General features: G+C 29.2%; 1 protein-coding gene across 1 annotated transcript; it reads right to left on the minus strand.

The window, feature by feature from the left end:
- Positions 1-11055: 11055 nt before the first annotated feature.
- LOC119683452 (probable serine/threonine-protein kinase DDB_G0282963) lies at positions 11056-53349 on the minus strand. Its single transcript, XM_038097129.1, has 2 exons — positions 52106-53349; positions 11056-12074 (listed from the first exon to the last, which is right to left on the minus strand). The coding sequence occupies exons 1-2, from the start codon at positions 53186-53188 to the stop codon at positions 11067-11069; spliced, it is 2091 nt and encodes a 696-aa protein (XP_037953057.1). The 5' UTR covers positions 53189-53349; the 3' UTR covers positions 11056-11066.
- Between the last annotated feature and the right edge of the window lie 5192 nt (positions 53350-58541).

Below are 58541 nucleotides of genomic sequence, written 5' to 3' on the forward strand. Positions count from 1 at the left end.
AATAGCTAATAACAGTCAACTTAATTTTTACTACAAACGTTAATTTTATAAAATATTGTAAATATTTTTTATTCATTTTAATAATTTTTTTTTGTAATAAAAGTTCCATCCCCTACGGTGAATCCAAACCACAGATTGATCTTCAAGTCTTACTTAGCCTAACTAAGATAGATGTAATGACTTGGCGCTTAATGTGGGCCTCTTATAGCATTGTTAAATTGCCGTTTGTACATAATACAATCAGTCTGTAGCAAGAAATAATAGAATTAATTTTACGATTTTATGAGTACATATCTTTCTAATCTAAAATTATAAAATTTACTGAAAGATGTTGCAGAGGAGAAATTTACCAATTTTGTATGACAGACATTTAAAGAGTTGAAGGAATAAGATTGAATGGAAATAACAGAATAATAAAATGTATTCCAACTTACAGATTGAAGCTATGATATCAAGAGAAAATAACGAACAACTGAATAAACTCAGTTTATGACACAAAATGCATCTGTAGAGTTAAAGGGTGACATTAAGAGAATAAGCCTAATAAATTCATGACTTCAATTGATTTACTAAAATATTTCAGAAATGAAAATTTTATGTTAATACTACATAATTATGTATTAAATTTTATATACATAACAACATAACCCATTTATATACCATAAGTAAATAAATAATATTAACATAGAAAGGTCTACATAGAAAGGTCTACAAATTATATAGAAAAAGAATTTTGCAGTAATTTAGTAGGAAAAAGAAATTAGGGACAGAAGGTTCAAATAGTAGAAACTATAGCAAACTAAATACTATAGAATACACAATTATTTATTTTTAAGTTCGAGTTTGTAAAGAATTGAAGACAGCAAATTTGCTCATTGATATATATTAATGATGATATTAGAAGTCTAAAAAAACACCGCGTTTTACATCTCTTATAAGGTAATAATTAATAAACTTACTTGGGCTTTAACAAGTTAACAGCCCACTATTATTTACATAAATAAGAAAGAGTCACTGTTTTCGCAAGCCTATAAACGAAAACCTATGAAGAGAAACCATTAGGAAGAAAAAAATATGATTGATTGAAAATTATTTCAGGATATCGATTTGCAGGAACAGAGCAAATCTTTCGACTATGTGATAACTTCAGCTCGTCATGGAAATGACTGAAAGCTATAAATAATATAAATAATAATAAAATATATTTTATATATATTTAATAGTAATATCTTTTTGAGCACTTACATTTTAAGTTATGTTTTAATTTAATATAATCAGTCCTTAAAACTACCTATTGATTTAATTGTCATGAATATAATTATTGACATGCGAGTGTTAGGAATTGAACTTTGTCAAATTTGAACAGTCCTGTTATCCTGCTAATACACAAAGTCAGTTTTGGAAAACTGAAAAACTTTTCATACTTTATAATTACACCTCTAAGAAAAGAGAGGTTTCTTAGTATAGAATTTCTAAGAAAAGAGGAATGAGTGCAGTATAATAATTCAAACCATTTAAAATGAACACAGTAGCCAACTATGATATTGCTCTATATAGACAAACTTTATAACTGTAGGTTTAAGGTAATTTAAAAGATATAAAATAAATAGTCTTAATATTGTAAAAAAATTTTATTTTAAATAATAAGCAAAATGAAAAACTATAGAAATGATAATAAAAATAAAAATTAAAAGACCAACTTAGTTCAATGCTTCATAAAAGCCTTTCAAAAGAAATAATAGTAAAAATAGTAAAACCAATAGTAAAAAAAAACCAATATTGTTCTTCAAATGAAAATGAATCTTTTATTTTGTTAATTGAGTTATATACTTCCAGTAAAATACTCTCCAGTTAGAAGTTTTTAAGTAAAGAAACACATTTTTGGTCATTTCCGTAAACTTAGCATTTTACTTTTTAGTGCAATTTTAATGTCAAAAAATCACGAGTTTTATGTACCAACAGTACATTAATTAATAATATTAATTAATGGCAATAGTAAATTACATTTTCAAAAATTGCGTCGAATATTTCGAATAAATTATAAATTCGTTTAATATTTGATTTTTACTGAAATGGGCCTTCACTGCGTATGAGTGCCTTTCCGCGTTGTGAAAATGTATGTGCATTAACGTAATTACTTTTGAAAATAAGTTTTATTTGCATATAAAACCACATTTCAATTGGTGGACAGTGGTTCTCTATACATTGGAACAATACAATTTGATTGGGTGAAGTCAAATTCAAATTAATAAAATTAATGCTTTGTGAAATCATAAAATTATACTTGGCGCTAATTAAGGTATGAATGTATTTCAGTTAAGCAAATTGCGTGTACGGACAACCGCAAAACTAACGCAATCATACATACCTACACCTGTGGATATGTAAAAAGGATTATATGTGTCTGGAAATGTTACCGAAAAGTCAATAGGAAAATGCACAAAACTCAATTAGTCTCATTAGATTTTAGATATTTGTGTAGATAACTCATTCTTTGTTGATTCTATTTAATATAACTTTGTTTGTGGTTTTATCGGTTGCAGTATAAATTGATATATGTATCTAAAGAGCTTACATAAACAATTATCTATACCACTTAAAAATGATAATAGAAATACTTTTGTACTTCTAATGAAAAACTAATGAAAAACCTTTTGTTGCTTTTATAAACAAAACCGAAAATTTCAAAATAAAATTTAATACAAAAATTCCTTTAGTTTGTGTAGAAGAAATTAAATATTTCTATTGTCATTGAGATGATAATTTTTAGAAATTTATCAGTAGGTTTTTGCCCTTTACACCATCCCTTTACCGCAAACATTGAGTTTGAGTTTGAGCAGTAAATGAGAATGAGATTGAAATGCCACCCAAGCTGCAATTGTAATTGGTAGGGAGTTTACAGTTTGGGAGTTGATAAATTACTGGAAACCACAATGTTTGGAACTTTTAATAATTAAAAACGTTTTTTTAATTTCAGTTAACGTCAATGTGAACTGAATTTTAAATTTCTTAATAGTTGTGTAATTGACTTTTCTCAAGAAGCTACAAAGACACTTGCAGAAATTTCTTATCAGTATGTTTGATGTAATGGACTCTTGCGAGTAAGACAATTAGTAAGTATATAAGTAAGAAAGTAAGTAAGTAAGTATCTAAGTAAGTAATATATATATATATATTATATAAGTAAAGTAAGTTAAGTATATATATATATATATTGTAGAAGTAATAAGTATATAATAAAGTATAAAAAAAAATAAATAAGTACGTATTATAAGTAAATAAATATGTGAGTAAGTAAGTAAGTGAGTAAGTAAGCAAGTAAGTAAGTAAGATAATAAGTAATTATGTTAAGTAAGTAATTGGTAAGTAAGGCAGTAATTAAGTGAGTAAGTAAATAAGTAAGTAAACAAGTAAGTAAGTAGACAAATAAGTGTGTATTATAAGTAAGTAAGTACATAAATAAGTGAATAGGTAAGTACGTAAGTAAGTAAGTAAGTAAGTAAGTAAGTAAGTAAGTAAGTAAGTAAGTAAGTAAGTAAGTAAGTAAGTAAGTAAGTACGTATGTAAGTAAGTAAGTAAGTAAGTAAGTAAGTAAATGTAGAAGTAAGTTAGTATATAAGTAAGTAAGTATATAAATAAGTAGGTAAATAAGTACGTACTATAAGTACGTAAGTATATAAATAATTGAGTAAGTACGTAAGTATGTAAGTAAGTAAGTAAGTAAGTAAGTAAGTAAGTAAGTAAGTAAGTAAGTAAGTAACTAAGTAAGTAAGTAAATAAGTAAGCACTATAAGCAAGTAAGTACATAAATAAGTAGGTAAATAAGTACGTATTATAAGTAAATAAATATGTGAGTAAGTAAGTAAGTGAGTAAGTAAGCAAGTAAGTAAGTAAGAGAATAAGTAAATATGTTAAGTAAGTAATTGGTAAGTAAGGCAGTAATTAAGTGAGTAAGTAAATAAGTAAGTAAGCACGTAAGTAAGTAGACAAATATGTGTGTATTATAAGTAAGTAAGTATATAAATAAGTGAATAGGTAAGTACGTAAGTAAGTAAGTAAATAAGTAAGTAAGTAAGTAAGTAAGTAAGTAAGTAAGTAAGTAAGTAAGTAAGTAAGTAAGTAAGTTAGTAAGTAAGTAAGTAAGAAAGTAGGTAAATAAGTAAGTAAATATTTAATTATTTTAAATAATCATTATGCTTTACTTAAAACATATTTTTTTAAGATAATATTACTATAGAAACTTTTTTAAAATACTTTTTAACATGCACTACGTATATTATGTATAAGCACTAAATTTCTTAAACTAATATTTTAATATTTTTGATGGTATATTATACCATAAAAAATTTTTGCTTTTTATATTTAATTCATTTAATATTAATATTTGATTATATGATTAATTTTTGATTACTTAAGCATATATATAGGATTATATGTTATACATATAAGCACGGTTATTAATGTAATTTAAGTAAAAATAAATAAAAATTTAATGTTTTTGGTCGTATATTTGTTTGACCTATTTTAAGTGAAATTTAATAAGTATACGCTTAATAATTTTCGAGTATAAAAATGCTTTAAAAACAAATAGAATTCTGAAGATTTTGATTTTTACAGAAGATATAATAATAAATCCAAATCAGAAATAAAAACTAAACTTTTGGTGACATTTTTTATCAAATTTTATTAAAGTGAAATTAAGTGGGTATACCAAAAAAACTTGGTGCCGAAAATATAATTTTTATTTTAAATTCTACTAAAAATAATAACATCGATATAAATTTTTTATTCAAATTTTATGATGAATCTAAATTAATTTTAAATGAAAACTGCGAATTATTTTATGCATATTTTAAAAAAAAAATTTTTGCGTAAATTAACTAAACATGAATCATTTTAATTATTTATGTTATTTAAACAACGCTCAATTTATTATCTTTATAATAATAGTTTTGTTTTTTTACGGGCTAATTGATCAATAATTATATAATAAACTTTCTAAAAAATGTCAGGTTCCTGTCAGTTACAGAGTCTCAAATATTGGTCGTAAATGATAATTTTCAAAACCCATGAGTCTAGAATAAAATTTTTTCCTGAGACACGGGTATATTTATTTTAAAAAAGGAGTTTATAAAAGAAATGTCAGTTCAATTGGGTTTGATGAGGTTAAAAATAGATCCGCTTGTAAAAACATGATCCACGTATAAGTTAATGTAATAAACTGAGAATTCTAATACTAAATTTTACTATGTACTCGTTTGATAATTTTCATGACATATAATAAATATTATTTTATTTCTACGATATCTATTTCTTATTTAATAAGTATTTTAAGAATATTGAAAAATTTTGATTATATTTTTTAAGTATTTCAATTTTTTATATTGCAAATTTAAACTATTTTCCATTATAAGCATATCGCACTGTGACATAATACCATTCTATTAAAATGGTTGTCATTAAAGTTCTAACAGAACGTATTAAAAATAGATACATAATTTAAGTAAATATTTAGGTTAAGAGGATATTAAAATAAGTATCATTATGAAAAAATTCTGGGACTTAAAACATTTTTCTTTTGTAAAAAAAAATAACTTCAAAAATATTTTTGCTGAATGTACACACGAGTATACTTGCAGAGTAAAAGAAAATATAATTCTTTTTAATGACATAAAATAATTTTTATTTTAATTACTTTATTTTATTCTTACAATTTTTTAATAATTGTGTTAATTTTATTTGTTTTCACATTTATTCAATTAAAAAACAAAATTGAACACGTGCAGAATAATTACTGACCTCGAAAAGCAGAGCAAATTCTGTTGTTTGAAGAAGAAAATATGCTTTGTAAGATACCGAAAGGAGCACTACTGTAGGCCACTCATGTAATACCAAAATTCGTTTTGTTCCAATTTAACGTAAAAACCTAAAAGTGGCATCTTTTGGGGTTGTAGCATCATTTAGTAAAATAATATATAAAAAATAAGAAAAAACGTGATTGAAATGACAGATGAAGGCGAAGTAAGGCTAAAATACGAGTACTTCAACACATTCAGCAAATCCATGCCGTGGAAGTATTCGTTTGGAAGTAAGGGTGGTCTTAGAAGCATTGGAACTAAAGACGAAGCTTTCAAAATGATTGCTAAACAAATGTATTTGTAGAGAAAAGTTGACAACTGAAAGAGTAGATACGGAGAGAAGAGCAGACATGTGTGCAGAGTAAAGAGGATTTAAGAGAAAAAACATTTTTATATTAAAAATTTTATTTTGCATGCGAAATTTCGTTGGGTTTTTGTACTGAATTTTATTTAATTGTTTTTAAATAAATTAATTAGACCCATCAAAAATTTATTATAATAAATTAATATATATTTCTTTAATAATTTAATTTTATTTATTAAATTTTTTTTTGAATTTTATTAAAATTTTAATTTGTAGTATTGTTCGTCCTTATATAAATTGTGCGGATTTCTCAAAGAGTTCAGTTTTTTTGTTTTGGTTTTCGTGTGAAAAATTTTCTCTTGTGTGGAAATTGGTGCTTTCCAGTTCTACAGACTCTGGAAGAAAGGATAACAGATGCAGAGATATGTGACTGCAAACAGAGTTTGAGAAAGTGAAAATATTTACGAGGAAACAAAAGCTATGCGTAAAGAGTGGAGCGCACAGCTGCTAAAAAGTGAGAGTTCAGTGCAACATCTGATTTGACTGCTAATAAAATTAAACTGTAAAAAAATTTATGTGGTAGCAAAATGAGGACAATACAACCAAAAATTAATAGAAGAAATATTAGAAAAAGAGTAACTACACAATAAAATCAAATTAATTCTTCTACTACTAAATATTTATGTGGTCAACGTGGAACAAGTACGGAGGAAACTACATAAATTGTCAAAGTAATAGTTACATACTAAATTCAGTATATATGTAATTAAAATAATTGATTAAAATTATATACTAAAAACAAAATATTAATTTAAAAATTAAAAAAATTTATTAGTAGCAGTCATTTTTATTTTTTTTGCTAAAAATTTCTTGTTCATGACAGTTGATTCAGATATTTTTTTCAGTGTATTTATTGTATTTAATTTATTTTGTTGGTTTTTTCTTTTAACTGCATTTAATATGAAAACCACTGGCTGCTTAATGCATCCATTTTAAGTGCTGTTAATCAGTGCAATTCACAGTTGTGTCGAGGTCTCAATTTGTGCTTTTACCTTTCATAATCCTTCTGTTTTCAATTCGCATTTGTGCCAGTTTTAGAATGTTTCGTTCTCATTAGTGCAGTTATTGTCCTTTTTTTGTGTCTATTATATAGGGGACTAGTAACAGAGCACTTGGAACCCTTTCAACGACACCATATGCATGCAGTTAGAATACTGAATACTTTTTGGAGATTTGTGAGAATAAATATTTAAAATTGAACTCACTCGATATTGAATCACTATCATTTTGATAGTCTTCTTATTTATATACCTGACTCGTTAATATTCTCAAATTCAATACTCATTTATAATAAAGCTAATAAAATAGAGATTTCAAAGAAGTCTTCAACTTTTAAGCATAAAGGAAAATTGTTTTTTTTTTAAATGAAACATTAGTAGAATTTTCTATTTCGGTTCTATAGTGTTAAGTATAAAAGATTATAGAATAATCAAGATAAACCAACCAAAATCGTTTTAATTCATATATATTAAGTAAAATATCGGAGCTGGTGTCCGTTTGGTGGAACATGAAGGAAATTACTTCTGTTTAAAGATTTGTAGGGTCAGCACATGCGGACAGTCATATGACTAACGGTCATATGTTAGGCATGTTATACAGACAATGGAATTTTTATTGTCAATTTTTTATTGTTACTTCTATTTGAATACTTTAAAGTACATTAATACTCGGGCTGGCTGATGGAGGTTACTCGACGCGACTCACATCTGTAATGGTCAATTAAGTAAGTAAGTAAGAAATTTTAATAGTTCTTGGTTGTGGTTTAATTATAAACTTAATGTTTTTTGTAAGAATATGCTCAATTCGTGGTGATCTGCTCACAAACTTTGATATTTATAAGTGGGCAATAAATACTTAAAACTTAAAGAACTGAAATAGAAATTATTAACATAGTTCTACAGTTTCTGAGACTAAACCCTCTATTCTCGTTATACTCAACGAGCGTATCGGTACCCATATCAATCAAATTCAGTGACCAATTAGTGCATAATATTTTTAAAATAATCCAAAAATCTAAGAAGATATGATTGCGAATAAATGTACTGTACAGGGATTATAATGGCATGAAATAAATACTGTTCTCATGAAAATATGCCCGAAAATATATCCAAAATCATTTTGTAAAATTAGCAGACCATAACCATATCGAGAAGGAAGTTTCTATTGAAGAATTGAAGTGTTAAAAGTAGGGTCAAAATTAACTAATTAACATGTATATCAAAAAATTTAATATTCCCTTAAGTTACAAATGCAGAATCTTTTTGTAAGTGTCTAATTATATTATGGCAGATCTGAAATACAGATTTTACAAAAATAATATTCTTTAGTAATTCCATTTATAGCTTTATAGTCACAAAATGTCACTTATGTTTTTTTTGGATAGAAGAAAATTTTGTGCACAATTATATTGTTCCATACTACTAAATAAAATGGTTATATTTTTAGTTAATCTTTATATATAATTTAAAGCAACATATATAACAGTAAGTTGCTAACTACGAAAATGCGTCTTTATCTTTTGAAAGAATAAATGGTTTATTAGGCATAGAACTCGAGATGTACACTAGCTAACATATTTATATGTCTTAATAAAGAAATACGAAGGTTTGCTAGAATCTTATCAATGTCTAGCCAGAGTAGACCCTGGACAAATATTTATTCTTACACTGATTGCTGTTCTTAGAAGCGATAGAATCAGAACGATTTCTATTTTATAAGCTAAAAAAGGTACGAATCTGATTAAGTAAACATTTGCTTATAAATTCTGATTAAATATAGGTTGCCGCATACTCATGAATTAATCTCATGTCTTATATTGAAGTTTTTCTGAGTTAGTGCAACTGGGCATTTTTACTCTTTCTTAGCTAGGGGGTTTCTACAGAGTTCCTCACTTCTCTTTAACTAATTAATATATTTCTCAAAAGGTTCGCTGATTATTCAATGACTGATCTAAGATCTGCATACCGTCACGTACGGCTAGTGACTACTCTAAGATTAGTTAGTGCTATGTAGGGTAGCTAGTCAGTTTTTGCTTATAGCTTTGGGACTCTGACCTTTATATATTTTTTGACTGGATCTATTTTGAGTATAACTATTCATTATGTGCAATTGTGGACTATACTTTTTATAATTTCTACGCATTTTTAATTTTAAAGTATTACAAATCAATAAATTAGTGACAAATTATTAAGAAGAAACAGAAACTTAAGACAAATTTGCGAATGACAAGCACTTTTCTTATCCAAAACTCATTTTTGAATAAAAAAAAAAAGAAATTATCTTTTTAGGCAAGTATGCCAAAAGGTTTGACAAGAAAGCAAAGATTTTTGGCATACTTTAAAATGGAGCCGTCAGACAAAATACGAAGACAATTTTTATTTTCAAGAAAAATGACAGAAAAATTTTATCAAAAGGATTTTGTTCATACAGCTTCAAGGGACTTTTTTTTATACATGATAAAGACACAGCAAAATAAGAATAAGCAAAGTTTTGTGAAAAATTTCGATTTAAGTTTTTAATACAAAGATGAACTGCTAGACATATAGTCAATTTTTAAAGTCAATGACTAGGGTAAAAATCGGTGAACACTATAGACTTGAAGTTTTACGATAATACTAAGCTAGTGAGAAGTTCACTATACAAATAACGCTGTACATATGTTTTATTTATTCATTATATGTTCTTAATAGCGTTTTCTTCCCGTCGCATTTTCTTCATCGCATTTTAAGTGATGCAGTACATTTTCATCTGGATGGCTTTGTTAATTGTAAAAGTTGTTCCATTTGCGGTTAGAGAAGTGATATGTAATAGTCGAGAAACAAATGGAGCCTTAACATATTACTGTTTGGAGCAGATTTTGGTTTAATGGTTGGAGCTATGGTCATCATAGCTTGAGATATATGCTAACAGTGTACTATCCCTTTTCGGTGATAAGAGTACACGTCTAAGAGCGTATGACATAGCACCAGTGGGTTTCTTTCTATGAGGTTAAATGAAGTGAAAAGTCTACGCCAACATATACACGTGGCTTGAAGAAGGAAATTCTATGCTACATTAAAGAAATTCAAGGCATATATGTATCTGCATATTGACTATGGAAAACTTCAACAAAATTTTGCTTATGTGCTAGCAAGTCGTGGAGGTCGTTTGCTGTGTATATTTTTCCATACTTAATCAGTGTACCTTACGACTCAATAAAAAAAAATAATTTAAAAAAAATTGCGTTTTTTATATATAATATATATATAATCCAAATATATTCCAATTCTTGTCTGAATTTTAGAATACCCTTTAAAAGATATTTTTGTAGATTTTTAATACGACTTTTGCAATCCAAATGTCTGAATAACTCGGATTGACTCCAATTTTTAAAAATCCGAATTACTGGGGCTCTACTTTTAACATTTCGTCTTTTTTAAAGTTTTTGTTATATCAATTCTTGATGCTGTCAGTTCAAAAATTACTACATATATTTAGCAATAAATATTTCTGAATAATATTTATTGATAAATAATATTTGGTAGTATCCGTGAAAGTGGCTGAGTTGACCCAATATATCATTCAACCAAAAATTATTTTAATTCAAATGTTCTTTACAAGACTCGCTTCTCTATTCGCAAATATATTATTATAATTTTGTACAGTACTCTCTTGACTTCGCAAATCAACATTTAATCTTTGAGTTTGAAATTAATTCCACTTCGAATAAATATTACAAATCGAAAATTTATTAGTTTTTTTTAAATAATATAATTTATTTATATATTATAATTTTTTGAATATTTCCCTGTAAAAAATAAAATCACTCTCAGTTTTTTATATATGAAAGTCTATTGAGGATATTGCTATTTATATTCCGCATAAGTCAAAAATAAATGTCTACTCACCTTGCAGTCGTTGCACTGATGGATTAAGGAATAAACCTGTCGACAGTCGAAACGAAAAAGTATCTCAGCCAACTCGCAAGTAATACGTGTCGCCAGTGCATCCAAATCCATTATATCCGACAGGACACGTACACACTTGCTGCCACCACTTAGTGTCGCATTTAATGCGACTGTATGCAAAGCGCTGAAGAGGTTCCTTTCGCAACAGTTCTTAAGTCGGAGCGTTCGCAATCGTGCTATTAATTCTTTGGACGACTTAAGACTGCATAAATATGCCGGACTAGATTCATCTGCATCGCCCAAATAATCAAGGCACTGTTCCTGCTTTTCATTTCTTTTACGTTCGTTTTGTTTTTGCTGCTGTTGCTGTTGTTGTTGTAGTTGTTGCTGTTTCACTTCATCAACATCTTTTGCAGCAGTATATCTCTTCTCCTTTTTGTTTCTGTTGTTCATAATAACTTTGTTATTGTTCTTTGGATTTATATCCTGCCTCGAATGCTTTATGTGTAAATTATTAAACGTTTTTTGGTTTCTGTTGGTCGTGCTCATTTTAAGGATGTTATTAGTATTTTGAACTTCATTATTTGCTGTTGGAGCCTTGCCATCATTTTGCATTGTAACTGGTGTATCCTTTGGTGTCGCACTTGTCGTTGTTGATGTTATTGTTGTGGGTGATATACTTTCACTTCCGTCATAAAAATGCTCGCTGGCATCTCTGCGAACTTTCTTCATTATTATATTATTGTAGTAATTGTTGTTGTTATTATTACCATTTGCCTTAAAATTAATTGTATTTATATTCATAATGTATTTACTCTTATCATTATTGTTAGTTAGTGCACTAAAATTATTTTTCTTTATGTTGTTCTTATTATTTAAACGTAATTGTTCACACGATATCGGACATGGAGGGCCGGGACCTTCATCGACCCATGCCACAGGCAGTGTACCAGCCGAGCACTGACCCTAAAATGTCATAAAAAGAGAATAATTAATTATATTATTTTTAAATTAATTATATGTAAATATATAAGTTTAAATTTATTTCGGAGAAATTTCCAATAAGAATAATTATATTTCAGTTGAAATTGTTTTATGATAATAAAAAAAAATACTTTTTTAAAAAATTATTATTAAAATTTTGAAGTACAAAGGTAAAGTATTTATATTATATTGAAAAAAGATAATACTGAGTGTTTAGTGTCCATTAATGTGTTTGACAGAGCGAGATTGAGTTTATTGGATTATATTGTACTGTACAATGTTTATATTCTCTCTCTCCCTATATAGTTATCTTATCTTGAACAGGGAAACCAAAAAATTTGAGCAAAAATTTAAGAGCTTAGGTTTTAGAATACTTAAATAGTACGCTCTATTTATTGACTGATTCCAAGAAATTGAATTTCTTGTTTTTGGGCTATTTATTCCAGCTTTTGTTTTATTTGCTCAACAAAGTCGTAGTTGATAATAAAATCCTGATGAATTTTATAATTTTTATTTTTGATAATGTAATTTTAGGACACCCTTTACCAGATTTTTTCTGAATTTTTAATATGAATGCCTTTATTTTTAAAGTAAGAAATCCATAACTTGCATCACCATGCTTATTAGAGGGAAGTTCTGGAGCTGCCAAAAATTCTGATGAACTTTTATCGTCCTCTTCATAACTGCGACAGGTATGATTAATCGGAAGATTCAATTTTCTAGCATGTTTTTCTAATTAGCTATGACCGGTTAGCAAAGCTACCACAAGACTTATATCATTACGGGATATCTCAATGAGAGAACTGGATTTTTTCTTAAAACGACTTGCATACAGAAGCTTACATATCGTTAAGTCTTCTCATCTTGTATTCAATTTCAATAATTGTTTGCATGATGTCAACGATATGCTCAAATTTTTTGGGAATACCGAGTGTTTACCTGAAACACTCCGTCTGCCCGGGTCACTTGACTGCCAGTTGCCAAAAATATTCCTATGTCCTACAACCAAAAGTGAAAAAATTTTTATATTAAAAAAAAAATTAATATATGCATAAAATATGAAGTTTCATATTTTATATATATTTATATTACATATTTATATTTATTATTTAAATATAAGTTTTATACACACATGAAATTAATTTTGAGTTTTATATGAAGTGCTTTGAGTTTTAATTTTGCAATTATATTTGAGTTTATTGAAGTTTTTCATAAATAACATTTATTTTAATATTTACAAACATTTAAAGTTTTTAATTAAATTTAATATTATTAAAAAGAAACTTCTACAAAGTTTACTTATAATAATGACCGAATTGCTTGGCATATTCCAATGCAAAGGAATGAATCCGCACAGGAGGTTGCACTTGGTTTGCTCATACCCATCTGAGCGAATTAATATATAGAAAAGGACTCAGATATACGTGTACATATGTGTGTTCTTCCGAAGGTACAGTACTAATTATTGTAGTGAGAGCATTCAGAATACAATGGAAATGGTTGTAGAATCAGAAAATAGTGTATAACAATGGATTCGACAAACAAAAGTGCAGAGTAATTTTTAATAATTTTTCCACAGGGACAATGTGAAAAACTTTTGCTTTTATATGCATTAAGCGTTTACAATAAAATACATAAGAAAGCAAAAAGTAAATAAATAAGATAGAAATATCGCCTACTTTTGTGGATTTATTGTTGACATTGAAATGTTTTGATGCTGAAAATATTTTGTTTATTACTTTTTAAGACTTTGCGAAGGAAGAAGCTTTTATTGATTTTCTAAAAACTGAGATTAATTTTGTAAATGAATTCCTTTTCATTTTTTTTATTATTTTGCAACAAATGACATTTTATTAAAAATTGAAAATATCATACAACACATTGATTAATATTTAGCTACATATATATACTGCTATAAATATATATAGCGTTTTCCATGGTTATCGTGGTTGTAATTAGGTAGCCCTTCTTCAGTAGTACATCCAACGCAATATATGTTTACCTCACGATTTACCATTTTACTATATAAAAAACTTATTCCAAAATTGGTGTCAATTTTTTGCATTGTATTATCTTCAGTGATGAGGCACTGAAAATCCACTAGTTACTATTGACAGATTAAAGCATCCACAAAAAAGTTTGTGTGAGGAATTGATCTGAAAATCTTTTGCGACTAAACTTTTTGAAACTGGCGAAGGTGTGATACCAGCTATCAATTTTGATTGTTACAGAGTCCATAGCTGTTAACATGATCACCAGCAGTGAACGCTTCATTGAAATTCCGCCGGAACATTTTCATCCTAGAGAGGGAGTGAGTTCCATCTAATATATTTGTGTTCTTTGGAGCACTTAACACTGTTGTAATATGTAACTACACGTCGAATGAAAGTAATGAACACAATAATTTTAAACGCGTAAATTACGTTATAACGACAATCATAACGACACTCCCATTAAAGGGACCAACCATTATTGTTGTAGTTAGGTACGTTTGACCTACCTACGTCAGTATAAAAACTCGATTAAATGTATATTTTGTTTGCATTTTCTAGGGTTTATCTCAATAATCCGGGCTCGTTTGGGCAGACATGAAAAAAAACGTCTAGTCACATTATTTTCGACATTTTGGAAAGTATTATCTGGAAAGTTTCTATACCCATCAAATGTTAGGAATGAACACAGGTAACATTTTGACCTTCATTCGAAGAGCTCAGTGTTTACTGTTAAAATATTATCGGATTCAACAGAAACGATCTGCAAAGATCGCAGTGTTGTGCTCTGTTTAAAACCAATACTCTATTAATATGTAATTATATATTCATATCTATATCGAATGAACACATAATTTTAAAATTTATTACAGCCTAATATAAAATAAAAATAAGCCGGTATTTACATGAGTGCTCCTTTATAGCACTTTTTTAAACATAATACACTTAGATTTACTATATATTCGTCGAGGGATAAATAGTAAATGTAAGTTATTTTAATATAATATTATGAATTAAATCTAATGTACTACTCCACTACCTAGTATTATTTGAAACTATTGAATAGAATGGAATATAATGATTATTTGAAGACATTTCACCTTAGGCACTATGAAATAATATATATTTAATATTAATTGGTAATAACCTATTTATCAATTCAATAATTGATATATAGCATATGGTTCAATTGCGAACTAGAAACTTTTATATGGTAGTTTATCATATTTAGAAAAACTGTTTTCTGCGAAAAGATAAAACTAATTTTATAATTTTGTAGTTGAAAAAATGTTTCATTATATATTTCATTATATTATGTTTCATTATATGTTTCATTATATGTTTCATTATATGTTTTATTATATGTTTCATGTGGATTTTTTGCAGAGATTTTTGATCGTTTGATGTACAATATTAAAATTGTAATTCGATTTATTTTAGAAGAAATAAATGTTTTATATCTAATACTTTTAAGAAAGAATGTAGAATACTAGTATAGTATTAGAGCAAAAGAAATTTATGTAAAAATAAATTGATTTCTTAAGCACATTTATATAGCTGTAGTTTATGTATTTATTATAAAAATAAAAAAACTTGTATTCTTAGCAGTCACAATTTGTTTACTACTCCTTACGATCCGCAAGGAATAACTATTGAATCTCTAGATAATAATCGTAGACCTTTAAGCGAATTTCTCAAAAAGAATTTGTTTTCCTAAGGATAAAGTAACGTGGGATGAAAGAGTTGCAAACGGTGATGCTTATATATTATATACAGAAACAATATAAATGCCTTGGCGATATATAATTTGATTCAAATTTGTAATAACTGTGAAGTTAAAATAAAGTCCTGCCCACGGTTGCCACTTATGGTACTTTAGTACCAAAATTGGTACTTTTTTTTTTTTTTTCGTTTGGTACTCACTTTCAAAAAATGGTACATTTTTGACAACCCAACTTTATTGTGGATATTTCCAATTAATTTTTTTAATAAATGCAATTTTGCACTATTTTATATTTTGTTCATTTATAACACTATGAAAAACACAGAACGAGAAAACAAAAAGGTCCAAAAAAATTTTGGACCTTTTTTTACAGAAATGGTACCTTTTTAAACCAATTTTGGTACAGAAAAAAATTTTCAAGTGGCAACCGTGGTCCTGCCCTATTATATATTTATGAATATCAAATTCATGTTTGCATATGTTGGTGAAGAGAATTTAGAGAAGGTTAAAGAGAAGATGTAATTTTTAATGTAGGGAGTTGGGTCTGGTTGAAAAACCAATAAGGAAAAACTAAATTCGCAACACTTTAGGAGGACTCCTCAAAACAACAAAAGGTAAAGAACTTGCGAACATTAGTATAATAGTTCTAGGATGATTGATAATAATCTTTAATTGTGTTATAAGAATATCTCTTAACAATATTTGTTAAGGGAATGAAACATTAATAATATATAGTATAAGAAGATGATTAAGTATAGAATTGTACGAGATAGAATTAAATTTGAATAACAAATTCGGATACATTGTTTTATTTATGTTTTTTTTTGATTATTTTCTTATTTTCTCAATATTATTTCTCTTTTCTTCTTAATCAACGTTTCGTACCGGAATATTTTATTTGAACAAGTGTGGAGTTAGTGTTATATACCATACCGATTGGTTAATACCAACTGATCATTTAGTATCATACAGATTTTAGATTATAAATTCTTTCATATTTCGATTATTGTTCTTAGAGCATTAATTTAATAATAATTAAATTTTTTAGTATTAGGGTTTCTTTTTAGTAAAAATGTTTTTATTTTAAAAATTTTATAATAAAAATTATAAAAAATTACTAAGCAAAAAGCAACAAAAAAAGAAATTATATTATTCATTTTTTTTTTTGTAGCATATAGTTTGTTTATTTAATTAATTAATTAATTATTTACATTAGATCGTTTTTAATTAAATTCGAGGAAATGCGCAAATTTCACATAAATCTTAATGCAATATTTTCTAGAATTCTGGATGTGAATCTGTCTGTAGTAAGGATTTTTCCACAAGCACAAAACACAAGACTTTGTTTGTCCTTTGAAATAATGTGTTTTCCTTAAAATGGTAAAATAGCTACGAGGAAATTGAATAAAAAGATATCGTTTGAAGAAATAATTCAATAAACTTGCACACAAAGTATATTTATGAGGAAGGAAAACTATCGGAGCGTATGTGTCTTACGTACGAAGGAAGAATGCATAACAATTTTAATATCTAAGGATATATGAAATTAAAGAAAAGAAAAGTTATGATTTTCAGTATGACAGGATAACATTTTAAAGGCACAGATAAATAAAAATGCTTTCAAACCATTATATACGTTATCATATCTATGTGCTAAATAGGTAATAAAATTAAATATTAATTCGTTTAAACAAATGCAAATCTTTGCTAAAATAATTGAATTTTAAATTTTTAAGTTTAAAAATAGTTCTTAGTTTTACTTAGTTTAAAAACCAATAATAATTGACTTTCTCCTCTTCTATTTAAAATATAAAAGCATCTTAATTCGTGACATTGCTGTCAGAAGGTGAATGATATTTTTTCTTTATTATTTTTATTCAATAAACGAGGTAAAACGTTCGTTCATACTTTTAGATTGATTTTATTGACTGAGCACATTGTTGACTACAAAGTTTACCTAAATAAAATGAATAATTCTTCACTTTCGGATAACACAAACCGCAATGTCAGCACAGAAAATTGCAGTTCTATGAAATTCGAGCACTAAATTTTATCCACGTATTTTGTTTAAAATATTTGGGTCGAAAAATTTGTACAAATATTCTTTTTTAACAGCAAACTAAGCAAATAAAAATAAGCGCAGGATAACAACAAATGTGCTCCTTCTGCTTCGGAGCTTAGCACAGAAGTGAATATCAATATGCATGGCGAGAACTCGGACTAGAAGGGTAACAATGCGAAGGAACAACACCAACAAGCAGCGAACAAAATGAAGGGATTTGAGATCAAACCATGTCAAGGAGGATATAATGAAATGAATACAAACTCAGAACGGCGTACATGGTACATGAAGCTGTGTGCCAGAGTATAACTTCAATAAAGTAAAACGTTGTTGTGAATTTAATCGGAGTCATCTGTGACCCCAAAAAAATTACAAAAAAAAAGAAACAAAAAAAAAATTAAATGAAAATGAGAACAGAAATGAAAATGAATAAAAAAATTACAAAATTAAAAAATCCTTAACACATTTTTTTCTTTCTGCAGTTTTTTCCTCCTCGTAAAATGGAGCTAAAGTACAACACAACACAAAATTACAAGGCGGATTCATCCTTCCGTTCCTTTTTTTTGTTTGGCGCAAAGTTTTATTACTTCGCAGCTGTGAACGTTGTGTGGTGGAGAGCTGGTTTGGCCACAAAATTCTAGTAACAATGAAAGAAAAGGCATCTCGACCTTTAAAATAAAAACAAATATCATTTTCAGAACTGAATGTATCAAATAGTAAGGGTGTATATTTCAGCCCAGTACTGGTATACATTCTTCCAAGTCAGTATCGATTTAGTGTGGAAAAATATTTCCGTTCAACTTCTTAAATTAAAATAAGAGAAAATGATTAATATTAATCTTGCCATTTTCATTAAACTCGCTGCTTAATACCTTCAAACGTTCTATCAGTTATATAGTAAATATTTTGAACAGATCCATTAAAGTTAAGCGTAAATTATTTACATCTTCAAATTTCTCCAAAAGAAACTAACCATCATTGGTGATTTGTTTTATATACTTTACCAATGATTATACTACAAACTCTGATATGCTAATAATTGATCTAGTTTTCATTGTAACATTTGCTAAAGATGTAGCAATTATATACTGCAACAGAAATGTTATGTCAGGTTTTAACCAACTTGAATATGATTTACTTAGAGTGGATAAAGGGTTATTAAAAGTACGAATTAAAATTATGAACTTATCATTTTTGCCATAAATAATATCTCACAAGTAGGTAGCATAATGTATCTAAGCATTTATTTATAAAGACGTTTAATTTGGCACCACCATATTTTAGCCAAATAACTACAAAATGAAGCTGAAAACCGGTAACATTATGTTTCCACTGCAGCTTAAATAATTTATGTTAATGACATTAAGAATTGGTCGTTTACATACGCATAAGCTGATTTATGCATGTGAAATAGTTTGCTTTTGGTCATTTTTTTTGTGGGAAATTAATTTCTAAGGCTTACATTCGACACTTTTTGCCTTAAATCAGTTGATTTATTTACAATCAACTCATTTATATGAGAGCTCTTGGTATGTCAAATTATCTTCATTAACGATATTAATGAGCAAAACTGTTTAAATGTGATAGTGGAAATATAGTATAAATTACACTGACTTATTAACAGCAGGTTCCATCTGTGCCTAGAGCACAAAGCACTTTTGAGTAAATACAATCAAAAAATATTGCCTTATGCAATCAATAAAGACTTTTGGTGGTCTAAATGAAATATTATCTTGAAAAATTGACTATAATTGGTTAAAACATTTAGTTATGGAGTCTATAGGGTTGTTTTTTTACAATGTTAAAAATTTTTCTTTAGCGATAAATGTTCCGCATATAATTTTTGTATCGTATAGGTTCTGCGTCGTGCTGGAACCGGAACTATTCTATGAGAAGACGTAACTTCTTTTTATTTATTCGGAAAGAAATAGAGAAACAAAGGAAGTAGATCTGCGGTGATCTACCAAGGTTATCACAGTTGATAAAGTCTTTTAATTAATTCTAATGTGTTTCTGGCAAAGCATGAACGATGTTCCTTATCAAAATTGATATTAAACTGTGTAGCACATTATTACTGAAACGATATTGAACTGATTTTAAGAGAAATAAAACAAATTTTCAGTTGCTTTGCAAATGGAGCACCAGTTATATGTTTCTAAACTTCTTCCTATAACTACTTGAGTTTATTTATAAAAATCAATTAGTAGTATTGAAATTTAACAACGAAACTACAGAAGTTAATTCAATTAAGTATATCTGTTGTTTATGCGTTCGTTCTAATTTAACACATCAAGTATATTTGCAGGAGTACCAACAACAACAATAAGTTGACAAAACTCCATATTCAAACCACACAAGTCAAATACGGTGTTGGGTCAGTTGTCTGAAATGTGATTCTCTGTTGGAAACTTGTTAGTATTCATTCATTCAACTTTTTTTTAAAAATTATAAACAAATAATTAACAATTTCAGTTCTTATTGGGCTAACTTAATTTGTGCTCTTATTTTGTTAATATGAATATGGTCTCATTAAAATATCTGTATAAATATAGATATAACTTTAATTTTGATAAAAATAGTAATTATATTGTTTTAATGTTATTCAAGATACATAAAACACAATCCAACTAAAATACAGAGAAATGTAAATTATTAAGGTCGATATCATGTATTTTTTGAATTTAATCAATTTTAATTAAAAAGCAAATTTTATTGTATTTCGTTAATATCATTTTCTACATGAAAATAGTTTTTTAGTCATATATTATTTTAAATGTGTTAAATTGCTATAAAAATCAAATCTATACTCATTAAATTCTCTGAATCTAATGATCCAATAAAAAGTTTTAGTTAACCATAGTCCCACAATTTAAAAAAATTAAATTAATTAAAAATAAAAATAACAATTTTGTTGTTAAAATTCACTATTGTTTGAAACCTTTCTATTAAATACAATAGCTTCTATTAAGTAAAATAGTCACCACCGTCATAACTGACGTTAAAATTTAATTCCATATAGAAAAGCAATATTAAATAATTATGTTTAGCTAGTGTAGCAGTCCTTTAGCAATTATTTTTATTTCTCTTCAAACTAACTAAAATTTGAAAGCATCTTTCAAAATGTTGATAAAAAAGTTCAACTTTTCTATCACAAAAAAAAAATTGGAATAGAAATATAAACCTCACACAGTTTGACGATTTACGAGGTGCGATCAAAAAGTAAAGAGATTCGATATGTGATGTACCAAGGACAACTCTTTCCGCAATTTTCCTGTGACAAACGCTTGTTCAAGGAATTTTTTAGCAATAATAGAATTTGTTAAATAATAGGCCATCAAAAAGAAAAATTTTGTGACAACCAGGAATTTATAAATAGTACAATCGCTTTCCAGAAAAGATATTGATGATAACGTGAGGTCATGATGACGTAAGACTAGTCTTTGCCTAGCTTATGTGCGGCAGCGACACAACACTTTAGGAGTCACCTTTGTTGAGGATATCGATCAATTACAAGACCTCCCACTAATAAGCATTGTCAGCTTTGCCACAAGTTCTGAATAGTTTTAAACCCTGAGTTTTCCTCTATATGTGAGAACACAATGGGCTAATAGGCCAATATGGATCCCCTAGGGTTCGCCGGTATAACCTAACCTAACCTAATCAAGACAAAACTAAGATGATAGCAATGCTTGTGCTTCCGAATAAGGTCAGGTATCTGCTTGAAATATATACGTCTTTAAAGGTAAGTAAGAATTTAGTATCTTCCTTAGTCCACTTCTCTCATAGTACCAGTAATTTAAGAAAATGATTATAATAATGTAAATATATGAAAAAATTTATTGATAGGATTTTGTGAAGATCAATTTTCAGTTCACACCATTCAACCTTCATATAGTGTTCCTAAAATAGTGATGAAATTTTATACAGAAAATATTAGGCTACGCTAGAGTAATGTTTTAAATCTCTAAATCTTTAAGTAATACCTCTTATGATAAAGTTTTGGACTAATATGTCTTTATTAATTGCAAATTTTTTTTTAATATAAAGACTTGTGGTTAAAGAGGAAAATGATTTTGATGAGAATCTAAACTATTTGTTTAAAGTTCGAATTTCGCTAAGAAAGTTTTAGAATTTATGAAAGCTCAATTTATGAAACATTGGGATATCATATAAGCCAGAACTGTTTTTTCTACGTATGATAATGAACTTTTACTAAGTTAAGACGAATAAGGACTTTTAAAGGGACATAAGGACATGCTCATTATTTTAATTTCGGTTAAAAAAATAAACATAAATGCGGTTCCTTATAATTTGGTTCGATATTTTTTATGCACTAAATTGTTAGGTTCATTTTTGCGTTATTCATACCTATTATATTTGTATGGTTTTTATTCCTTGCACGATATATTTTGTGTTAAAATAAGATACCCTCCTAGCTTAGATAAATTTAAACATTTTAATATTTCTTATATTTCACCCCCGATTACCGAAAAACGATTAGAGCCGTAAGTTTTTCATAGTTAGATGGTTGAGATCTTCTCAACTCGTTCCAAAGATGTAGTTTTAGTGAATCAGGTCACATACTAAGATGTACTTATACTTAACAAACACTTAAATAAACGTTTAGACAAGATTGAAATGTATATATTCACTTTAAATACAAATCTAATAAAAAAAAATGAAAGACGTCAAACAATACTGTCATAGTTTCCATTGAAATAATCTATTTTTTAATTATATATTTAATGAATAGAAACAATGAAAATTGTAATTAACTCAAATTTCTCAGATGTATATAATTATCTTAATTTCTAGGAATATTGCAAAATCGGGGTACAATTATTCGCATTATCAACTAAGTACATAGAAAACTATGGTTTCGAAAACTTAGAAGTGCTAAATTAATTTATCTGCTGCTATTCTTAAAGAGTTACGAAATTAAGTACAATACAATAATATTAGGATTACTTGAACTTGTATCAAAAAAAAGCTTTATATATATTTTACATATTTACATATTAATATATGTGTATGTACTTAATTTCTAGGAACGAATTTTATTCGATAAATGGAAATAATTTAATTATACTTTGAGCAACAATTGAGTTCTCAAAACATAATTTGCCATTAAGAATCTATTAACCCCAATGGCAGAGAATGAATGAAGTGCATTCTCTGACAAGTGGAAGTGCAACAGGAGCGCAGAGACAAATCAGACCCTCAAAGAATGTAATGACATAAAAGTTTAATCAAATTTTGATACAAAGGATGTATGTATTTATGCATACAAAATATACATATCGCAATTAGAATTTACAATGTAAGTACCGAAGAAAACAAAGCAGAGCATGTAGCATTACAGAGTAATTTTGTCACATAAGTCTTCTCTACCCATCCAATGTAGGTATCTGAGGCATAACACAATATTTTGAACTACGTGCATTATATAAAGACTTGTGTTGCACAAAGCCAGTTGACTCATATATTTCGATGACTTCAGATTGCAGCAAAGATACTTGACAGTCAACATGAGTAGAGCACAAAGGCTACTACCCTTATAGTTAATGCTAAAGGGATGTATTTGTCAGCTAATACGTTGGGTGACGTATACAATGTACTTACTTGGAGTAGTGTGGCTCAGGCTGAGACTGAATTGTTTATATATTTATACCGTTTGGCTATTAAAAAAGTCATAAAAAGAAATTAGTTGGCAAATTGGATGAGAAATTTAAATAGATGCCAAAAAAGTTTGGATATGACAGCATTTTTGTTGTGATTCTTGTAAGCTGGTTTCTTTCTTGTATTGAAAAATAGGAGTCATTGCCTCTGACATAATTGAAAGAATCTTTATGACATTTTGTGTAAATAGATGAAAATTATTGCAGTTTTGAGATTTACTGAATGACTAAAAGAGTAAGAAAAAACACAACGATTTTATCTTTAAAAATTATCTTACTGGAGTTATGATTAAAAAGTAAAATCTATAAGAGGGTATATCTACAGTATGCCCATTTATGCCTAAGTATGAGGAAATAGTCAAATAACTTTATATTATTTATCTAGTATTGAAATATACTGCTGGGATTATTATAAAAATTATTTAAATGTAGTTACATTCGTTTGCTGATACGTTGGTATTACTGTAATAAATTCGATAGGCTAGGTGCTCAGCCTAGAAGGAGTTCCCTGCTGTTATTTAAGAAAAGGTTTCAAAACTAATTACAATAAATTTAATCTGTGTAGTTCAGCGGTGTACAGTAACAAAGTAGATGAGAATCATTTTCATTATTTTTCTTACAGTGGCGGCAAGAGTTATGGAAATGAGGAGCAATCTCTTAGTGGGGGGTTTCCTAATCATCAAATCTACTGAAAAACTGATATTTAAGTGAGATTGCTAAATTTTATTGTGTTTAAGAAGGGTCAGCTTAAGTATAAATACCTGAATTTCATAAATTCTTTTCAACTTGTACTTCACAGTCTTGTTCAAGAAATAATAAAAAAAGGTACTACGCGATTAAGCCAGTTTTTTCGGATGTTTCAAATTTATTATTAAGGCATTTTTCAGACCGAATTATGTGTATAGGAATTACTTACGAATTACCTAATTCGAGATCTAGAGAAGAGAAATGTTGAAATTTTTCGGTATCTCCAATCAATGACAGATTAATTTAGAATTGCATTTTCTTAATATAAATGCATTATATACCATATTTTATGAGGAAGATATACTGAGCTTCAAACAGTATTTCTGAAAATTTACCTGAGTAGCTCATAATAATAATACAATGGAGCTCTGGTTAAAGTGGATATCCCAAATGGTCACAAATACTGTTGTGTAAAAGTACTTTAGACACTTACTCTCGTTTCACCAATCAAAGAGGAGGAATATATGACTAATTCAATAAATTAAAATAAAAGTTAAATACTCATTATAATTCAATATTGTTTATATTGGCAACTTTAAGTTGGATATGTCTCAGAGAGTTTAAGTGAACTTATTTTATCAACCTAATGAAACCTATATCATGTATAATAGTCTTCTATTATAAGATGGAATTGCGCACAGTTCATGATTTTCTGTTCTACATAAAATCAACCAGCAATTGGTTTGAATTCTTTAAATAAATTATTTTTGTTACTTATGAAAAGATTTAAAATTTTCACAGAAATAACCAGTTTTGTAGATGATCGATCCATTAAAGCTGATTATTTTAAGAAACTTTAGTTGAAGATATTTTTATCTTTCACTGAGAAAACACTTCGACGTTTTAATAGGAAAGGTTTTATTTTTAATGCCTACGTTGGAGATATTGTAAGGATTAATAACGAAAAGGGTCTCAAAAGTACATATTTTTCACATCTTTTTACTTATTTTCGTTTGGCTGGTTCTAATATGCTTAACTTCTTCCAACACTTACGATTAATATGGAATTAAAACGGCTTTCTTAGCTAATTGATAAAGACTTCGATCCTTCTTTCACTTCACGTACCTACCTAACTAACACATAAGCGCCGTGTTATTGCCACATTTCTTTTTATTAAGCATAATCTATAGCGAAATGACTGGTCTGGTTGATAAAGTTGTTTATTTTTGGAAGATTTATTTTACATGAAATAAAAAGATTTTTGAAGTATTTATATATATCTAGGTATGGTGAAATGCGAGATCTGGTTGACATATAAGATTATTTTTGGAAGATTTATTTTATTTGAAATGAGATTATTTTTGAAGAAGTAATATATTGCACGTCTATGGTGAAAGGAAAGGTTGGGTGGATAAATGAGATTATTTTTGAGGGATTTATTGGGCATGTCCATAGTGGAATGCCATTTCTGTACACTTGCGTATGATTAACTTCAGCAGTATTGACTTGGGTGCTTAAATTAACTAGGGTGCATTAAAAACTTTCCAAATGTTGACTTTTTGAGCTACATGCGAAAGACGGTAGTAAAATCAATTTCATTGAAATAACTTTAATGTGAATTAAATTCAAAATAAATTGTAAGACGATTAATTTTAAACAATTTCCTCCTTAATACGGAGAAAAATTAATTATTCCATTTGACAAAATTGAAGTCATATAAAATGAATGAAAAACTTAATTGTGAAAGCAACAATTATTGCGCAAATATTATTTGAGAATGCATCGTTTAAATCACAATTAAAACAACTTGAATTTTTTCCCGAATCAACACTACAAAAAACCGAAAAGTGTACTTGCCGCAAACACCAACAGCAACACTCGAAAAATTTGCAACTTAACCTCGACTCGCATTTAAAATGAAAATGAAAATGCAAAACAAAAAAAAATGGAAGGAAAACATACACTTTTCCAGATGCACAGATTTTTTCACTGCCGTTTGAGTGCTTGTTTTGAAATTGCAGCAGCTTCTCCATAAGTACCAGTCCCAGTATCAGTGCCAGTGTCTGCACTCATAGCACTCGCAAGTGTAAAAGTAATATCAGAAAGAAATATTCATCAGAAATAAAGAAAGCGCAACACACGGACGTATCCATTGTTGTTGTGCTCTGTTTCTTCTGTTCTTCTGTTCATCTGCTCATCTGTTCATCCCGCATGCAATATGCAACACAAGAACTTAACTAAAAAGTGTGAAAACGTGCACGGGCGCCCCAAAAGTGGCATCACTGGAGGCATTAGTACCGAACACCCAGCACCAAACACCAAACACCAAACACCCAGCACCGAACACCCCACTAAACAATAACAACGCATTGAACGTTGAACTAAACAGCTAGCAACGTCCAAAATGCCAACAACTACTACAACACCAGCCGCCAAATATGAGCACAATTGTTTGTCACCACTTGACGGGAGCTGACGGTAGCTGAGCTGCGCTAAGCTGAAGTGTGCCAAATGCAAATGTCACTTTATTGTCAAAATCATAAACATGCCTGTTGGTGCATTTTTTCATTTCCATCTTCACACAAGTGCGTATCTGACAGATACGCTAACATATCAACTGGCTCAAATGAAAAGAGGGCAACGAAACCAAAACGGCCCAAACTTAACTGAAGTGAACTGAACTGAACTGGGAGAAAATGCTTATCTGATATGAGTAATTAATGAATATTTGAAAATATATTTTTTATCGAAATTATTTTTTATCATCAACGTTTTAACCATCAACGAATTAAATTTCAATAATCATTCAATTTATATATGAAGGGTTTTTATATGGGATGGGAAATAGAAAAAATATTGCAGTCCCCCCACTAAATATACACTAAAGTAATTCAATTTATTGAAAATCGAATTATCAAAAATAGTTCACAATTTGTTTCAATTTTTTCTGGATAAAATGTTTATAATTTATTGTTTGAGTGACCAAAATTGTCAGGGTTAGTTTGTCAATTTAAAATAATAAGTTTTATTCATCTTTGTATCATGAGAACAGCTGTAGACTATAGTCAAAATAACAGTGCAGATGCAATAAATTTTTTAAAACTAATATTCTTTATTATTTGATTTGTTCAAAAATATATAAATAAAATGTTTATAAAATTATTTCTATATTATTTAACACATATAAATTAATTAGAAATTGAAAAAATTTAATTTTAATTAATTAATTAATTAAAAATTCCGTAACGATGGAAGTGACTATTTCATTTAATAGAAACTATTGTTTTGAGCAATAGCGAATTATAACAACAAAAGTTTTATTTATTTTTAATTAATTGAATTTTTGATTGACGATCATTATGTTTGGAATTATTTCTTATATATAATTATTTGTAAATAGTTTTCTGAGACTGTAAGTACCAAGGGTTGAAATCGTGCTCTGCCAAATTTGAAGCTCAGAGTCTGTGTTATTTGCTAATTGATCCAAAGCCGTACTAATCTTTGATCAAAACCATCAGGTAAAAATTGTATGAGGTTGATGTGACGTTACAAATTCAGGTTATGCAAAAAAAAACTCTACAAAAAAGTAACACTTCAGAAATCACTTAACTCATTTTATTGTGAATCAAGACGGGGTATGATTTTTTTATGCGTTTAGTGTTCGTTTAGTATTCGGGTTAATTTACCAGACCAATATTGTGAATAGACCCAACAATTTAAATTGCTTTAGGAAGAGTATAAAATAGAAAAAAAATCATAACATAAATTCTGAATAAACCTTAATAGACCTGAAAATGCGTTTCAGAAAAGAAATTCGGTCTAAGGGAACCTCTAGGTAAAAGAATTGAACCGCAAAATATTTGTTGGGGGCTATTCCGATACTGATGCACAAACAAAAAGAGCTACTTAAATATATCTATACTTCTTATATTGAATAAAAAAATAAGACAATTTATTGTTAAAATTGTACACTGACTAAAACACTTAATAGTAATAATATTTGAGTATGCCGGCAATGAGTATGCAGTTTTAGTTTGAATATGGAATTCGATATAAATGATAATACATTGTGACCGAAAAGTTTTCGGGAAATTTTAAATAAAACGCAAAATTCTTAACCTTCATCAATATTTATTTTATCTCCTTCAAAATATGCTCCATTAGAAGCGATACACAAATGCCAACGTTTCTTCCAATCATCAACATTTTATAGGCGCTTTCCGGTATGGCTTTGAGTTCCCTCTGCGAATTCTGTTTTACGTCTTCTATGGATTCAAAACGCGTTCCTCTGAGTGGTAATTTGAGGTTGGGAAACAGGAAAAAGTCACACGGTGCAAGATCAGGTGAATACGGTGGCTGTTCGATGGTATTTATTGAATGTTTGGCCTTAAAATCGTTGATAATGTTGAACAAATTGAGGTGAATCGGAACAAGCCGGGCGTTGACACGTCGCATACACAAATTGTCCACCAAAATCAAACGAGCCATCTCACGACCGATGCCTAGCTCTCGTGCTATCTCTCTAACACTCACATGAGGATTTTTGAACACGATTTCCTTTGCCTTTTCAATGTTTTCGTCGGTGGTAGAGGTCGAAGGTCGTCCAGAACGCGGCATGTCTTCGACGGTCGTACGACAGTCCTGAAAGGCTTTGTACCACTCATAAACTTGAGTTTTCGATAAAACTGATTCCCCATAAGCCTTTTGTAGCATTCGCAACGATTCTGCACACGAAATTTCGTTCGAAAAACAAAATTTGATGCAAACTCTTTGTTCAATATTTTTTTCCATTGTTTTTTTCGCAACGCACTACTGAGGTGAACTGGTTTCAACAGCTGCCGTAAACGAACTGTCTGACAGATCGCGCTCATTTTTGGCATAGTAATTAGGACAGTGCTGCCAAACTACATAAACTTAAAATATCGAAAAATATACAGCGCGCGAATTTTAAATGAGAATTTCCGAAAACCTTTCGGTCACAATGTATATTTATGATAATTAAATGCACACTAAAGATCTTAATAAGGTCTTAATAATTTAACAGTTAGTTTATAACTTAATTAAAAATCAGTTTTTACTTTCATTAAAACAGAGGACCGTTTGTTAATATAATTATACCTTGTGATGCTGAGAGTACAAAACTGGTTAATTACGCATTGCTTGCAGCTGGCTACTCATAAATACTAGTATACTCGATACTACTATTAACTCAGTGGCATATAAATAGGGAAATATAGATGCAAAAAAAAAAATGATGTTTACAGGATCCCAAAAATAAATAACTATTTTGAAATAAGACTCGATGCGAAACTCACGTTTTGGGCGTAAATAAAGTATGCAGTAGAGAAAGCAGCAAAGGCCACTACCGCCTTAAGCATACTTATGGCTAACATGGGAGGACCCGTTGCAGAAAAATGGCAATTGCTGATGGTAACAGTAAACGCCATCCTTCTATATACTAGCAAAGTATGGGCAGATGTATTAGATATCGCAACACACAGAAAAGAAATAATAGCTGTGCGTAGAAGGCCGACTCTACGTTTAATGACCGGCTACTATACGGAAGCGCGGATCTATCCGACTGCATTTATGGCGAGAGAGATTATGACGACGCAGAGCACAACTTCTTCTTTTGTAATAGGTAACTCATATTTAGAGAATAGATAACAGCCCAGATTGGACTACTAAATACCGAAAATATAGTGAAAAAGATGAGAGCAAATCCAGAGAGGTGGCAAATGACAGAATCATATTTGATTCAAATCCTCACACCGAAAAAATAAGGCATAGAAAGGAGAATTAGAAACTAGGCTCATAAAAAGAGCAGACACTAAGAAAATGCGGTGAAGAAGTTAAGGTCTGAACGGAGAACGAAAATGATAAGAGCTTGGCTTGAAATAAAAGAAATCCCATACCATAAAAGAAACTCCTCTCGTAGTAATTAATGCGAAAGTGGTCCTAAGAGTAAAAGTCTCGCCGAAGAGTTCGTATACTACATTTCAATGCTAAGGAGTCGGGCACATTATTCCGACATCAGACGGTCTGACGGTGCATAAAGCATTCCATCTTCTTACCACAAAAAAAAAAAAAACTAAAAATATTTTCAATTTATGTAATTGTAAGTAAGGTTTCTTTACTGCAAGTACTTGTTGCTCTATTGTTAAAAGAAACAAATGAGTTCTAATATTAAACCTATAACATGGATATCTTTTACAGGTGACTATTATAAAAAATTTTTTGCTACTTATTCTTTCCATTTTAGTCGGTATTTTGCTGTTGTTAGCTGGTAATTTCAATTTTACTTATTTCAATATGAGTTTATGTGTTTGTACTAAGTTAAGTACAGATTAGTGGTATAAGTGCAGTGTAAAACCTCGCTTCAATTGATATCAATTAAATTAAAAGGACAATTCATATTCACTGTGATGTTTACAATGTATGACTTAATTACCTTAATTAATCCTGTGGATTACTTTCTGTTGTAATGTTTTTTTTTTTGCATATTCATACAAATGTGAAGGAAAACTTATGAGTAGTAAATGTATTCATTTTTAATATAATTGTATCAATTAAAAAAAAACAAACGTATGTATTATTTTTCATTTAATGTTTACATTTAAAGAAGAAGATAATATTAAAAAAATGCAGTAAAAATATGAGCTCCACCTAAAATGTATTTCGTAGCTCTCGTAGGTCTTTGGTATTTAGGGTTTACACTCTGGTCGACTTTGCTATTGCTCAGATTTTAATTTAACTTCAAAGTATAACTATTTAATATAACAAATGTTTTTATATTATGTTGTATATGTTGTATATGTTATTGCTATATAAAAATATGTACAATTAAGAGATATATACTCTATGTTGAATTTAACTATCTTAGTTAAAAATGGTGAGGAATTTATTAGTCCATATTAATGGTTAATATAATCATGAATATTATTTGAAAAAGATTAATTAAAAAACATTAATAATTAATATATTACATTATTTTCTAAATTAGCATTGAGTATAATAATTTTAATTTGCTAATCTATACTACTTTAGATCGCCAGTACAAGATTACAGGTGGGGTCTTCCTTTACGACAAAAATTAATATAGGTTTCAAACATAGGTTTGAGTGAAAAGGTTTGAGTGATTTGTTTCCAACATTAGTCGTATTTAATTATATGAAAGCTCGTGAAGACCGTGTTTAAACTATTTAAATCATGCAACAAATACTGCCTCCATAAACAAAAAGTATTGAAATTAAATATAAAAATATGATTAATTAATTCAATAAACACAGCTCTCTTGCTGTTTGTTACTAAAATCTTTCACTGTCAATTAACAAAACTCCAGAAAAATGTGCGAACATAAAAGTAAAGTTCAGTTTTGGGTCAGTTGTTTAAGAAGCGCTGACTCTGAGTTTCAAATTTGGGAGAACACTTGTTCGATTCCTGGTACTTGGAGTCTCAAAAAATTATTTACGAATAATTAAATAAAAAGTATTATTTCCAAGACCACTGATGATGGGTATTTGGCAATACTCGAAACAGTTGTATGGTCAGCCAAAAATATAATTAATTAAAATAATATAAAAAGAATTTGTGTATTTGTAGTTCAATACAGTTCTAAAAATTATTTAAATGAAAATAAAAATTATAAAAAAAAACTTTTTATTACAAATTTGAAGAAAGTCAATATCTTCCTAAAAAGCAACAAATACCTTTTTATGACCGTTTTAATATACTGTTATTGTTATGTCCATAACTAACATATTCCACCCCTGGGAGTAATTAAACCTCAATTGCGAGTTTTTAATAAATGCATCATAATAAACAAAGCAGATTATGGCAGCAATAAGTTTCCTCTAAAGGTGTTGCCAGCAATAAAAAAATGGCAAACAGCCAAATATTTTTCCTAAATATAAGTAATCAAAACACTCATAAAAGAGATGGCATGAACCTTATGAAAGCAAAGAGACATGTAGGTGTGATTTCTTCAACCCACATCAAAATCTTTCCACATAAAAGTGTCAGTAGATCATTGTCAGAGATGCCACATTTGGTTCCACAAATGAGCCGTAAGGTTAATACTTGCACAATTGTGCATTTACCTTGTTTTGTGCAAATTTGAGTGGGAGTTTCCTGGGAGTGAAGTTGAAGTCAAATGTATTTTGCGATTTGTGGTGTATGGCAATGCCTTTGAAGTGCACCAAAAAAACTCCATTTTTCAGGTGTGCAGTTGTGTGCTGTTATGTGTGAATTCAAATTTTATTTTAATTTTTTTTGTAAAAAGGATTTTCTTTAAATTCCCTAAGCATACATTTGGCAGTGTGTACTTTTGATTTCTCTGCGCTATTTTACTTTTCACATAAAAACTTTAAAACTTTCCGAATGCTTGAAGTTAAATATGCCCTATGGCATTTCAGCGCCCTGTTAAACAAGTCAACAAATTGTGTTCCACAGAACACACTCTGCTTTCATTGCAATGTTACTTCATTCTGGAATAATAAAGTTAAATTAAAATTAAAAAATAAATTTATTCTTTTTCCAGTGAAGAAAATTTAATATTTACATATGTATGTTATCCTTCCAAGAAGGAAAGCCTTTTGCAATTTTAACTTTCATAATAAGGTTGTTTTATCACATAGTTTTAATAATGGTGTGGTAGTTTCTTGTGAAAAATATGATTAGTTCAGATTAAATAATGTCCTAATAAAATTGAATAACGAATTCTATTTAAAATTTATATTAAATCTTCTTAGGTGTTGAGTTGGGTATATGTAACTGTTATTGTTTTGTGAGCTTTTAATTTTTTTAAAGACATTTCCTAATATTTTACTTCAGTTTCTTTTGTGATAAATAAAATCTATTGGAATTAGCGGTGTAGCACAGCCAAAAAATATCTAAATAATGTATATAATATTTAAAAAAAAAAATTTTTACTTCAAAGTACTAACGGCATTAAGAAATTGATATATATAACAACAGAAATCAGTTAGAAATACAAAGACATGACCTTCATTACATTGGAATAAAGTCTTTTGAAACTGAGTAAGAAACAAGGCTATTCACAAATTTGATTTTTGTGCATTAAATATAGTGAATCTAAGCAAAAATATATGTATCATATATACAATAAATACATACATAGTATAAAATATATAATATGAATTTATAGTAATATAAATATATACTCAGATAAATGTGCTCTCAACATAACCAACACACTTCAAGCGCATATAAACCTCATTCTTGAGTATTTCCAGAAATGGAAAATAAAAATCAATAATGAAAAAACTAAGTCTCTGTTTATTACGCGTAAGTGGAGACAGAATCCGTCGAGAGTGAGATTGGGAGATATGGTAATAAACTGGGAGGATAGCATTAAATATCTCGGCATCACGTTGGACAAACGATTCACATGGCTTAAACATGTTCAACTGAAAAGAATTAGCTGTGCCAAAATTCTTTATCACCTCCAACCGCTATACAGAAATGAAAATCTCAATGCTAAGAACAGGAAACTGATATATAACCAAATAATTCGTTCTTCACTTCTATATGGATGTGCAGCGTTTAGCAAAGCTTCAAACACTACTATTCACCAGCTAGAAATTACACAAATCAAGGTTCTGAGAAGAATTTTTAAAGTACCATGGTACATTAGGACGAATGACATCCTCAGATATCTCAAGATTGATCCTATCAAAAAATACATAAAAGAGAGCCCTGAAATTATTTGCGAAAACTGACCGACTTAGCAACACCGCGTTATCGAATCTCAGAATGGTTACAGGCTTCTCGGTGAGGTATGCAGATCTAAGGTCAATTATTGTTTAGTCTGGTGAAGTGATAAACAATGGCGTAAAGAGGGGTTTTGAAAATACTTCAAGTTAAGAAAGAATAAGAGTGCTTAAGTGCACTGGGTGAAATAGTTTCAACATAAATATATGGACATCAGATCAAGAAATATCGAATGGAGATGGCTAGAAACTTTTTCCGCAAATTCAAAAAAGTGTTATGCAATAGCAACACAAGCATCAACTTACGCATCCGTAAGTTGATGTACCATGACGCATTAAATGCTATGTCTGGTCCATTCTAGTCTATGACTTAGAATCTTGGACTTTAAAAATCCAAACAATGAACAGAATTAAGGCTTTTGAAATGTGTTGCTATAGATGTCTTCTAAAGATTCCTTGTATGGACAAAGTGTCAAATGAAAAAGTTCTAATAAGATTCAGAAAAGATAGTACACTCCTATAAGCTATTAAAATAAGAAAAACATGGTATTATCATCAGAGGTCTAAAATATGAATTGTTGCAACTGATTGTGAAAGATAGAATCGAAGGAAAATGCGGCATGGGAAGAAAACAAAAGTCTTGGATGAGGATCATATGACACTGGCGTGGGTTAAGAACGATTGGAGACTTGGAATATACTGCAAGAGTTCTCTATCTCTATCTCTATCTCTCTATCTCTAACGTCAAAAACGTTATTTCAAATATATTGTAATTTATGTGATTGTATAAGATTTAATTTTTAAATAAACAATTAAAGAAGAATATTAATATTAATAAAATAAAACAGATGAAACAGATGATAAAAATTTTAGCGATTAACAAATTTTTGAGAAATGCTAGTTGCAACAATATGTCAGCTGTGTCAGCATATCCGTCTCTAGCTGTTGATTGTCCTCATTTTATAGAACACTTCTGAGGCAGTAATTGATATTTTATCAATTATAGATTATAGAATAATAGATAATAGAATAAAATTGATATACGTTTAGGTACATTTATATGAAAGTTGAAAACAAATATCTAAAAATACGGAAGTTGTTAATAATATTAAAAAAATTTTATTTTTTATGAATATAATATGTATTTATATTATATATATACCGAATATAAAATTTGATATTTTAAGGAACTAAAAGAAGCTTTAGAATACAAATTGCTGTCAAATAAATATATGTCTAGTTTTTTAATATAAAGATGACATTGTGCTTTAGTAAGTTGTACAGTACTTGAAGATATATACGGCATTATTTAAAATCCTGGTTTTATTTATTTAAATCGCGAGCTAAATTTTATAAAAAAATAGAAAAAAATTTAAATAACTTTTTGGGTTATTATTACCTTAATTTTTTATTTAAATCGTGATTTTTTTTACTCTATAGAATTCACTCTATTAAACAAAATTATTGTATATATGTGCTATTTAAAAGCTCTTTTTATTAATACAATTAGAAACTGAGTATATAAGTATATAAGTTCATAGTAGGAGAGTTAAACAATTGAATTAACTATGTTTAATATATAAGATTTATATAAGGTTTGTTGCATTTCGTGTTTTGCGATCGAGGTTACTTTGTCTTACAGGAGGCATATCGAATATAAATTGTGTTACATGCACAAAATACGATATAAAAAGAAAACTCAGTAAAATATTAGTATGTATTTAAATTATTTACAGCTCATATATTAATGACAGTATTTAATTATTATATTTGAAATTTGATATATTTGAAATAATGATGATGTTGCTTAGACAACAGTGAGTATTTGTAATGTAATATGAACTTTATTGAATAGCAATAATTCGAATTTTTCTCGCCGTAAAAACCATCCTTGGACTTCAACGAACATTTAAAAAAAAGAATTGATCAAATTGGTCCAGACGTTATTGTGTTCTGCGCTTACCAACACATTTTTCGATTAATTTTTATGTATAAGATTGAAATTTGTTCATCAGGGTTTATTACTTTTGTGCTATTTATAAAGACATCAATACTGCACCAACTTCAATAATAATATTAAAAATATCCGATAAGAACAATATGTTTCTCAGAAGTAACTACATTATTTCAAAGCAACTTTATTTAAATTAGATGAGAACTACGAGTATTTTACATAATTATACCAGCTTTTAATTGTAAACGTTTAATAATAATATATATTTAATGCATATTTCAGTATATGCCTTGAGCTAATATGAGCTGGAAAAACTTATTCGAGAGTAAGAATCTCGATTTATGTTTAAATTTTGTTACTAAGACATTTAGCTCGTATATGATGTATTATATAGTACAAAAACATGTTTGGTATAGTATAGTATTTGAATGAAGACGTAATGACGGATACATTAAGTGAGTCGTTTTCCTCAAAAAACCTTAGTGATTTTGTGATCGAAAAGACATACTTTATGCCTGTCGATAAGTGTTATCATTTTCGATTCTTTGACATGGATGGAGAGACAAGATTATAGAGATGGACTTAAATTCTGTTCCAGACTTTATGTGGTGTGTGATTATGCAGACAAATGAATCAGGCTTGTGATGGATTTAAATTCGATTCTGACAAAAAATGAAGAATAGAAATAATTTGTGCTGTAAATAGTCAAACACTATCATAAAAACCATTCTTCACACAATAAATCAGATTTAAGTTATAAAGCATAATAAACATAATATATTAATTACAGAAAAAAAAAGATTTTCTTAAAATAATAATTTTTTGTAAATACACAACTTTATAAAACATAGTATACATTGTAATCCATAACTCACATAAAGTTATCAATCATTTGGTTAAGCAATCTCACTCCTTGTGTTCTATTGTCAAAACGGTTAAATGTATTATACCAAAAATGTTCTATAGATCAAGTATGTGAGGAATTTCATGCTCTACAATTTTTGTTATAATAAAGGAATAAAATGAACTTGTATAAAAAATATAAAATTTTTTGTACTGAAAACACAACTTTGCTAGAGAGCCGCAATGCCATTTTTAATCCTATTTCGCCAAAACTTGGGGTATTTCGTTTTTATAGTCAATGGTATATTCCTAGAGGGTGAGATGCATATTTTGTGAGATGCATATTTGTGCATTACTCATTTGTTTTCGCAATGCTCGTTGTTAATATCGGTATGTTTGCTTAGACCAATAGAGCTTGGTGATCAAAGGATCAAAGAAACATTTTTCTTTTTCAGATAATAAGTAAAAGTAACTGAGAAACATGTGCATATCGTAAGAAAGAAAAAAATCATCTTCAGACAGAAAATAATCTAAAATCAGCGGATATTGTTAACTTGTACTTCACTGGTTTATCCGGTCTCTGAAGTAATCTTCAACACGTTTTTTAAATATATAGACTTATTTAATATACTCTTGATTCATAATTCACATTCATTGCAAAAATAAAAGAAGTAAGTTGCTTTCAGTTAATATCTAAAAATATTGCGTTATTAATCACACTATATGCTATTGTCTTTATATATCTTTTATATATCTTTAAAATCCAATTTAGCTTCAAGTCATTCTCCGAATTCCTATCATTAAAACTAAACAAAAAAAAATTGAAGACGTAAACTGTAATAAATTGACACATATGTTCAATGAGAGGTCGTTTAAATGAGAATGCAACTTATGTTGCCTTTGAGGGATTAGAGAGATTACGAGTGCGTTACATCAGCACTTTGTCACTTTGTAGGGGTTCTCCATTCGACAGCTATTCGGGCTTTCGGTAATTTGACACGTACAACCACACCCAAAATAATTGCGTTGACGCAGAACAACAGGTAAAACACTGAACAAACACACGCGCTAACAATTAAAAAGCAACATTTTGTCAAACAAACTGTCAAAATCGTATTCATATCTCATCATTATTGTTTGCATTTCTGATATATGAATTTTGATGGATTTGTTTTATTATTATAATTTTTTTTGTGTTTGCTTTTACACTTTGTTTTTGTTCTCTAGTTGTTTTTTTTTTACTTTTTCGTTTTTTAATTTTTTTTTTTTGTGTTATTTTGTATGCGAAGTGCTTTGTAAGTATTGCACATATGGAATATATTGAATAAAGCTGTCAACCGATCTGCACCCTTCCTCAGTCATTTGCTCATCCATTCAATACACTTTGTGCATATTTCGCTTTGCATTGTTTGCTTAACTTGTTTGTCATTCGATGTTCCCTTTTGAGCAAATAAAACTTTGACGCAGCTCCACTGCTTAAACGGATTTATTTGTGTTTTTGGGTTTTGTGCTCCGGAGTTGCCATCGTCATTTTTATTTCAAATTTTTCAGATTTTATTGATGATATTTTTGTAGCTGGTGTCATTTTCGTTGTTATTGTTGTTGTTTCAGTTGCTAATGGTATTTTTGTGTTAGTGGGGGTGGTGGTCTGGTGGTTCGGTGGTTCGGTGGAGGCGGCAGTTATGGAAAAAAAGTTTAATAATTTTTCACAGTTGCAGTTGCTGTCCTTCGCTTAAATGTGCAAACATTTTATCTATATTAATTAAGTCAATATTGATGTGGAAATTTATGTTCAGAGTGTTTGTATATTGACCAACGTACACAATATTTCACCTATAAATTATTGTATTTTTAATTATAACGAAATACCTATGAATAAATAGTCAATCAAAATGATTCGAACTATTTTAAAATCGTCAGAATTCATATGGAAAAATATTCATTGTTTTATTGGTTAAATTCATCGAAATTATTTTTAGTATTATTGTGGTCAAGTAAATGCCACTAAATTACTGACTATATATACATACATATACATATGTACATAAATAAGTGATATAAATTTGGCATTTGAACACTAATATATTTCATATATATAAAAAATACCTTAAGGTAAATGTAAGGGTGGTGGCTTTTGAAAGTAATGAAGGAATGTAGCATAAATTATTCGCTACAAAAACTATAAAAAAATTAGTGGGTTTATTTAACAAGAATTTGCACTTTGTACCAATTAGGATATCGGTGGAATACCAATGGAACACGTGCCACAAGTATAATGCCATCGCAAACATTTGGCTATTAAATAAAATAAAATTAAAATCAAATATTAAAAAAATATAAATTATTGATGTACATTTCGTAAAACGATTTTTAAATAAACGATTAATATTACTAACTAAATATAAATAATTTTATGTATATATGTATATTAATTATAAAAGGTTCAATTTATAATTTTTAGAATGCAAAAAAAGTTAAGTCTTTATTATTATAGATATAGCCACTGAAAAATTGATCTGACTTGGAAAGTCTCAAAACTCCATAGATCCGTATTATAAAAAAAATGTAAACAATTTTTCTTGAGGTAGGGATTGGTTGGTTGCAGTGGCAGGCTATTAGATAATTTCCATGCACCTCAATTAGCGATTTTTCGTCGTTTTGCTACCACATTCCTCGCAAGAACCCTAGTGTAGAAAAGTAGAGACTAAATTCATCCCACCGAATTTAGATAATTTAATAGCTCTCTCGTCTTCACCGATGAACAATCTAATAAACTATCAATGAAGTATTTTCCTAAGAACCTGTATTTTTTGGACGCCAAAGTCGGCCGTTCACAGAGAAAGTGTATTATGATTTCTTTTTCCTGCGGGTTTCCACAACTGCTGCGGTGAGGATTATGAGGAATGTGCAGTTACTCTGCGTGGGTTCCAATACACCAATGACCAGAAAGAACTGTCTCAGAAAGCACTGAGGTTGGAGTATATATGTTTAAAAAAAACAGCTTATAAAAAAATTTTAGCAAAATTGAAGTTGAAGAGGTCAAAAATCAATTCGCTTATAAAAGAATGACACATGCACATTTTTATGGCTTACACGCTACTGTCAGTAATAAAGTTGTAACAGCCATTTGAACCATGTGATCCACAATGAAAATGAGCTTAAGAATATTATATTCTTGAGAAATAATTATTATCATGTGCTTTTTATTTTCCCATGCACAAATAACTCTTACACTTTGCATTTTATTCTAAAACGCAAAAATACTAGTTAGTTTCACCTTAAAAGTATAGAAAGCATTTACGAACTCTACCCGTTTCATCATCTCCCTGGAGGTGGTATTGTCACACTGCAAAGCTGTGCAATTATCCTCCTCGTTGTGTGCGCTGCTGCGAGCCTCACTCACTCAGTACCAACTCCCTCCTTCTGCCTTTGACTCAGTCAGTCAGGAGCAGCTTCAAGCTACCATAGCCGCTAAATAAAATACAAGGAGTTCCGTTCACGTCGCACCTAAAAATTCCTGCCCTCATGTCTATGATCCTGAGGTGCCCCTCTAATTTCATCAGGCGTGGCGTGCCATTCGCTCAAAGCTGCTGAACCAGCTTACATCCCCTAAGCCTCCAAAGTCTAACTCCTTTTTGCGTAACATTTCGGTCTTCTTAACCATCGCTGCAGGTATTAAGTAGCATCCTACTCGCCCCCTCTAACAGGATATCTTTTGTTGTATAGAAGGTCTTTGCGTTCACCCTGAGATAAATGATCTAAACGTTATTCTGATCAAAGACGTGATCATGCCATTTATAAGCGTCTTCACTTCCTCCAAGGTTTGCATTTCACATAATACTATAAAATTGGAACTAATATTCTACAATGTTTTATGTAAATTGATAAAAAGTGAGAATAACACAAATTAATAATAATTAAAAAAATTTAATTGGGGTTATTGGAATAACAAAATTGATTTAATTATCCTTATGGTATTTATGTATGACATTTAAAAAACCAAATATAATTTTTAAAACGAAACAAGATAAAAATTAATTTTTAATAAAAAATGTTAAAGGTTTAAAAAAATTTAGTTAAATAAAAACAAAACAAAAAATAGAAAAAAATAATATGAACGAATGCTGGTATTGTGATTGCCTTCGATGTTGATGGTTGCAGGAGGATTTCCCATGTAATTCCATTAAGGACCTTTTACGCAGCTGTGTTCGTGTTTGGCGTGTTTATGGACTCCGCATATCCGCTGTGTGTAGTGCTGGGTTGCGCTGTAAACTGCCCGGCTATGATAACAGTGAATTGCATTAGTTTTACTGCACTCCACATCGTACATCGCGATGGTACCTTCGTCTAATGTTGTTAATTGAGCGGGATGTGCAATGTTGCATTTTTAATCATTGCAGGACTTGAAATGTGGAACAATACTAATTGAAATAGCATTGCTTGCCAGGATTGTTGCGATAACAGCATTGCAAGGGGATTAAAAATGACAGGATATTATTGTTGTGTGTGCGACATGTGACATTGACGTGGTATTTATGCAGTTGTAATCTATGCAACTGGCCTCCATATTGCGCTTGTGTGTTTGTTTATGTGTTTTTATCACAGTTGATTATAATCTGCTTAATTAGTGATATATTAAAGAGGTGAATCCAGAGCGCATAATGCAATAAAAAATATTTGGTTTTTTACAACGAAGGTGCACACGAGCATTAATTTTTGTAATGTGCGTAGAACATCCTTTCAAACTGGAATAAATCATCTGTGAAGCCATAAAAACCGCATACAGCAATATATGGGTTGAGTACAAAGTGGCAGGCAATGGGGTCTGTATGTGGTTGCTATCCACATTGGTGGATTAGTAAATTCAGAATTGCATTTTCTACTGTTCGGAGTGCATTGTTTATTAATCGAAGTATCTTTTTGCAATTCAGCTTAATTGGTTATAAAACAGAAAGCAAGGAGGCAAGGATTCTCTAAGCATATCATATTTAAAAATTTTTTCTCTTCTACTGGAATTCTTACAAAAATTAAATTAATTTGCGAAAATTATTAAAGACGTCAGCCAACATTTCATCAAATGACAAATGTCTTACATTTTCCGCATTTTAAAGGGTAGCTGGGATGTGATTAAGTGCTAGATAATTGCGCGGAAGAAAGTAAAAAGGATTCATTAGAGAAATGCGATATTTTTTAATCATTGTCAGCTTAAAGTGGAGAAAAAGCAGCGGTTCCGGAAAGCAATGATTCCAGTGTTAATATATGATGGAAAAATTAAATAAAAAAAACAGTTTTTGAACTGAAATATTAGTTTTTCTAGCTGCACTAAGAATGCCATCACAGAAATTGTTTCTTAATTGTGAGAATATTAATAATGCGGCAAATAACTGCTTTAAGGAGAAAAGGATTAAGGAATAATTTCATTTGTCAAATCTTTCTTTTACTTCTTTTACATTCTTCTTTGTATATAAAAATATAAAATTTTTATTTACGGAATAAAAATAATATGAGAACAGTTGTAGGTCTTACAACTTAAAAAGGATATCTGGTATTAATCCCTGAAATAAATCACAAATTTTGGTGGAGTGAAAAACCCCTATATTTTTAAATTCAAGTTTAATGCTTCTCTAATGTGGATAAAATACAGAAAGTTCAAAAAAATTACTCTGTCAAATAATTATAATCTCAAAAATGGCTTTCGAATGATCTTGAATTCCAAATACTGTCAAAAATACTAATCGAAACTATAACACCACCGCATCCAAAGGCACATTAACTGCTTCCTGGTCCTATGGATTCCAGGTTAATGCGAATACTCCTCATACCAGCAAATGTTTTAGTGACGACTTAGTAGATTTTCACAATTCTGATAAAAAATTTTTTAACCTTTATTGATAAATTTCTAAATGATTGGTAAATTTATTCATTCACACCATTGATAGTATTTTGGTGTCATATGAACTAAGTACAAAAAGTTTAATATATCAAATTTTCATCGAATATTAGAATTATCTACAAAACAAGAACTAGATATTTTGGAAACGCATAGTAAAACGCAATGAAAGGCGGATGATTATTGTGGTTTGAAAAAATAGACAAGATGTGCTTAAAGTACCGTTCAATCCGATTAGAGGATCAAAGTTTATCTATGAATGTAAATCTTGATCAAACCATATCTGCAAACATGAATTAACTATTCAATGAGATCCTGGGCATTCCGACATATTAGGTAACGAAATAGGCTGACAAACTCATAAGAATGGGTTCTAATATAATACATTGTACATCGTAATTATATCTCAGCTTGCCTAAGAATATGACCTTAAGATCATGATAACTAAAGATGATGACCAGGACAGATGAGAACTGAAAAGCACAACTAGAATAATATCCATAGTTCTATAAAATTGAACCTGCTCAACTTTAACATCTATATTTGCGGCTGCCTCAAAATATTTGTAAGTTTTTTAATGCAAACCACATTCACTTAATGAATTTGGTTATCAACTGGACAAGATATGAAACTAGCTATTTATGATTGTATACAATAAGAATCCAATTACATACGAAGAAATCATGATGGTTGCAGGCACATCAAATTGGTGTTACCTGAAATCAATAGATAGGCTTTTTGTGATTCTATGTTGCAACGGCAATCTGTGGATTACTAATAAGTGCGATCACTAGTCTCATCTCTTGCCTCAAGGTTTTTGATACTTTCTCCCAACTGTAGGTTGGGTGTTAAGATCCCATTTTGATATTTTATAAAAAAATACCTTTGTAAGTTAAAACTTCACACGATGGCTTTTGATGCCTCACCCCTTCTCTAAACCACCAAATGAGACTTAACTCCACTAAAATTCCTTTTGGATATGATTTGTGGAAAGATGCGTACCAGTAAGATCACTAGGGATTGTGAATGCTATTTCGATATTTTACAAAAATTTAAGATAGTACGGTACAATATTATCTTGTTGATACGCGAAGAAACTTTAAAGAAAAATTAATAAAATTGAACAACAGGATATAGTATAGGTTAAGTGGCATTGCAAGTGTATCATCCATTAGAATGTGTTAGCTTATACCGGTGATCTCTAAAGGATCCGCTTAGGTGTATTGACCCACTGTGTTATCGAAAAATGAAGAAATTCGGGGTTTAAAACTACCTAAAACATGTGGCGTAGCTTACAATTCTGTTTAGTGGGAGGTATTGTAGTTGATCAAGATCTTCAAGGTAGGGGGTCCCAAAAATGTTGCGTCGCTCTCGTGCATGAGCTTGGCAAAGGCATAGTAGATGAGAGCCACTTTCATCTCTGTGTCTTCCCCACAGCTTCATATCAAATGAAGATTAAATTTCCCAATCTTCTAGCATGCTGACCTAATCTGAAGTGATCCGTAAGCAAAGCTGTCATAAGACTGATATCACTACAGGCCATCTCAATGAGGGAATTGGATTTTTTTCGAATGAAAAGTTTCTAAACCTGGAATTTGAGCATTGAAAGTTTGTGCAGCCTTGGCTATTTGTGGATAAACACGATTAGTCATCGCTTCTAATTTGACAGGCACGAGTTCTATAAACTAATTAAATAAAAATTCGATTATTTCCAAAAACCACTGATGAAGAGTACTTGGGAATACTCGAAACAGCGTTGTATGGTCAGCCAAATTTCAATAAATTAAAAATAAAAAATTTTTGTTGTTGTCCTTTCTTTGCTATTCGAATCCGTCTAACTTTTAAATAGTTTCTTTCGTCATAAAAAGACACGCCATTATCGGCAAGAAAAATTAACCTTAGAAAAGTTTCTAAATTTCATACAGATGCCTATCTTTGATTCTTCCCAACTGCATTTAAAAATTTTAGCACAAAAATAATTCAATACCAATTTTCATGATGTTAACGATATGCCCAGATTACTTAGATAAAAAGTAATCTGGGCATGAGATGTGTATAATCTGTCCTGAGATGTGTATTGTACAGAACTTAAAGACTTAAAAGCCACTTTACTGTCCAACAGTATGTACATATTTTCGTCAAATATATTATCTACTTTTAGACAAGCTATAACTTTCCTAATGGCGATTACTTCCGCCTGAAAATTCTCCTCTAAAGTGGGACCTGCTGACAATCATATATCTCTAGATTGAAATACAGCATTAAATTTTTTATCAAACTTGGGAAGTAGTCAATTATGTTAGGAGTGGAACTAAAAAGGCGAAGGACGGAGGCATGTACATAGTCACTGGCTCTCTATTGTGAGGTAGCTTTAAGAATAAGCATAGGCGAAGCTTTAATCTTATATCATATAAACCATAATGCCATGGCACTTTAAAATCTTTGTGCTTAAGTTTTGAAGATTAAGAGCTCTTAATTATTTTAAATAATAAATTGACTTTAAGTAGGCTGCCCTACTTACCACTATCTAATCTCAGAGTAATCACTAACTGCACGGGGACGTACTCAGATCTTAGATCAGCCATTGAATAGTCACGAAGCTTATAAGGAATACACAAATTAGTAAGTGAGATGGGTGGGAGTCCACAGAAATCCCCCAGCTATCAAAGAGTAAAACTGCACAGATGCACTAACTCAGAGAAGGCTCAACTTAATAAAAATAAACAAAATATTATAGTACCAACGATTCAATACTTTTAATATGAAATGACGGTTCTACATGTCCATTAGCACATGTAGAACCAGCTAATGGACCAATAACCAGTTGTAATTAAATTCTTATTGATCTTAAAGCATTTAAACATAACGTAGATACGTATTATAAAGATAATATAAAAATCTATATGTATATATATAAAAATGCTGATAATACTCATATTAAATGCACAAAAGAAAACCTCATAAATAACGATTTATAACGTTTTCCAATCAATCTTGAGCAATTTAAGAACAGCACTTCGGGATGTACAATGATGCAGTTATGAAAATAAAATATTTTAAATTATTTAAGTCAACAAAAAGAGCAATCCACAATACGAAACATCAACCGAAACAGCATCAGTACCAGCAACAGAACCACCAGAAGAAACTTTCACAACAAGCACTTAAATTTTCACTTTTGGCAGCTGAAATTCGCAGTAGCATCATCTGTTGTACGAGTATCAATAGTCATCCTCAATTGGCCGGTGTTGGGGTTGGTGGGATTGGTGGGATTGGATTAACTGGAAGCTGTGTACGAGGTGGAAGGAGTATGTAACGAATGGTTGGTTGGTTGGTTAAAATTATTTTATTTGAGTTTGCAGTTATTTCTGTAGTGAGCTGAAGCGAAGCTATCGGTGCTGTTGGCAATGGGAGGATAACACGTTTGCTTACACTATTCGCTGGGTTCCCTTCCCTTGACTTCTTGGCTTCATAATGTTTTGTTTTATTTTTTTTTTTTTTTTAATTTTGTTTTAATTTTCATTTTATTCCATTTTACTGAGCGTTTTCTTTCCTTTAATTGTAAACACTTTTTCACTGAAAATGATGTAATCACATTGCACTGGTTACAAATAATTGATTTTATAGTATCCTTGACATAAATGCTTGCATTTCGGACCCGAGGGGGAGCGGGGCTTTTGTTTACTGTGCATAACATTATTACTTCTCGAATTCCTTTTTTATATTTCATGAAGTGTTTTTAATGCTGTTTGTGGATTATTTGCGGACAGGAAAATAATGTGCTTTAATATGTACCTTCTGAGCACTTCAACTCGTATCCTGTTCACTCGTTCCCTAGCTCCGTGCTCCCTTGCGAAATAGCGAATATTACAACATTTTCTTTTTTTATTTTTTTTCTTTCCCTTTTTTTTGAGATTGATGCAAGCACATTTTTGACACTTGACGTTTTGGCAAAATTTCAAGTAGATTTGTTCTAATTTAATGCAATGTTTCAATTTCGAATTAGTTTTATATATTTTTCATTTTCGTTTTCATTTCATTTTGATTTTGATTTCGATTTTGATTTTAATTTACAAAATTGTTTAGTTACCGTGCACTCGAACAGTTTGTGTACTTTTGTCAGATTTGGAAATATGTCAAAGTGCTTTTCAATGTCACATATCACACATCAGTTTTTTACACATGTTGAATGCATTACTTTAATAAACCCATTTCTAAATTACTGAAATCAATGAATGAATGGTTTTAGGTTTGCTAAGGTGATATTAACACAGAAAGTCACCGTTGAACCGAGACCTTTAGAGCCATTCTTTTTTTTTTCTTGCAGCATGATGGTGCGAATTGAATTAACGATATCTGGTTTTATGTTACTCGGTGTTCACACCGGCTAGGCTTTGCGAGACTTTTATTTTTGTTTGTGAACAAAAATCAGTTTTCATTAATAAAAAAGTAATAGTACTTAAAAAAATTTCACCAAAGTTTGGCTATGTGGACTCTATAGATTTATATTTAAAAACTAGTCTTTGAAGTTTTGCATGTTAATTTTTACTGAATTAAACTGATAAAATTAGTGAATAGATGAAATAGGTTATTAAATCATGTAGTACTAATATAAGGTACATGGAGGAAATGAAATTATATTGACTTTGACTATCACTATGATTGACTAAACAAGTTTAATATGAAAAGTCTTTACGAAAACATTTCCCACCAAATAGACTGAACATGTTTAATTTAGAGTAATTGTGAGTTCATCTTTATAAATGTTTCCGTTTTTTGAAAAGTTTTATATTAAAAAAAATAAAAAAATTATGTATTATAAAATTATTATCACTTATAAAACATATAGACTCGCTTGTACGAATCGTGGAGTACCATTAGCATGACTCTCTTCTTAATACGTTCCTATATTAGGTTCTGTACACAAGAAAGAATAATAGCCGTAATGTTTGCTTTCAGAGTTGTAAAAAAATAACATTAAGTCTGGTTGAAACAAATTGACATCACTTTCGCAATATATTAAATGCTTATTCTTGACAAAAGTTTTTTGTTATATTGTGTACAATATGAAATATTAAAATTGTACACTAAAAATTAATAATTTTAAATAAAAGAAAACAAAATGAATATTTGAAGGGCATTGGTAAAGATTTTTATCTTATATATACAAATTTATTTATTTATGTATTTGAAATTATTAGTAAATGAAATGCTCATACGATTTTAACGAATGACTGGATTTATTTTCAATGAACATTCATATTAGACTAATTTTTGAATTTGGCTGCACTGAAACTTAAGTTGTAAACATTTTTCTGAGTAAAATCTAACTCTGAAGATTTTAAGAGTATTGTCGTTGCTTCATATGTCTTTTTTTCTTAAGTTGCGAGTATTTTTTTGCTACTCTGAATGAAAACATTACGGCTAAAACAAAAGCAAGCTAAAACAAAATAATGGCTCTACAACAAGAAAACTACTGAAATTTAACAATTAAAAAAAAATATATAAATATAATTAATTAATTCAATTATTCCACAGCTAGTGTACGATTTTATTCTAATATGACACAGCAAGTGTATTTATAAATCAACTTTTAGAGCAAATTAACAAGAGTCCAAACAGCGTATATACAAGTAAAGTGTAGCTTTAGGTTAGTTGGCTTATGAACGCTGACTCTAAGTTTAAAATTGGGCAGGATACGAGTTGGTATTTTCAGTCTCAAAAAATTACAATTACAAATAATTAAATATAAGAAACATTTCCATGACCACTGATGATAGGTATTTGGTAATACTCGAAACAGCTGTATGGTGAATCAAAAATGCAATTAATTAAAATAATAAAACAAAGAATTTTTGTTGTTGTAGTTCATTACTTTTCGAAACCTCTTTATAAAAAATTTTTTATTTTTATAAAAATAAAATTTTTATCTATTTTATAAGCTTTTATTTCCATAAACTTTTTATAAAGCAATAAACATATAAGTTTGAACATGCTTAATAGTAGGTGTAAGCATTTAAATCCGCTCCACGGAGTTAATTAACTTGATTACGTCTGTTTGAAAAGACTATAAATTAAGGAACAGCGATACATCCAGGTTTATCAATACGATATATTGACTATTCGTCAGCATATACTTAATAATTCATTCGTTAACTATGTGAAAACTAGAACGGATTTACTGGTAATTCGAGAAATATTTTATTAAATGTTTTTAAAAAGGTATTATTAAGAGGCAGAAGAAATCCTATTATTAAATTACTTTAAATTTACCAGAATATTATTGCAATAAGAATTCTAGGTGCAATATGGTATGTTAGAAAGCATAAAAGATTTAAGAATTAAAAGATTGAAATAGAAAATAAAAAAATAAACAAATAGACATTTAGACATTTATATATATATATATATATAAATATATAGATACAGACAAATTTATACTCACAGGTTAGTAAATCTAAATCTAAATAATTTTATTTAATTACTTCATAATTATGATGTATGATAAATATATGTTTGATAACAGATACATTATTTTATGCCATTATATATACTAGGTACGGTCAAGTATTCTAATAGGTATATATAAAACATATATTAACATTTCCATTGGTTAATAACCACTGAATTCGGGTATTGCCGATGCTGCTTTGCGTTGTCAAGGGTGTTCGAAAGGCACTATCTTCATACGTGAAGCAACGGCCGAATCAATTGAATATGCGCGGAGGGATGGGGTACTTGTGATGAAGTTGACATAAACAGATGGACCGTAAGTTCGCTGAAAGTACTTGAGATTTTAAACGTAAATTTTAACACTGAGCAATTTGCCGGCAATATACTTAAGGTAGGGGCTGGCAACCACAGAAATGGTTACTGGCCCATGATCGTGAGAGAGTCTAGTGATTGGAGGTCTTGACACCAAATTAAATATTAGTTAAGATTAAATTGCGCTTTTTAAAAATCATATATGCAAAAATTAATAGATTTTTCTAAAAAACAATAGTGATGGATATTTGGCGGTATCCGAAATAGCTGCGTGGTGAGCCTTGGAATTTGATTGCTTTGAAAAAAATTCTTGTGGAGTTGATATTTTTTTCACTATTGCCACGTTATTTTATTTATAAAATAAATTTCTTGTCATAAGACATAAAATTCTTATAACATACAATTATTAAATATTGTTTTCCAGTTTAGTTAAATGGGTTAGTGTTTTTCAAAGAATAATCAATATTTTATTCATAAATAAATAGATTCATTTCAAATTAGGTTTTAAGATTTTTAATATTATTATTTTTTTTTTTTTGTAGAAAATTTATTTTTCTTATGTAGGTTGTTGAATAAAACAAATCTTAATTGGAACAGTATTTTACATCAATTTATATTTTTAATGGAAGTTGGCATTTTAATTCAGTTCGCTGTTTAGCCATTTACCTTTTGGAAACATTTCAAAAGAAATGCCAAACAAATCATAAAATGTCTCAAAATAGCAGCTGAACAATTGCTATTTGGCTTCAGATACGTTTGTCGAGTGTTGAATTGAGGCATCAAAAGTCATTCAGAATGAGATCGAGTGTTGCATTGAAGGAAAACTGCCACAAACACTTTGCATACACAATCAGCATGAAAAACCCTCACGATTGAGACTTAAGTGCAGTGCTTCTGTGCTTCTTAGAAAGGATAAAGAATGATAACTAAAAAGCTCTGAATAACAGCCACAAACTGCAAGATATGAAGTTGAAAATGTTGGCAGTGGCGTGTGGGCATAATTGAAAAGTATTGCCATCAATTCAGAGTGATTGTGTCTATAGAAAATCAATTGAAGTTGGATTCTTTCATTTTTACACAATTTTTTATTAGTTCTAAGTCCCACAAATATGCTGGAGGCAATTGCATGAAAATGATTAAAAATGGTTGAATCTATGATCGGCGCTGCAATCCTGCAATGCTGCATATTCTAGCAATGATGGAACAATCCGCAAACAATCGACATTGTCATTGGTGTCGATAAAGCATGGAGTCCTTGTCCATGTGCTTATGCAATTGTAAGGAAAGCAGACTGTGTGGTAATCTAAGAAGGGGAGTATATGATGACCAGCCTAAAGCCGTTTCAATAATTCAGAACGGTGATTAGGACTGACAGACTTACATTCATATAATAGAAATGAAAAGAAATAAAATTGTCATTGCAGTGATATGACATTTACTGCATTGACAATTGTTTTTCTTCTCCCAATTATTAAACACTCAATTTCTTTTCTTTTCTGGTCTTGAAATAAAAAAAATCGAGAAATTTCGTTGAAGTAATCTCTGATATTCCAATTCTCATTACAATTTTTTTAATTTCACAACAAGAACAACATTTATTGTTAAGATTTCATTTTTGTGTAATAATATTATATTATATTATCTCAATTTATCTGTCTGTCATATATATTATTTTATATTTCTTAGGCTACTGAAATCTATCACCCAGGTCCTTTAGAGTTTTTAATAAGTTATAGTGATTTAATAAGTTTAAGAATATAAATATTTATTGTCTTATTAATTAAGATGATTAGAGCATTTTTTACGGTTAAAAATATAAATTTAATTTTTTTAATTAGGAAATGCTGACTAGACATCTTACTCCTACTTTGGATGATCCAATAAAATTTTCCAGAGAATCAAAGATGAGAATATAAGTTTTGAAATTTACACCTAAGTTAAATACTAAATTGAAATGGTTTTAGTAATTAATTGGCACTGAAACGACACTTGATATTGGAATATATATCATAATAAATAATAATATCATAATAATATGTCCTTTAATCTTCGATAATCTTCAAACAACTCAAACTTTCAGGAAGTCATAACGTTGGCATGGATAGCAAACCTACTAGATGGCTTACTAGAAGCGGTTGAGGAGATTGAGTAACTCTCCTTATTTTATCATAGTCATGTCTAGTGCAATGAAAGAGCTCTCAGGATGACGGCATGAAGAAAACGATACAAAGTTGAATTTGCCGCTTCCCGATACATTTTAGACAATTTAAGAAAATGGTAACCTTGAAGGTGGAAGTGAACGAATTAGAAAGATATATATAAACATATCTAAACCAGATACAAAGATATGATATGGTATCTTTGTATCTAAATATATAAATGCCTATATATATATCTATATATATAGATCTATTTATATATATGTCTACATATATAATATCTATATATATAAATGGTATCCTTGTATATACTAAATATAAATGTATTTATATCAGATACAAAGACACCATTTCAACTAAATATAGATATATCTATACCAGATATAGTAATACCATTTGCTGTCAAAACTTAATATACATGTTTATATACATGTTTACTATTTGGTATTTAATATTTGTTAACTGATCAAAAACATATTTCAATATATAATATATTATATTTAAGACAATGAATTCAACTTTTCACTTACCTGTAAATCTGGAGCTGTTCCAGGTTGTGCCAGATCGCAAGCGGATATCCACGGATTAAGACGTGTTATTGGAAACTCGCTCTCAAATATGGATCGTTTGAGCTCGGTATTTGTGTTATCTACCTTAGCAGTATTACTCAAACTGTTTGGATGTTCAGTTTCTGCAACTGCTGCAGTCTCGTCGTTGGTAACTAAATTTGCTGCATATATGTTCCCACCCCCACCCACACTATTGTCATCGGCACTATGACTATCGTCTTGCTGTTGATTTTCGTTACTTGAAAATGATCTCTCACTTCCACCGCTGCCACCACCACCTTCGGTACTACTATAATCCTCTTCGTTTATGTAACTAATTTTGTCGTTTGTTAACCTTGAAAGGCGATCAAAGGACTCTTCTGATAGAAGATCGTCCTCAGCAACTAAGGCAAATATATCGTCCTCGTCAAAGGACCTTGAGGAATCAGCTGAATGTGAAGGGAATTGTACAAGTAAACCTTCGGATGTACCTTCGCTAGTGCTACTATCGGCTACAGAGCTATCACTTAAATCGCTATCAGTTATTGTGCCACCACCGGCACGTCCTACTATATCACTGGAGCGATCGTCTTTTGAATTTGCTGTTCTTATACTACGTGCTATTCTTGTTTCTTTAGTAACACGTGAAGAGGAACCCGAGGGAGAAAGTGTATCCGCTCTAGCACGTGGATTATCGTAATGTTGCCTTAAATGTTCTGGCAATATTAACGCATGCGGGGGATAGTTAGAATAATAAAAATTGTTATTATTAATATTATTATTATTATTATTTGTGTTTGTATTTTCGTTGGTGGAGTGAAAAGTGCGTTCGCGTTGGTGGGTGGTTGGTGTATCGGTAGGTGTTAGCACACCTCCTCCACCTAAATATGATGGAAATATCGAAGTCGAAGATATTTGTGCCTCCGAATTGGATGTTGACGTAAAGGAAGACGATGACGACGATGTTGATGATGATGATATCTTTGAACTGGTGCTGGTGCTGCCACGCCGAGCCCCCGAAATAAACGCAAGCGCCATCACGACCAGCCCGGGTCCTGGCCGCATATTGACCTCGGGTTCGGCGGTGCTAGCATGGTGCAGGCCCGCTTGAGACGCGCTTGCGACTCCAATTCAATTCAAATAATGATGGGCTCATGGCCCCATCATCATAAATATATATTTTATTTAATAGCACTGTAGGATAATAATTCCAAAATTTATTTTGCTGTAAGTATCCAACCGCTTAAATGTTTTTAAACATTTAATACATAAAACGAATTGTGCTCAATTATATTGACATGTGGGTAAATATGAGTATCGGTGGTTTTATCAGTGTAAATAAATTTGATATTTATATTTATTTATTTAAATCTGAAAATAAGAAAATACAAAAATTTTTATTAAATTATTGTAAACAATTATGTGTATTTTAAAAATTTCAAATGCTCAAGTTTCTAAATATATCAAATGACATAAATAAATAAATATATAAAAAACTAATCATATTATAATATTATAAATAATCTTATGTTAAGTTTTTTCTAGTTTATTATTCTTACAATCTTATAAAATAATTCAATAAAAATAGTTTTCAACATACGAATTATTACCATTTCTAATAAAAAAAAGTATGAGAGGAAAACTCTCCATATATTCTATATACTTCCTATGTAAATTTTTCATTTACTTTCTATGTAATTTTTAAATCTTTTAGACACTTAGCATTTCTTTATTCTTGAACTTAATTATACTATTTGGTACTTATTATTAAGAGCAAATAAAGATTAATAGTAAATGTAATTTACTTACTATTTAAAATACTATTTAAATTAATAATTATATAGTTTAGTTATATTTAATTAAGAATGATATCCCGCAGTTTTTGAGATATATAGTAACATCTTTACAGAAAGTTTTGTAATAATATTGACCTAACTGGTTGAAATTTGGGTTACTGATAAAGAACACAATATTCTTTGGTTTAAAACTTATTGCAGGTTGGACTCATTCGATTTATTGAAAATCAATTAGACGTACTAAATATGATTTCTGGTACTGGCAGAATACGAGCAGGTAACATTGGTGCTTGATTAATGCCTTTGAAGGTAAAAAGGTAAGGTATTCTCCTTTAGCCACACAAAGTTGAGGTTGATGGTGGGATATTTAATGGATCATAATGGACTGCGTTATCACAACGCAGTCCAAACCTTAACAGGTCTGTCCGAAGAGACAGATTTCCAACTCTGCCTAGAAGCAGATGAGACTTCTAGTCACATTCCCTGTGACTACTTAGCTTTGATCTGGGCCAGGAGGAGGTCACTAGGCCGAGAAATACCCTTCTGACATTAAGAGGGCGTCAGAGGCTGACATTCTTTATATCATTCGAAAAGCGGAATGTCTTCTATTCGGTTAGGGTCTATTGCAACATAAAAGATCAATTGTTTATATCCATTTTATTCTATTCTGAGGTAGTAAGTCATGAGTCAATAATCGTAAAAGGAGATTTCCCGTTTGGTCTAACTTAATATTATTTACGTGTTTGATAAACGTGCACCGTCATATGGTTGGAGATTATATGTGTATGTTTAAATTAGTTAATGATTTTGTTATGTATGGTATATAAGATATTTTTCCATTTTTAGATTAAAGGGAAATGTCTTTTTAGTGACTCGTTTAACAGTTAGACCTAATGTTTATACAAATAATAATATTAATTATTTATACAAATAATATATAAATAATAATAAATAATAACTATAATACAATGCATTCTAGTTAAAATCGTTGATGCTTATAATGACTATTACTAATGATTATTTTGTTGAAAATATTCCAGTTGTTCATTAAAGATAAACATATTTCAATTAAAAAGATGCTGGCGTCATTGATATGAAATTTTTCTAATGTCAGACTCTAATAATTTAAGTAATGAATGTGTTTCTAGAAACAAATTGTTTTAAGAGTTTAAATGTCGTTCCCATTTATTACTAATCATAGAAATTTTTACGGAAATGATATAAACCAATGAACACTTCTTTGCAGTATTAGCGTGTCTTCAGAATCTTCTTTTATTTGAACAATTATTATTTATTATTATCATTATCATTTATTATTTCATTATTATTACATTCAATATAATGGAAGCTCAGATCACTATATATATAGGTAACTATAATAAGTACTATGAATTTATTTAAATAATGGTATACTTAACATTTTACCACTTTATGGAATCTTAAGGTATTCAAAAAAATTCCTTTACAGAAAATTTGTTATCAGTGACAGGAAGTATATTATAGCAAGATTAAGATTATTACATGGATTGACTCATATATAAATTCAAAACTTATGTGACATTTATAAGGTTTTCAAACATATATTCTTTATTATAAATGTAATCAAAAATTATAATAAATATGTAAAAATTATAATGGAAAAAAAATATAATTAAATTATAAACTTTATAATGATCAGCAATGATTGTGATGAATTTATTGAAATTTTCAAAATAATCTTATTATATAGTGATAACTTGGATACTAAAATTTATTTAAAAACAATCATTGGTACTTTCAATTCTTATATTCATAAGGATAAATTATATTGGAACAAAGTTCTTGAAAGGTCACTCAATATATTAGTTTTTAAGAAGTATGATGTGTAGACAATAATACATCAAAATCATTCAATTAATATATCGGGCGCTATTGAAACTCCGATCCTAACAAAGTTGAAAATTATATCATTTTAATTGAGCAAACTCAATACGTTCAATATATAAACAATTTAATAATGTTTAAAAACAATTATTTTTCTAAACATATAAGAATAGCATATAAGAATTGAGGAAGAAGAAGTAAAATAGGTACGGATATATTATAATTATAGATCGAACAAAATTTTCATTTTTAAATTCTGAAGAAGTAAGTCTATAAGTTTTTTAGGGCATGAGTTCGACCCCTAAAAAGCTGAAAAAATTATTTGCAAATAATTAAATAACATACAAGGTACATGTTATCTTTAACAAATATTAATCGTAAGATTATAATAGAATCTCTATGTTTTATATAATTTTTTATCTTATCTTATTAAAGATGTCATTTGAATTTTAATATATTAAAATATAACAATATGAAAAAGGATTTAAGTAGAATTTTAGATGGTTTTTATAGCGTGATATATTAAACCAATAAATATTAATATAGTAAAGTCTGTAAAATGATATAAATCCGTGAAACGAAAATTGAGATATGTTATTACTTTGCGAAAAGACAATAGTGTTCACTGGCTATGCGAGATGGATGATGGTATTTGTGCTTCAATCCGTCACTACATAAATAGTTACAAGCAGATAGTGATCAAAGAGTGCTGCATATGCATGGTTAAGTCTGGAAATTGAGGTTCAAGCGCTCCTTATACCATAATACAATAATTTTAGACTTGACACAATACATTTTTTTTAATTAAATGTATTCAAATGAACTTGGAATAAGTTTTTAAGATTATGCCCTTGCCAAAGGTAGTAACGTCATCAATTTTGAAGAATCCTCAAAAATTAAATTTTGGTTAAAAAACAAGATGCGATTTTCAAACGATACAGTCAATTTAATTAAGTTTAGCTGTAAATAGTGTGAACAAACTGATAATGGATAGCATGACATAATTAGAAAATTAATTATAATAGATATAAATGATCAACAAAAAAGAATCAAGCACTACCATTAGATTAAAATAGAAGACAGCAGCGATGTTGGGTGTCATATAATCGCGAACGATGAAGCGCAAGGCTCATTCCAGAGCTAAAAAACTTGCTAGCAAGGGACTTCGGCGAAGTCAACTTCTATTTCATTCAGTTGAGTTGAGGAAAACATCACAAAATACACATTCTTTGGGTGCAATAAGTGACTACCCGAACGAGAAGTGCTAGCAGCGCAAGTTGGTTTTTTTTTTCCAACGACGGTAACAGAAAAAATAATCGAAAGCAAAACAAACTGGGAGTGCAATGCAACATTTTCCTAAAAAAAAGTAAATCTCCTACCACGTCTTTAGGAATGCGGGAGAAAGGTTTAGAAAGTAAAAAAAGATCGGATTAAAATGAAATATATACAAATAGTTGCTCATTCAAATAGAAATCAATATAAATTTGTCCAAAGAAAAATGTATTTTCTTAATTTTAATTCATGAAATAAATAATAAAACACCAATCGAATATTTATTGAAAGAAAGAAAGGTATTGTAGGCTATTTGTGGACCCGGTGAATTTTTTAAAAGGAAGAAAATTCAAAAAGAAATATAAAAATTTAGAGAAAAACGTTATCACAGTTTCAGGAATGGAAGACTAGAATTTATTGTCATCTTTTGGATATATTTTACTATTCAAAAAATAAAAACACTAATAAAAAATGAATACTACGAAAATTAAATAATGAGAAGAATTTTATTAACAATTAGAAATTCAGAGAATTTTCAGAGAAGAGCTCGTATTGGGTGGATCAACACCACCCAATGAAGATCATACAAAGTCCCCAAAACCTCAAATGTCAGCTGGGATTGAAAATATCAATGAATAGTGTGGTATTTTGTTTTATTAAATACCTTGAAAAATTTATTATCATATCAATAGTTAGTATTAATATAAATATTATTATCAAGCAGATCGAATTTATTTAAGGTGGAAAAATAATAATATTATTAAAAGAAAGAATTCTGCATTACCCTTGAAAGTCAAATATGGATGGAAGGTATTTTGTTAATATTTCAAACAGCAGATAATGCCCCCACATGTAATTGAAAAATATACGGTTTCCCCAAAATATTGCCTGAAATCAATGTCATAACTAGAAGAAAAAAATTGTTATTTTAAATAATTTATGGCACTTTCCAGACCTGACCCTTAGTATATTGGCACATAGATGAAAATAATGGTTAATATAAATAATTGCGAATAACAGTACTTTTTCACACAACGTACTTTTTAGTTTTAAAAGCCGGCATCCATTATGAATTAGACTACAGAAAAGTTTAGCTTAATTCAGGAAGCCTAAGATGAGGTTTCAGAACAAGGACAGGAAGGACAAGAAGTATATTTTAAAAATTATACAAAATAATAAAGTTTAATATTTGTTATTTAATTTCATCAAAGATTTGCAATCACTGCAAATTTTGAATTTTTGTCCTCCTTAATATAAATTTATATAAAATATAAAAAATTAATATATTAATATACTATTAAATTATGTATTTAATATAATATAAATAATGTAAAATAGTTTAATATATAATAATATAATACAAAGTTATTAATAATTAATATATATAATTATTTAAAGAAATAAATTATTATTGGATTACTAAAATAATAATATTATAAATATTATGTAATATTATATAATTATTTGTTATTGAAAATGATTTATAA

Source organism: Teleopsis dalmanni, chromosome 2, assembly GCF_002237135.1.
Source record: "Teleopsis dalmanni isolate 2A chromosome 2, ASM223713v2, whole genome shotgun sequence".
NCBI classification, from domain to species: domain Eukaryota; kingdom Metazoa; phylum Arthropoda; class Insecta; order Diptera; family Diopsidae; genus Teleopsis; species Teleopsis dalmanni.

Excerpts from the sequence above, each read along its gene's own strand:
- LOC119683452 (XM_038097129.1), bottom strand. The coding sequence starts at position 53,188 with ATGCGGCCAGGACCCGGGCTGGTCGTGATGGCGCTTGCGTTTATTTCG. Across the intron at positions 12,075-52,105 it reads GAACAGCTCCAGATTTACAG|GGTCAGTGCTCGGCTGGTAC; the intron begins GTAAGTGAAAAG and ends ATGACATTTTAG.